At 44.0% G+C, this 72089-nt stretch overlaps 1 protein-coding gene across 2 annotated transcripts; it reads left to right on the top strand.

Annotated features, from left to right (window-relative positions):
• Nucleotides 1-36442: 36442 nt before the first annotated feature.
• On the top strand, nucleotides 36443-70324 carry MAFF (MAF bZIP transcription factor F). 2 transcript variants are annotated; one of them, XM_077278129.1, is made up of 3 exons: nucleotides 36443-36599; nucleotides 57970-58029; nucleotides 69285-70324. In XM_077278129.1, the coding sequence occupies exons 2-3, from the start codon at nucleotides 57994-57996 to the stop codon at nucleotides 69693-69695; spliced, it is 447 nt and encodes a 148-aa protein (XP_077134244.1). In that variant the 5' UTR covers nucleotides 36443-36599; nucleotides 57970-57993; the 3' UTR covers nucleotides 69696-70324. The 2 variants fall into 2 exon arrangements, with proteins under 2 accessions (XP_077134244.1, XP_077134245.1); XM_077278130.1 differs by having other exon boundaries at nucleotides 36452-36599; nucleotides 57974-58029.
• Nucleotides 70325-72089: the final 1765 nt, after the last annotated feature.

Here is a 72089-nt window from a genome sequence, read left to right as displayed (position 1 = left end):
GCTCAAGGTCGGAAGCATCCTTGCTTCTTCTTTTCTAATACCTTCTCACCAGCAGAGAGGAATTATTCCATCGGGGACAGGGAGTTGCTAGCCATGAAGTTGGCCTTCTCGGAGTGGAGACATCTCTTGGAGGGAGCTCGTTTTCCCTTCCAAGTCTTCACAGATCACAAGAATTTGGTGTACCTGCAGACAGCCCAGCGGTTAAATTCTCGTCAGGCAAGGTGGTCCTTGTTCTTCTCCCGGTTCCATTTCACCCTCCATTTTCTTTCCGGGGAGAAGAACATTCGTGCCGACGCTCTCTCTCGCTCCGTTGTATCATCTGAGGAGGAGGAAGAGGAGGCCTCGGCTTATTGTCCCCACCGAGAGTCTGAGAACTGTGGCCCTGGTTTCGCTCGAGTCTGTGCCTCCGGGCAAGACTTTTGTACCATCCAATCTGCGTCCGGAGGTTCTCTCTTGGGCTCACTCGTCCAGGGTGGGTGGACATTTTGGGTCCAAAAGGACATCTGAGCTACTGGCGAGGACATATTGGTGGCCGCATATGGCTCGCGACGTTGCAGACTATGTTCGGGCGTGTGTCTCTTGCGCCAAAAACAAGTCTCCTCGGCAACGGCCAGCTGGGTTGATTTACCCCCTGCCGGTGGCAGACAGGCCCTGGGAGATGGTCGGGATGGACTTTGTGGTGGGCTTACCCAAGTCTCGTAACTGCACCATTATATGGGTGATCACCGACCATTTTTCCAAGATTGTGCACTTGGTGCCTCTTTCACGGCTACCTTCTGCACGGGCTCTGGCAGTGTTGTTTATCAAACATATTTTTCGCCTACACGGTATGCCGGTCAAAATTGTCAGTGACCGGGGTCCCCAGTTTGCGTCTCGATTCTGGAGAGAGCTTTGTCGTCTTCTCAGTATTGAGTTGAATCTCTCCTCGGCTTGTCATCCCGAGAAGAATGGGTTGACTGAGAGGGCCAACCAGACCCTGGTCACATATTTACGACATTTTGTTTCTGCCAGGCAGGATGACTGGGCATCCTTGCTACCGTGGGCAGAGTTTGCGCTTAACAACGCTGTAGCCGACTCCACCGGTCAGACTCCATTCCTCCTAAATTACGGCCAGCATCCACGTGTCCCTGTGCCCATGCCTGTGTCTTCCACTGACTCCAGGGTGGCAGACTGGGATGTGGAGGCACGGGACATTTGGGATCGCACTCAGGATGCTATTCGGGCCTGCAAGGAGAGAATGAGGTCCTCCACCGATGCTCATCGGCGCCCCGCTCCGACCTTTGCTCCTGGCGACTTGGTGTGGCTCTCCGCCCGTAACATCAGGCTGCGAGTTGAGTCCACTAAGTTTGCACCTCGCTACTTGGGTCCCTTCAAGGTCCTCGAACAGGTTAACCCTGTGGTCTACCGTCTGGCCCTTCCTCCAAGCCTGGGTATCACCGACACCTTTCATGTGTCCCTCTTGAAGCCTGTATACATGTCCCGGTTTTCCGAGTCATCTGCCGGGACATCGGGTTCGTCTACGGATGATTACGAGGTGAACGCTATTTTGGGGTGCAAGGTGGTACGTGGCAAAAAATTCTATTTGGTGGATTGGAAGGGTTACGGCCCAGAGGACAGGTCCTGGGAGCCTGCTGAACACATTCGAGCTCCAGAGCTCATTGCTGCCTTCGAGCGTAGCGAGGTCCAAGGAGGGGGGGGCATGTTAGGTGTTGAGTTCCCGCCTCTGCACAGGGGGAATCTTGAGCCATTTCCGCTGCAGTCTCCCATTCTTCTCCAGCCGCAGTGGAGTCTGCTCAGCAGAGACGTCGGTCCAGGCGTCTTGCTCAGTCTCACTCTGTGCATAGAGTTACTGCTGTTTTTCTAGCTTCTGCCATTAAAGCCAATGCTGGGCAGCGGCGAGCAGAGGCTTTTGGGACGAAGTCCTGCTTTTTCCCTTCTGAGCATGCCCAGGGCAAGATCTCCCATTGGAGATCGAAGGTCACATGCTCAGATACTGCAGCTGATCCAATTGGTCCTCCAGGAAGGTCCTGAAGGTGCTGCACTTCTGTGGCAGCTTTCCATTGGTCCTTTTTGGAAGGTCCTGTACGTGCTGCAGCTATATAAGCTTCGCATGACTGCACGGCCATGCGCTAGTGTACATTTGTATACGTGTGTGTGTTGATGAGTGCAAGTCGTTCTTTAATATCCCCTCCTGTTGTGAATTTGCTTTTTGCTCCCTCTAGTGGTTACTAGTTTTTTGACTCTGGTTTTTCTGTCATTCCTTTTATCCGCACCTGGGTCGTTAGTTAGGGGTGTTGCTATATAAGCTCCCTGGACCTTCAGTTCAATGCCTGGCAACGTAGTTATCAGAGCTAGTCTGCTGTGCTCTTGTCTACTGATCCTGGTTCCAGTTATATCAGCTAAGTCTGCCTTTTGCTTTTTGCTATTTGTTTTGGTTTTGTATTTTTGTCCAGCTTGTTCCAAATCTATATCCTGACCTTTGCTGGAAGCTCTAGGGGGCTGGTGTTCTCCCCCCGGACCGTTAGACGGTTCGGGGGTTCTTGAATTTCCAGTGTGGATTTTGATAGGGTTTTTGTTGACCATATAAGTTACCTTTCTTTATTCTGCTATCAGTAAGCGGGCCTCTCTGTGCTAAACCTGGTTCATTTCTGTGTTTGTCATTTCTTCTTACCTCACCGTCATTATTTGTGGGGGGCTTCTATCCAGCTTTGGGGTCCCCTTCTCTGGAGGCAAGAAAGGTCTTTGTTTTCCTCTACTAGGGGTAGCTAGATTCTCCGGCTGGCGCGTGTCATCTAGAATCAACGTAGGAATGATCCCCGGCTACTTCTAGTGTTGGCGTTAGGAGTAGATATATGGTCAACCCAGTTACCACTGCCCTATGAGCTGGATTTTTGTATTCTGCAGACTTCCACGTTCCTCTGAGACCCTCGCCATTGGGGTCATAACAGTTTGCCAGGCCAGTATTAAATGTTTAATGCATTGCAGAAGAGGGATTATAAGAAAGAAGATTCTGAGTTTTTTTTTTTCTCCTTCCCCTTTACCTCAGAGTGGCTATGCTTGCTGCAGACATGAATGTCCAGACCTTGATTACAAGTGTGGACCAGCTGGCTACTCGTGTGCAGGGCATACAAGACTATGTTATCAGAAATCCTACGTCAGAACCTAAAATACCGATTCCTGAACTGTTTTCCGGAGACAGGTTTAAGTTTAGGAATTTCGTGAATAATTGTAAATTGTTTTTGTCCCTGAGACCCTGTTCATCAGGAGATTCTGCTCAGCAAGTAAAAATTGTTATTTCGTTCTTACGGGGCGACCCTCAGGATTGGGCTTTTTCGCTGGCGCCAGGAGATCCGGCATTGGCTGATCTTGATGCGTTTTTTCTGGCGCTCGGTTTACTTTATGAGGAACCCAATCTTGAGATTCAGGCAGAAAAGGCCTTGCTGTCTATGTCTCAGGGGCAGGACGAGGCTGAAGTGTATTGCCAAAAATTTCGGAAATGGTCCGTGCTGACACATTGGAACGAGTGTGCACTGGCCGCTAATTTTAGAAATGGCCTTTCTGAAGCCATTAAGAATGTTATGGTGGGTTTTCCCATTCCCACAGGTCTGAATGATACTATGGCACTGGCTATTCAAATTGACCGGCGGTTGCGGGAGCGCAAAACCGCAAATTCCCTCATGGTGTTGTCTGAACAGACACCTAATTCGGTGCAATGTGATAGAAAAACCGCAAATTCCCTCATGGTGTTGTCTGAACAGACACCTGATTTAATGCAATGTGATAGAATCCTGACTAGAAATGAGCGGAAAATTCATAGACGCCGGAATGGCTTGTGCTACTACTGTGGTGATTCTACACATGTTATCTCAGCATGCTCTAAACGTATAGCTAAGGTTGTTAGTCCTGTCACCGTTGGTAATTTGCAGCCTAAATTTATTCTGTCTGTAACTTTGATTTGCTCACTGTCATCTTATCCTGTCATGGCGTTTGTAGATTCAGGTGCTGCCCTGAGTCTCATGGATCTCTCATTTGCTAAGCGCTGTGGTTTTACTCTTGAACCATTAGAAAATCCTATTCCTCTTAGGGGTATTGATGCTACACCATTGGCAGCAAATAAACCGCAGTATTGGACTCAGGTTACCATGTGCATGACTCCTGAACACCGCGAGGTGATACGTTTCCTGGTTTTACATAAAATGCATGATTTGGTCGTTTTAGGGCTGCCATGGTTACAGACCCATAATCCAGTCCTGGACTGGAAGGCTATGTCAGTCTCAAGTTGGGGCTGTCGTGGTATTCATGAGGATTCCCTGCCTGTGTCTATTGCTTCTTCTACGCCTTAGGAAGTTCCGGAGTATTTGTCTGATTATCAGGATGTCTTCAGTGAGTCTGAGTCCAGTGCACTGCCTCCTCATAGGGACTGTGACTGTGCTATAGATTTGATCCCAGGCAGTAAATTTCCTAAGGGAAGACTGTTTAATCTGTCGGTACCTGAACATACCGCTATGCGTTCATATATCAAGGAGTCTCTGGAAAAAGGACATATTCGTCCGTCTTCTTCCCCTCTTGGTGCGGGATTCTTTTTTGTGGCAAAAAAGGACGGATCTTTGAGACCTTGTATTGATTATCGGCTTTTAAATAAGATCACTGTCAAATTTCAGTATCCTTTACCGCTGTTGTCTGACTTGTTTGCCCGGATTAAGGGTGCCAAGTGGTTCACCAAGATAGACCTTCGTGGTGCGTACAACCTTGTGCGCATTAAGCAAGGTGATGAATGGAAAACCGCATTCAATACGCCCGAAGGTCATTTTGAGTACTTGGTGATGCCTTTTGGGCTCTCCAATGCGCCTTCAGTTTTTCAGTCCTTTATGCATGACATTTTCCGGAAGTATCTGGATAAATTTTTGATTGTTTATCTGGATGATATTTTGGTTTTTTCGGATGATTGGGATTCGCATGTGGAGCAGGTCAGGTTGGTCTTTGAAATTTTGCGTGAAAATTCTTTGTTTGTCAAGGGCTCAAAGTGTCTCTTTGGTGTACAGAAGGTTCCCTTTTTGGGGTTCATTTTTTCCCCTTCTGCTGTGGAGATGGACCCAGTCAAGGTCCGAGCTATTCTTGATTGGACTCAGCCCTCGTCAGTTAAGAGTCTTCAGAAGTTCTTGGGCTTCGCTAACTTCTACCGTCGTTTTATCGCTAATTTTTCTAGCATTGTGAAACCTTTGACGGATATGACCAAGAAGGGCTCCGATGTAGCTAACTGGGCTCCTGCTGCCGTGGAGGCTTTCCAGGAGTTGAAACGCCGGTTTACTTCGGCGCCTGTTTTGTGCCAGCCTGACGTCTCACTTCCCTTTCAGGTTGAGGTGGATGCTTCGGAGATTGGGGCAGGGGCCGTTTTGTCGCAGAGAGGCCCTGGTTGCTCTGTTATGAAACCTTGTGCCTTTTTCTCTAGGAAGTTTTCGCCTGCCGAGCGAAATTATGATGTGGGCAATCGGGAGTTGTTGGCCATGAAATGGGCATTTGAGGAGTGGCGTCATTGGCTCGAGGGTGCTAAGCATCGTGTGGTGGTCTTGACTGATCACAAAAATCTGATGTATCTCGAGTCTGCCAAACGCCTGAATCCTAGACAGGCCCGCTGGTCATTGTTTTTCTCCCGCTTTGATTTTGTTGTCTCATATTTACCAGGTTCAAAGAATGTGAAGGCCGATGCTCTTTCTAGGAGCTTTGTGCCTGATGCTCCTGGAGTCGCTGATCCTGTTGGTATTCTTAAAGAGGGAGTTATCTTGTCAGCTATTTCTCTGGATCTGCGACGTGTGTTGCAGAGATTTCAGGCTGATAGGCCTGAGTCTTGTCCACCTGACAGACTGTTTGTCCCGGATAAGTGGACCAGCAGAGTCATTTCCGAGGTTCATTCCTCGGTGTTGGCAGGTCACCCGGGAATTTTTGGCACCAGAGATCTGGTGGCCAGGTCCTTTTGGTGGCCTTCCTTGTCAAGGGATGTGCGGTCATTTGTGCAGTCCTGTGGGACTTGTGCTCGAGCTAAGCCTTGCTGTTCTCGTGCCAGCGGTTTGCTCTTGCCCTTGCCTGTCCCGAAGAGACCTTGGACACATATCTCCATGGATTTCATTTCTGATCTTCCGCTATCTCAGGGCATGTCCGTTATCTGGGTGATATGTGATCGCTTCTCCAAGATGGTCCATTTGGTTCCTTTGCCTAAGCTGCCTTCCTCTTCCGATCTGGTTCCTGTGTTTTTCCAGAACGTGGTTCGTTTGCACGGCATCCCTGAGAATATTGTGTCAGACAGAGGATCCCAGTTCGTTTCCAGGTTCTGGCGATCCTTTTGTAGTAGGATGGGCATTGATTTGTCGTTTTCGTCTGCTTTCCATCCTCAGACTAATGGACAGACGGAGCGAACCAATCAGACTTTGGAGGCTTATTTGAGGTGTTTTGTCTCTGCTGATCAGGACGATTGGGTGACATTCTTGCCGTTGGCTGAGTTTGCCCTTAATAATCGGGCTAGTTCCGCCACCTTGGTTTCGCCTTTTTTCTGCAACTCTGGTTTCCATCCTCGCTTTTCTTCGGGTCATGTGGAGCCTTCTGACTGTCCTGGGGTGGATTCTGTGGTGGATAGGTTGCAGCGGATCTGGAATCATGTGGTGGACAACTTGAAGTTGTCACAGGAGAAGGCTCAGCGCTTTGCCAACCGCCGCCGCGGTGTGGGTCCCCGACTACGCGTTGGGGATTTGGTGTGGCTTTCTTCCCGCTTTGTTCCTATGAAGGTCTCCTCTCCCAAATTTAAACCTCGTTTTATTGGGCCTTACAAGATATTGGAAATCCTTAATCCTGTATCTTTTCGTCTGGATCTTCCTGTGTCGTTTGCTATTCACAATGTATTTCATAGGTCCTTGTTGCGGCGGTACATTGTGCCTGTAGTTCCTTCTGCTGAGCCTCCTGCTCCGGTGTTGGTTGAGGGCGAGTTGGAGTACGTGGTGGAGAAGATCTTGGATTCTCGCCTCTCCAGGCGGAGGCTTCAGTACCTGGTCAAGTGGAAGGGCTATGGTCAGGAGGATAATTCCTGGGTGGTCGCCTCTGATGTTCATGCGGCCGATTTAGTTCGTGCCTTTCATGCCGCTCATCCTGATCGCCCTGGTGGTCGTGGTGAGGGTTCGGTGACCCCTCACTAAGGGGGGGGTACTGTTGTGAATTTGCTTTTTGCTCCCTCTAGTGGTTACTAGTTTTTTGACTCTGGTTTTTCTGTCATTCCTTTTATCCGCACCTGGGTCGTTAGTTAGGGGTGTTGCTATATAAGCTCCCTGGACCTTCAGTTCAATGCCTGGCAACGTAGTTATCAGAGCTAGTCTGCTGTGCTCTTGTCTACTGATCCTGGTTCCAGTTATATCAGCTAAGTCTGCCTTTTGCTTTTTGCTATTTGTTTTGGTTTTGTATTTTTGTCCAGCTTGTTCCAAATCTATATCCTGACCTTTGCTGGAAGCTCTAGGGGCTGGTGTTCTCCCCCCGGACCGTTAGACGGTTCGGGGGTTCTTGAATTTCCAGTGTGGATTTTGATAGGGTTTTTGTTGACCATATAAGTTACCTTTCTTTATTCTGCTATCAGTAAGCGGGCCTCTCTGTGCTAAACCTGGTTCATTTCTGTGTTTGTCATTTCTTCTTACCTCACCGTCATTATTTGTGGGGGGCTTCTATCCAGCTTTGGGGTCCCCTTCTCTGGAGGCAAGAAAGGTCTTTGTTTTCCTCTACTAGGGGTAGCTAGATTCTCCGGCTGGCGCGTGTCATCTAGAATCAACGTAGGAATGATCCCCGGCTACTTCTAGTGTTGGCGTTAGGAGTAGATATATGGTCAACCCAGTTACCACTGCCCTATGAGCTGGATTTTTGTATTCTGCAGACTTCCACGTTCCTCTGAGACCCTCGCCATTGGGGTCATAACACCCTCCCTTGTGTATGACTGCTCGCGAAAGGTGGATGCTTGCTGTCTAGCGCCCGACTAGCTGTCAACATAAAGACACACGATACAGCATCTACTGCTGTAGCCGCTAGTGCAGCGCCATGCGCTTATAGAGCGCTTTCCTATCCCAAGTCTGGGTGGTTAGTGGCGTCCGCCAAAGCGGCACAGCATGCACTCTTGTGATTTAAGTTTCTGTTACTTTGACACCCCAGTTGCGGTGTCGAGCGCAAGTGGTCTGTAAGTACTCTAATCCAGTGCCTTGGGATAGAGTCCTGAGACTCCTTGCTTGCGCTCTTGGTGCGGTACCGCGGCACAGGGTGAAGTTAACCCATGTGTGTATCCACATTGTACTGCCATATAGTCCGTCATTACTCAGCAGCAGGTTCCATCTCTGCACAGTGGACCCCGGGCTGCGAATGCACCTTATACCGTCTCTCTTATAATTTGGTGCGTTCCGCTAGCCCTAACATATTACCACCACACAGTGACCGAGTAATAGCACATACAAGGGACAAATACCACCACACCATGACCAGACCACATATTACCACCACACAGTGATCAAATAATAGCACATACAAGGAACAAATACCGCCACACCATGGCCGGACAACATATTACTACCACATAGTGACTGAATACTACAATACTTATCATTAATAAAAAAAGCACAGTACTATCACCACATGTCATTATACACATGAGATCTGTACTTAGTATTCAGTGTCTGTGTACAGGTAATACAGTTATCACCGGTGACATTATTCACAGCAGCTCTGTATATAGTGTCTGTGTACAGGTAATACAGTGATCCCTGGTGACATTATACCCAGGAGCTCTGTATATAGTGTCAGTGTACAGGTAATACAGGGATCACCAGTGACATTATACACAGGAGCTCTGCATATACTGTCAGTATACTGTTAATACAGGGATCACCAGTGACATTATACACAGGAGCTCTGTATATAGTGTCAGTGTACAGGTAATACAGTGATCACCAATGACAATATAAACAAGAGCTCTGTATTTAGTGTCAGTGTAAGGGTAATACAGTGATCACTGGTGACATTGTACATAGAACCTCTGTATATAGTATACAGTGTATAGCATCAGTGTACAGGTAACACACTGACTCAGCAGTGACATCTCTAGGTGAAGTCCTTCATCTTCGCTTTTCACTTCTTCCAGCTAGGGCTCGTCTCTGCAGGACATACCACAGTTATCTAGAGCTCCGCTTGCAGAACACATTACTTAATTTTTTCACAGCTGCACTACACCAGATGAAGAAAAAAAGGCGACATAGTGTCGCTCTGCACGGTTACAGGATCGGCGCCCCATTTAAAACATTATTCTAAAAAAATAAAATAAATACATCACTGTAGTAATAATATCCCTAAATTAGCCCCTATGGCAATAATATCCCCCATCCTGGCCCTGTGTATCTACAGCGCCCCCAAGGTCCTGGTCGTTGCAGTAATATCATTCTCCTCTAGGGGGGGAGTGATGTTACGTTTGGAGGCGATGAAGGAGAACTCTTTGTCAGGTAACACAATGCATGCAACATGTTCACACTCCAGACCAGAAGGGGGAGCTCTAAGCCTGTTTAAGGTGAACTCCCCTATAAGAACATCCTGATCTGGAGGGAAAAGGTTCAGTTCCTGTCAGGAACACAGAAGGAAAGGAAGCGTAGGAGCCGTGTAGCCTAAAGGCTGCAGCTCCTAGGAAACAGACGGATAGAAAGCAGAACATATTGCAGCAAGCGTGAAGGAAAGTCAGAGCAAAGGACAGGATATCAGAGAGAGATCAGCCAGGAGCAGGCTGCCTCCTTCTGAGGCGCAGAAATCCGGTAGCCGGCACACCGAGGGAGCAACGATCCTTTATGCCTTCCTCCAGAGACCGGCAGAACAGCTAATTGCAGGTTACCCGTCCGCACCTACACCCAGGAGGCACGGTGGCACCCCTCAGAGGCCGGGGCGTGCTAGAGTCCTTGTAAAACGCCTCAAGCCACCGGTCATACGGGTTGTCCTATCCATCTGGGGGACACAGAGAGAGACATAACATCTAGAACATCTACAACAGTTATGAGGACCTTATTAGAGGCTCAGCAATAAGGTACTACAACACCCAAGCGCTAGAGGAAGGCTACTGATTTCCACCTGGATATGGGGACTCTGGATTTGCCTCCAAACCGGCCGGACTCTGCCTACCCTGTGATCTGGAGACGGCAACCTTGTGTCCTTGTTCTTCACTGCGCCTCTCACCATCCACCATCTACACACTGGGAAGCCCTGGGGATACACTTCACCTGTGGGAAGGTATACCATCTAGCTGCCATAACATCACCCCAGCGGACCCCCTAAAGCAGCGTCGGTCACCCTGACCGAATACCACAGGTGGCATCACGAACATTCCCTTTAAGGACCTTTGCCTTTTACACGGACGTCCCAGGGCCACAGACCAGGTCAGCCACCGTGACATCCCCCTGTGAACCGCAGGACCCGGTACCGATTACCCCACGGCCCCATGGGGGCGATCCATATCTCATTCCTGGCTCCAGCCATATGTTCTCCCATCCTGCCCTCATGAGTATCCATTCTGCCCCATATGATCTCTCTGTCCTGCCCCATCTGCCTCCATCCTGCCTCATATGTCCCATGATCCTTCCCCATGATCCGTCCTCATCTGTCTCCATCATATCCATCCTGCCCTATGATCCTGCACCATGTGTCTCCGTTCTGCACCATGATCCTGCCCCATCTGTCTCCATCCTGCCCCATGACCTTACCCCATCTGTCTCAATCCTGCCCCATATTTCTGCCCTATTTGTGTCAATCCTGTCCCGTGTCCCCATCCTGCCCTGTGTCTCTATCCTGCCCCCATATCTCCATCCTGCCCCCGTGTCTCCATCCTGCACCATGTGTTAACATCCTGCCGCCATGTCTCCCATCCTACCCCGTGTCTCAATCTTGCCCCGTGTCTCCATTCTGCCCCGTGTCTCCATTCTGCCCCGTGTCTCCATTCTGCCCTGTCTCCATTCTGCCCCGTGTCTCCATTCTGCCCCATGTCTCCATTCTGCCCTATGTCTATGTCCCCATTCTGCCCCATGTGTTTACATCCTGCCCCCATGTCTATCAGCCTGCACTCGTGTCTCCATCCTGCCCCGTGTCTACATTCTGCCCCATGTTTCCATTCTGCCCCATGTCTCCATTCTGCACCATGTGTTTACATCCTGCCCCCATGTCTCCCATCCTGCCCCGTGTCTCCCATCCTGCCCCATGTCTACATTCTGCCCGGTGTCTCCATCCTGCCCCTTGTCTCCATTCTACCCCGTGTCTCAATTCTGCCCCGTGTCTACATTCTGCTCCTTGTCTCCTTTCTGTCCCGGGCTTGATGCTTTCAATAAAAATAGAAACAAAAACTTTCCCCTTACCTGGCCGCGTTCCTGCGGCGATGATCCCTCCAGGCATTTCAAGCGAGGGCTCGCCGGCTAATGACAATGACATCATACGCCGGCGATGTGCGTGCTGACGTCAGCTGCCAGTCTCCGATTTGGCTGGCGGCTTTTAACCATTACCGTGCGGGCCTGCACGGCAAAAGAGTTTAACTGAACCTGTGTCTCATCTGGGCCCGATGAGATGAAGAGATGGGGCCTGATGCGGGCCCCCTCTGCTCATCGGGCTCCATACGCCAGTCAGGGCAGTAATGCCCTGATGGCGGCCCTGCTCAGAACCCTCACAGATCAGCTGTTACCGGCGGCTGCCGGAAGTTTTCAGACTGCTGATCACTTTGTTCTCTCAAAGCAAAACAGGCGCTCCTGTGTATGGGAAAAATTGCTGATATAGCTCCCGGTCAAACCATAGACAGCCATTTAATGTGTATAGGGGCTTAAGTTCAGACTGTGCCATAGCAGAGGTGAAGTGTGGTACTAGAGCGGGCACGCCAGCTTCAAATAAAAGGGTGGTGATGAACACATGGCTAGCGGTAAACAGAAGCTAGAAGGTCTTCTCTCAAAGCTGGAGAAGCAGCATGTATTTGGTTAGGACATCTGCATTGAGACACTATTACTTTCTGAGGCACTTTAGGGAACCTATGAGGCACCATGAGAGACCTGTGCTACAATTTAATTTTTGGGCACTATTCATGTTCGAGACACTACAGTAGCATTATATGGCATTGTTGGCACTATTGCAGTTCGGGACACCCTAGTTATTTAGGGAGCACTTCATGTTCACTTATACATGTTTTGTGGGAATTATTAATGATTAAAGATTCAAAGGGGTCATTTCGGCATTTATACAATTTGACAAAGACTCTAAACATGCAGAATTCAGTGTGCAATGTACTTGGTGTTAGGATTTTGATGTTTCCACACCTGCCACATTGCTTATATGTGATTTGCATACTTGCGATCATGTGGTGGCCGCTTTCTTTTGCGCTTCTCTCAATTGTCTGACAATAAAGTCAGTGGCAGTGTCTGCCTCTATTCCTACATGCGTGTTTTTTTTATTCAGCCTTTGTTTTACCATAGAGTATGGTAGATTATGAGACTGTTCTTGATCTACTTGTCTACACAATATATTATTTATAATTACATGTGTCCTCTTATTTAAATATTGTATATACACCTTTGTTCCTCCACTTTATTTATACTTTGTATTTTTTTATTTTGCTTTATACTTGGGTGTGTGCTGCCTTCTCCTTTTTTTGTACATCTGTGGCGCCCCTGAGGGTCCAGTCACCACAGAGGTACTGCACCTCAGCCAGAGGTGTAGTGCTCCACTCTCATGGGGGCACTACTCGAGACCCACACTAGCATCCAACACCACTCCAGGCCAGGGGATCTGGGCGGACCCTATTGAGGGAGGGCTCCATCTCAGGCTGGAGGGAGAACTAGGTAAAGGGTGTGGGTGGAGAGAGTGACAGCTGGAGGAGTTAGTCAGTGAGGGAGTTGGTGAGAATTTGAGGAGAGTAGACGTGAAGGAAGGAGCTCCTGAGAGAAGGGGTCCTAGGGGCCAGGGAAGTGAGGAATCCACCCGTGGCTCCCGAATCCACGCCGACCATAGTCGGGTGGAAGGACCAAGTCGCAGTGGGGGGACCGGACCCCAGACTAGTGGAGGAACTACAAGACTCAGCGAGCAAGCCAGAGGCTGTGGTATCTGTATGTGCTACAGCCACATCCACACATATTCGCTGAAAAGGCAGCCACATAGGATAAAGGGGACCAGGAGGATGTCGCCCGACAGGATCCGAGGCTGCTGGCTTGGGACACTGTGTGTGAGGCGCAGGGCAGGAGGGTGAAGCCAGCGCAGAGAGACGGCCAGGGAAGGAACATAAGAAAGGGAGTCTCGGAAAAGAGACCCAAATTACCTGAGAGCTGGCTGGACCACAGACCTGGAGGACATGGCACCCGGCTGGGGACTGTACCTAAGAAGTGTGAGTAAAGTGTAGAAACTGCACCCTGCTGTGTCCTCAGAATTATTTACTGCGTCACCTTCCCTGCACCACAACATTCACCATCATTGACTTTAACTCATTAACTGCCCTGGGGCCTAGCTCTACCCGTGGATAGCTGTAAAGGTACCGTCACATTAAGCGACGCTGCAGCGATATAGACAACGATGCCGATCGCTGCAGCGTTGCTGTTTCGTCGTTGTGTGGTCGCTGGAGAGCTGTCACACAGACAGCTCTCCAGCGACCAACGATGCCGAAGTCCCCGGGTAACCAGGGTAAACATCGGGTTACTAAGCGCAGGGCCGCGCTTAGTAACCCGATGTTTACCCTGGTTACCATTGTAAATGTAAAAAAACCCAAACACTACATACTTACATTCCGATGTCTGTCGGGTCCCCCGGCGTCCACTTCCCTGCACTGTGTAAGCGCCGCCCCTAAAGCAGAGCGGTGACGTCACCGCTGTGCTCTGCTTTATGGCCGGCCGGCGCTGACACAGTGCAGGGAAGCGGACGCCGGGGGACCCGACAGACACCGGAATGTAAGTATGTAGTGTTTGTTTTTTTTGACATTTACAATGGTAACCAGGGTAAATATCGGGTTACTAAGCGCGGCCCTGCGCTTAGAAACCCGATGTTTACCTTGGTTACCAGTGAAGACATCGCTGAATCCGCGTCACACACACCGATTCAGCGATGTCAGCGGGAGATCCAGCGACGAAATAAGGTGCTGGCCTTCTAGCTCCGACCAACGATGTCACAGCAGGATCCTGATCGCTGCTGCGTGTCAAACACAACGATATCGCTTATCCAGGACGCTGCAACGTCACGGATCGCTATCGTTATCGTTGTTAAGTTGTTCAGTGTGAAGGTACCTTAACATCTATGCTGCTTCACCAACTGCCCCAGTCGACCTGAACCGCAGAGTCGGCCATCTCCTTACTGCCGAACCCCACGGGTGGCATCACGAACTAATCCCCTATAAACTTTATTCCCCCTTTCCTTCATTTTATTGGACGCCCAGGGCCACAGACTGGGTCACTGCTGCCGTGACAACCCCCCGAAGAGCCGTCTGACCCAATACCTTGGTCTTTAATAACATAGACCTTTCTTTAATGACTCAAGTCATGGACTTTATGGTCGGTCTTCTTTTTCCATAGGTTCCTTGTGGGCTTTTTACCAACTTGTCTAGTAGGTAACTATTGTCCACACATACAGGTATCTGAGATAGTGACACTAACATTATATGTCACATTCATGGACACAAATAGTTATGTGGCATTGTCCTTTGCATTGTATATGTTGCTTGAGAGAAGCAGAAGAGAAAGTGGTCACCATGTGATCGGAAGTGAGCAAATCGCATGTTGAGCAGTAACGTGGAATCTAAACAGTGGGTCACTTCGAGTAGCACCTAGCGGCCATTATGTCTTCCACCTAAACACCCCTCATTATTCCATCTGCCTATATCTAAATCAATGTATTCTGTGACAAGTCTGAACAAGGCCCAGGAACATCAAAATGTCTTTTTGTATTAAGCAATGATGGTCTAAAAATTATTTTCATCATCTGATATCTATGATTGCATATTTAATTGTAAAACTTGTAGATAAAGACTATCTCTAATTGCATCAAAAGAACTGAAGTGTATTCACGTATCGAATCAGTACTAGTACTAGATAATTGTTATGGACTGGTGATTAAGGAGCGACATGCGACTAGCTCTGAGCAGGTGGTAACTATACTGACCGCAGTTCCTGATCTTAACACAACACTAGCAGTAGCCGTGGGATGTTCCTGTCACTCCCTGGACACCTCGTCACAGCCGGAGAACTAGCTACCCCTAAAGGTAGAAACAGGAAAGCTATCTTGCCTTAGCGAAAATCCCCAAAGGAAAGACAGCCCCCCACAAATAATGACTGTGAGAGGAGAAGGAAATGACATACGTAGCATGAAACAAGATTTAGCAAAGGAGGCCACTTCTAGCTAGATAGATAGTACAGGACAGAACACTGTGCGGTCAGTAATAAAAACTAGAAAAAGTCCACCGCAGAGAAATGCAAAAATCTCCACACCTGACTAAAGATGTGGAGGGCAAAATCTGCTGCCCAGAGCTTCCAGCTTAGCTGAATAGATCCATACTGATAAGCTGGACAAATGAGCAAAACATAGAATGTGCTGAACAATAAAGTCCACAACAAGAGGACTGCAAAAGGACAAGCAAAGACTTATCTTTGCTGAACAGGTCAGAGTGTCAGGGAAATCCAAAAGAGCTGTGATTCCAAGCAGGAACAATTGACAACTGGCATTGATTGAGGGAAAAGGCCAGACTAAAAGAGCCGAGCCAGAAAGACGATCAGTGGAAGCAGTTGCTGATGCTAAATCCAAGAAGCAGCTATACCACTCAAAACCACAGGAGGGAGCCCAAGAGCAGAATTCACAAAAGTGCTACTTACAACCACCGGAGGGAGCCCAAAAGCGGAATTCACAACAGTACCCCCCCCCTTGAGGAGGGGTCACCGAACCCTCACCAGAGCCCCCAGGCCTATCAGGACGAGCCAAATGAAAAGCACGAACCAAATCGGCGGCATGAACATCGGAGGCAACTACCCAAGAATTATCCTCCTGGCCATAACCCTTCCACTTGACAAGATACTGAAGCCTCCGCCTCGAAAAACGAGAATCCAATATTTTCTCAACCACATATTCCAACTCCCCCTCAACCAACACCGGGGCAGGAGGATCAACAGAGGGAACAACGGGTACCACATATCTCCGCAACAAAGATCTATGGAAAACATTGTGGATGGCAAAAGAGGCTGGAAAGGCCAAACGAAAAGACACTGGATTGATAATCTCAGAAATCTTATAAGGACCAATAAACCGAGGCTTGAACTTAGGGGAAGAAACCTTCATAGGAACATGACGAGAAGATAACCAGACTAAATCCCCCACCCAAAGCCGAGGACCAACACACCGACGGCGGTTAGCAAAACGCTGAGCCTTTAACTGAGACAACGTCAAATTGTCTACCACATGAGTCCAAATCTGCTGTAACCTGTCCATCACAGAATCTACACCAGGACAATCAGAAGGCTCAACCTGCCCTGAAGAAAAACGAGGATGGAAACCAAAATTACAAAAAAAAAGGCGAAACCAAAGTAGCCGAACTGGCCCGATTATTAAGGGCAAACTCGGCCAACGGCAAGAAAGCCACCCAATCATCCTGATCAGCAGACACAAAGCATCTCAAATAGGTTTCCAAGGTTTGATTAGTTCGCTCAGTTTGGCCATTTGTCTGAGGATGGAACGCCGAAGAAAAAGACAAATTAATGCCCATCTTAGCACAAAAGGCCCACCAAAACCTGGAAACAAACTGGGAACCTCTGTCAGACACAATATTTTCCGGAATGCCATGCAAACGAACCACATGCTGAAAAAACAATGGAACCAAATCAGAGGAGGAAGGCAATTTAGGCAAAGGTACCAAATGGACCATTTTAGAGAACCGGTCACAAACCACCCAGATAACAGACATCCTCTGGGACACAGGAAGATCCGAAATAAAATCCATGGAAATATGCGTCCAGGGCCTCTCAGGGACAGGCAAAGGCAAAAGCAACCCACTAGCTCGGGAACAGCAAGGCTTAGCCCGGGCACAAGTCCCATAGGACTGCACAAAAGAACGCACATCCCGCGACAAGGAAGGCCACCAAAAGGACCTAGCAACCAAATCTCTGGTACCAAAAATCCCAGGATGACCGGCCAACACCGAACAATGGACCTCAGAAATTACCTTACTTGTCCATCTATCAGGAACAAACAGCTTCCCCATAGGACAGCGGTCAGGTTTATCAGCCTGAAATTCCTGAAGCACCCGCCGTAAATCAGGGGAGATGGCAGAAAGAACCACCCCTTCCCTAAGAATGCCAACCGGCTCAAGAACTCCAGGAGAATCAGGCAAAAAACTCCTAGAGAGGGCATCCGCTTTAACATTCTTAGATCCCGGAAGATACGAAACCACAAAATCGAAACGGGAGAAAAACAGGGACCATCGAGCCTGTCTAGGGTTCAGCCGCTTGGCCGACTCGAGGTAAATCAGATTCTTATGATCGGTCAAGACCACAACGCGGTGCCTGGCTCCCTCAAGCCAATGTCGCCACTCCTCAAATGCCCACTTCATAGCCAACAACTCACGATTGCCGACATCATAATTGCGTTCCGCAGGCGAAAACTTTCGGGAAAAGAAGGCACATGGTTTCATCAAGGAACCATCAGAATTCCTCTGTGACAAAACGGCCCCTGCCCCAATCTCAGAAGCGTCAACCTCAACCTGAAAAGGAAGAGAAACATCCGGCTGACGCAACACAGGGGCAGAAGTAAATCGGCGTTTAAGCTCCTGAAAGGCCTTCACAGCCGCAGAGGACCAATTCGTCACATCAGCGCCTTTCTTCGTCAAATCGGTCAGGGGTTTAACCACACTGGAGAAGTTGGCAATGAAACGGCGATAAAAATTAGCAAAGCCCAAAAATTTCTGAAGGCTCTTCACAGATGTGGGCTGAATGCAGTCATGAATGGCTTGGACCTTAACAGGATCCATTTCTATAGACGAAGGAGAAAAAATAAACCCCAAAAAAGAGACCTTCTGAACTCCAAATAGGCACTTAGACCCCTTCACAAATAGGGCATTATCACGAAGGATCTGGAATACCATCCTGACCTGCTTCACATGAGACTCCCAATCATCGGAAAAATCAAAATATCATCCAAACACACAATCAAGAATTTATCAAGATAATTGTGGAAAATATTATGCATGAAGGACTGAAATACAGAAGGAGCATTAGAAAGCCCGAAAGGCATCACAAGGTATTCAAAATGGCCTTCGGGCGTATTAAATGCAGTTTTCCATTCGTCACCCTGTTTAATACGAACAAGATTATATGCCCCTCGAAGGTCAATCTTGGTAAACCAACTAGCCCCCTTAATCTGAGCAAACAAATCAGAAAGCAGAGGTAAAGAGTATTGGAATTTGACCGTGATCTTATTAAGAAGGCGATAATCAATACAGGGTCTCAAGGAGCCATCCTTCTTGGCAACAAAAAAGAAACCCGCTCCCAATGGTGACGAAGACGGCCAAATATTCCCCTTCTCCAAAGTCTCCTTCACATAGCTCCGCATGGCGGCATGCTCTGGCACAGATAGATTGAAAAGTCGGCCCTTAGGGAACTTACAGCCAGGAATCAAGTCAATAGCACAATCACAGTCCCTATGCGGAGGAAGGGAACTGAACTTGGGCTCATCGAATACATCCTGGAAATCTGACAAAAATTCAGGAACATCAGAAGAGGGGGAAGAGGAAATTGACATCAAAGGAACATCACTATTTACCCCTTGACAACCCCAACTAGTCACAGACATAGATTTCCAATCCAGTACTGGATTGTGTACTTGTAACCATGGGAAACCCAGTACAACAACATCATGTAAATTATGCAACACCAGAAAACGGCAATCTTCCTGATGTGCTGGAGCCATGCACATAGTCAGCTGAGTCCAATACTGAGGTTTATTCTTGGCCAACGGTGTAGCATCAATACCCCTCAAAGGAATAGGGCTCTGCAAAGGTTGCAAAGAAAAACCACAGTGCCTGGCGAATTCTAAGTCCATTAAGTTCAGGGCAGAGCCTGAATCCACAAATGCCATGACAGAAAAGGATGACAATGAGCAAATCAGGGTCACAGACAGGAGAAATTTAGGCTGTACAGTACTGATGGTAACAGATCTAGCTACCCTCTTAATACGCTTAGGGCAATCAGAAATAGCATGAGCAGAATCACCACAGTAAAAACACAGCCCATTCTGACGTCTGTATCCCCTCTGTTCTGCTCTAGTCAAAATCCTATCACATTTCATAGGCTCAGGACTCTGTTCAGAGGACGCTGCCATATGGTGCACCACTTTGCGCTCGCGCAGGCGCCGATCAATCTGAATGGCTAGAGACATAGATTCGCTCAAACCAACAGGCGTGGGGAACCCCACCATAACATCTTTAAGGGCATCAGAAAGACCCTTTCTGAAAATTGCTGCCAGAGCGTCCTCATTCCATTTAGTGAGCACAGACCATTTTCTAAATCTCTGGCAGTACAATTCTGCCGCCTCCTGACCCTGACACAGGGCCAACAAGGTTTTTTCTGCATGATCCACAGTGTTAGGTTCGTCATACAATAATCCGAGCGATTGAAAAAATGCATCTACATTAAGCAATGCCGTATCCCCTGACTCAAGGGAGAATGCCCAGTCCTGAGGGTCACCACACAGCAAAGAAATAACTATTTTAACTTGCTGAATGGGATCACCAGAGGAATGGGGTTTCAGAGCAAAAAACAATTTGCAGTTATTTTTAAAGTTCAAAAACTTGGATCTATCCCCATAAAACAAATCTGGAGTAGGAATTCTAGGCTCTAAACCGGAGTCTGAACAACACAATCTTGGATACTCTGTACTCTTGCAGCAAGCTGATCCACACGAGTAAACAAACCCTGAACATCCATGCCTGCGCCCAAATCCTGAACCACCCAGAGATTAAGAGGAAGGAAAAAGACAAAACAGACTAAATTTAAAAAAAATGGCTCAGAACTCTTTTTCTTTTCCTTCTTTTGAGATGCATTCAACTCATTTTTGGCCAGTTGTACTGTTATGGACTGGTGATTAAGGAGCAACATGCGACTAGCTCTGAGCAGGTGGTAACTATACTGACTGCAGTTCCTGATCTTAACACAACACTAGCAGTAGCCGTGGGATGTTCCTGTCACTCCCTGGACACCTCGTCACAGCCGGAGAACTAGCTACCCCTAAAGGTAGAAACAGGAAAGCTATCTTGCCTCAGCGAAAATCCCCAAAGGAAAGACAGCCCCCCACAAATAATGACTGTGAGAGGAGAAGGAAATGACATACGTAGCATAAAACAAGATTTAGCAAAGGAGGCCACTTCTAGCTAGATAGATAGTACAGGATAGAACACTGTGCGGTCAGTAATAAAAACTAGAAAAAGTCCACCGCAGAGAAATGCAAAAATCTCCAAACCTGACTAAAGATGTGGAGGGCAAAATCTGCTGCCCAAAGCTTCCAGCTTAGCTGAATAGATCCATACTGATAAGCTGGACAAATGAGCAAAACATAGAATGTGCTGAACAATAAAGTCCACAACAAGAGGACTGCAAAAGGACAAGCAAGGACTTATCTTTGCTGAACAGGTCAGAGTGTCAGGGAAATCCAAAAGAGCCGTGATTCCAAGCAGGAACAACTGACAACTGGCATTGATTGAGGGAAAAGGCCAGACTAAAATAGCCGAGCCAGAAAGACGATCAGTGGAAGCAGCTGCTGATGCTAAATCCAAGAAGCAGCCATACCACTCAAAACCACCGGAGGGAGCCCAAGAGCTGAACTCACAAAAGTGCTACTTACAACCACCGGAGGGAGCCCAAGAGCGGCATTCACAACAATAATGTACGGTCTTTAAGGAAGCGTAGGTATGGTGTATGTGCTACAAGCAGGGAGAACTATGTATCTGTACTGTAGGTACAGAGCTGTATGCAGGGCCAGACTGGGACTGACATTCAACCCTAGTATTTGAAAGTACACAATGGGGGAAATCAAGGTTTACTACAAGACCAATATTACCAATAATATCAAACAATACTGCTACGCCGAGAATGTATTATACAACCATATAGTGACAGAATAATGTCCGTATACTGATTAGTAAATGGGTTGTACACATCTGAAAATATTTTCGGCAGGTAGTAGTGCAGACTTCCGAATCCTAATAGTATTGTCACAGGTTTACCTCGACACAGAGCAGCCAGAAGACTGCAGCGTCTGATTCCTCCTACTCCTGCGCTGAATAGAAGAACTTCACTTCATATTAAATGGTGAAAATTTCTTTGGGCAGTGCACAGGTTAATCTGCTCTGTTGAGAGCTCTTGGAGCTAAGGCTCTCAGCTGTGCACTGTTAGCCACTCCCATCTCCTATATAATCTGGGTCCTGACTAACACACATTGTCAGAGATAGCTTTTGCTGCATGGCTGGTCGTTGTTCGCGGTTATTGGTGAAGACGGTTGGTGGATCTATCTGTGACTGTTGCTTGGTTTTGGGTATGTGATAGTTGATAATTCCCTCTCTTCTATTTTGGTTTAACCCCATCCTCCACTCCCTGATGCATTCCTCTGTTATATGTGAGCATATTTGTATGGTTGGTATTTTCCATTACCCCGTTCATATTATCTTGTTAAGTCTGGTTGCTGTATTGCGGTGCACTACCGCTCCCCTCTTCTGTGAGTAGGAGAAGGGTACAGACGGAGGGTGGACTCAGGAGTTAAGGCAAGGTACGTGGCCCTGGTATCTTCACCATTAGAAGTAATCCGGGGAGCAGGGTGAGATAGGTCACCCCTAGTGTTAGGGACAAGGAAGGAGCCCCTGGCTCCGGGACACCCGACAACAGAGTCGTGACAGGTATTTAATATGCACAGCCTTTAGATTCAGCTTTGCTCACCAGTTCCAGCAATTATCACATGACCACCAGTACAAAATTTGCATACTTATGGTCACGTGCCAATTAGACTCTCAGCTGCTTTGTTTATTCTAGTCGGCTTGTGATTGCAAGCATGTAAATCAAATACTTGTTGTCACATGACAACTACTGGAACCGGCAAGCAGGGATTTAGCAAGCTGCAGTACTTGCTGACAATTTACTCAAGGTTTTAACAAACATGACTGTACCAAGTCCAAAAATAGCGCCAATATTGCAATATACTGTAATAGACAAATAATACCGCAAGTCCGTATCCAAATATTACCAGCATATACAGAGTGATAATGTCACAATATTAGGACTGATATTACCACCATAACATTACAATATGATAATCAGTTTTACATCAGGGCTCTGCAGACCATTACAGTTGTGTGAAAAAGTGCCCCCCTACCTCTTGATTCCCTATTCCTTTGCTTGTTTGTCACACTTAAATATTACAGGTCACCAAACATTGTAATATTAGACAAAGATAACACAAGTAAACACAAAATGCATGTCATGGGTTTACCGCGACAGAGAGGAGCCAGAAGACCACAGTGTTTGATTTCTCCTACTCCTGCACTGATTAGAAGCATTTCACATTAAATGGTGACAGTTTATTTTAGCAGTACAGGGGTTAATCTGCTCAGGTGAGAGCTCCTGGAAGCTTTCCTGTACTAAGGCTCAGCTGTGCACTGTTAGCCACTCCCATCTCCTATATAAACTGGGTCCTGGCTAACACTGATTATCAGAGTTAGCTTTTTCTGCATGGCTGGAGGTTGTTGGTGGCTAATATTGGAGAAATCATTTGGTGGATTTATCTGTAACTGTTCCAGGCAGCCTGGAAGAAAATTAGGATCCACCTAGCCAGGTGGGTTCGGAGGTCTTCCTACTGCGCTGTCCTGTTAGGTCCTTGCTGCTTTAAGCTCTGCTCAAGTTCCTCTCACTGACAGAATCAAATATTACCCGCATTACAGGCCGCTTGAGCCTATTACAGGTGTCGCTCCTTCGTGGCGGCTCTGGGCTCTGGTATGCTGCCGTGCCACTGGGTGTTAGATGGGCCAGGAGACCTTCAGTTTCCTGCCCTCCGGATTTAGCTGCTGAGACTTCAGTTCCGACGCAACTACAGACTCCGGTGTCCGATTTCTAGCGCTCAGCTCTGGGGTGAGCTTGGTTACAGCTCCACTCCCCAGGTTCTCCTCGACTTCTCTCCTCTCACTCTCAGACTCAGACTAACTCTGCCTCCAGGCCAGAACTTATAGGGAAGCTCCTCTGAAACTGGGTGTTAGAGATCCCCCTTCTGGTCTGGAGTAAGGAAAAGTGTTGGAAGCTGGTGTTACCTGGTAAGGGATCCCTCCTTGCTTCCAGGCATGACATCACCGCCTGTGAGGGAGGCAATGCCACTGTAGCAACTGGACTCCTGTGGTGCCACACGAGTGGAGATAATAATCTTTCTCCTTCAGTGTGACCCCTAAGCATGGGCATTCTCGCTCCTGTCTGACTCTCAGTCGCTCCATGCGGTGGAGGAATTTTTACGATGACCCAACCGTGTCTCCCTGGCTGAACCCACACTACATCCGCTTCAGCAGGGAGACCAGACAGCAGAGGAGTATTGCTTTTTGGAGGTGGTCCACTGACACAAAGTGGAATGACCCCGTGTTCCGTAGCCAGTTCTGTGAAGGACTATCAGTAAAGGAGAAGGATACCCTAGCTCTGTATGAGACTCCAGTTTCCCTGGAGAAAGCCATGTCTCAGGCTATCTGGGTGGATCGCCGTCTTCACCAGAGTCCTAATGAGACACCCCAAATGTGCGGGAGGTCCGGGGCCAAGGGAAATCTTGTCTGAGTCATCTGAGGAACCCATGCAGTTGGGTGGGGCAACTCATTATGGAATGCAGTCTGTTGTTCGTCACAAAGGGGAGTATTTTTTTTACTGTGGTAGAAAGGGCCATTTTGTGGGCACGTGTCCTTCCCTATGTCACTGTAAACAGCCGACGAAAAACTAAGGAGCCCAGATGGTGGGAAGGTTAGCAGTACGGGTGTAGGACACAATTTTTTCAGCCTGCTGAAATCCATCTGAGCAAAAATAAGGTGGTTATTTCTGCCTTTCTGGATAGTGGGGTGGAGTTTAACTTGATCGACATTAGGTTCGCCCAGGTCCAGGGTGTCAAACCACATACACTGTCCAGACTTATACCCATAATCGACATCGACTCCGCACCCTTGAGACGGGTATTTTACTCAAGCTGTCCGAAAGTTACATCTACAGGTAGGGGCCATGCATTCAAAAGGTATTGACTGTTATGTGCTAGAGGGTCTTCCCTCTCCTGTGGTTCTTGAACTTCCTTGGCTCACTCTGCACAACCCTGTGGGAGATTGGCAGACTAAGGAGGTGGTAAAGTAGAGTGAGTATTTGCAAGGACAATGCTTGGGCATCCAACTTGCAAGGGTGGTACCCAATCTGTGCTTAAATACGTATCTGACGTTTGTGATGTGTTCTCAGAGCAGGGGTGCCAAGAACTTCCTCCCCATCATCCTTATGACTGTATCATTAATCTTGTCCCTGGGGCCAAGCTGCCAAAGAGCAGACTATATAATATCTCTGGTCCAGAGAGACAGACCATGAAGGAATATATTGCGGAAAGTTTGGCAAAGGATCATATCACACCATCCTCATCCCCCATTGCTGTTTGGTTTTTCTTTGTAAAGAAGAAAGATTGGGGATTACGCCCCTGCCTAGATTTCCCCAAACTCAATCAGATCATGGTCCGGGATCCGTATCCGCTCCCTCTCACCACGGACCTCTTTAATCAAATGTTGTTTCTAAACTGGATCTCAGGGGGACGTATAATCTAATTCATATTATTGTAAAAAGGGGATGAGTGGGAAACAGCTTTCAATACACCTGAGGGATACTATGAGAACCTTGTGATGCAATTTGGGTTGACAAATGCTTCCGCCATCTTTCAGCACTTTGTAAATGACATCTTTAGTCACCTGGTAGGTAGATTTGTGGTAATCTATCTTGATGACATATTCATTTATTCACCTGACCTTGAGTCACATCAGGTACATGATAGGCAAGTCTTAAAGATACCCAGAGACAATAAATTATTTGTCTAACCAGAGAAATGTATGTTCTTGGTTGAGGAGATCCCTTTTCTAGAATATGTGTTCACCGGTCTTCGCATGGATTCAACGAAAATCCGGGCAGTACTGGATTGGGATCGTCCTGATGATTTGAAGGCGTTACAAAGGTTTTTGGGTTTCACGGTTTCACCAACTACTACCGTAAGTTCATCAAAAACTTTTTGGTTGTGGCCAAACGTCTGAAGGATATGACCAAGAAAGGGACAGACTTTTCCAAGTGGTTCAGTCCGGCCAGGGAGGCTTTCTATACCTTGAAGGTGTGTTTTGCATCTGTGCCGATCTTCTTACAGCCTGATGTCACAGCCTGTTATTGTAGAAATTGACACGTCTGACGTGGGGGTGGGGGCTGTATTGTCGCGGGGTGGTATTCTTGGTAAATGGCATCCATGTGCATACTTTTCTAAAAAAATGTCATCTGCAGAGAGATCTTTGTGAACATCATGATTCGGTCTTCGCCGGACATCCCGGTAATAAAGCCACCACAGATCTTCTTATGCTGCGTTTTTGGTGGTCAGGGGTACATCAGAATGTCCAGGAGTATGTAGTCACCTGCAGTGTGTGTGTGCGCATTCTAAAACGTCACATACTCATCCATCCGTCTTACCTACTTACTTCTAGCTAAATAATCGTCATGAGTCTACTGGTAAGTCTCCGCTTCTAGGAGCATACGGGTTTCATCCTCAGTTCAGCTCATTTAATAGGAATCGATCTTCTGGAATACCTGAAGAACTATTTTTATCATCAATTACATCTGTATGGCAAGGAGTTATTGATAATTTGAGTAAGATGGGATCCAAATTTGAGGGTGGCTGATCGGAGAGGTTTGGTGGGTCCAGACCTGTGTGCTGGTGATTTGGTGTGGTTGTCCTCAAGGAACATTAAGTTGAAGGTTCCCTCTTGGAAACTGGGTCCTAGGTTCATCGGTCAGTAAAAGATTGTGGCTGTTGTCCATCCTGTAGCATTCCGCCTTGTTTTGCCACTCACTTTTAATATCCATAATGTGTTTCATCAATCTCTACTTCAAAAATAGGTTGCATCCTCTGTACCATCACTGCTACCGCCATGATTGTGGATGGAAATGTGGAATTTCACACAGCCAAGATCGCTGATTCTCGCTTAGTTCATCGGTCGCTTCAGTATCTGGTGCACTGGAAGGGATACGGTCCTGAAGACAGGATATGGGTGTTGAGGAGAGCCATAAGATCAAATACTTAATTAACCTCAAGACCCATAACATGTACTGTTTAACCTTACATAAGTTTCCTCAGATCAAAGTGAGACCCTAAAGATGGCTGCCATTTCCTGTATCAGTACACCATGTGCTGATATCCAAGATGATCAATGAGACCCTAAAGATGGCTGCCATTTCCTGTATCAGCAGACCATGTGCTAGTATCCAAGATGACGCCCACCCTAATGACCTCATGGATCCACCCACAGTGACGCCCACCCTGATGACCTCATGGACCAACCCACCCTGATGACCTCATGGATCCGCCCGTGGATTTGTTCATTGCCCAACCCACTAACCAATGGAATACATCCGATCACTCCCATTTTAGAGCTAACCGAGCCCCCTTATAGAAACTATATAAACTTGTGTCTGACTAATAAAAGGCCCTTCTTGGAGCTGAGCCACAGATTGATCAAGGAGAGTTTACATCTGACTGTGTCTGTCTGGTGTATTTCTTTAGTGCTCACATGATCAATATCCATTAGGCCAGGAGTAGGCAACTAGAGAATTGAACATTTTATTAATTGTTCAACCCAACATGGGTACCAGCATCTGATGTCCATGCGGCCAGGCTGATCAAGTCTGTTCATGTGGCACACCCTGATAAACCCGGTTCTGAGGTTTTGGAGGTCCCTCGTAAAAAAGAGTTTCGGGTTTACTGTGACAGAGAGGAGCCAAAAGACTGCAGCATCTACTCCTGCACTGATTAGAAGCACTTCACCTTCATATTAAACAATGTAAATTTATTTTGGCAGTTCGGGGCTTAATCTGCTTAGTTGAGAGCTCCTGCAGCGTTAAGGCTCTCAGCTGTGCACTGTTAGCCATTCTCATCTCCTATATAAACTGGGTCATGGCTAGCACTCATTGTCAGAGTAGCTTATGCTGCATGGCTGGAGGTTGTTATTGGTTATTGTTGGAAAATACGTTTGGTGGATTTATCTGTGCCTGTTGCTAGGTTTTGAGTGTGTGATAATTCCCTTTCTTCTCCTACTTTGGTTTAACCCCATCCTCCACTTCCCGCTACATTCCTCTGTTATATGTGTGAGTATATTTGTACTGTGGGTACGGAAAGTATTCAGACCCCTTTACATTTTTCACTCTTTGTTTCATTGTAGCCATTTGGTTAATTCAAAAAAGTTCATTTTTTTCTCATTAATGTACACTCTGCACCCCATCTTGACTAAAAAAAAAAAACAGAAATGTAGAAATTTTTGCAAATTTATAAAGAAAAAACAACCCTGAAATATCACATGGTGATAAGTATTCAGACCCTTTGCTCAGTATTGAGTAGAAGCACCCTTTTGAGCTAGTACAGCCATGAGTCTTCTTGGGAATGATGCAACAAGTTTTTTGCACCTGGATTTGGGGATCCTCTGCCATTCTTCCTTGCAGACCCTCTCCAGTTCCGTCAGGTTGGATGGTCAATGTTGGTGGACAGCCATTTTCAGTTCTCTCCAGAGATGCTCAATTGGGTTTAGGTCAGGGCTCTGGCTGGGCCAGACAAGAATCGTCACAGAGTTGTTCTGAAGACACTCCTTTGTTATTTTAGCTGTGTGCTTAGGGTCATTGTCTTGTTGGAAGGTGAACCTTCAGCCAAAACCTGAGGTCCAGAGCACTCTGGAAGAGGTTTTCATCCAGGATATCTCTGTAATTGGCCGCATTCATGTCTTCTTCAATGACAACCAGTCATCCTGTCCCTGCAGCTGAAAAACACCCCCATAGCATGGTGGTGGCCGTCCCTGCAGCTGAAAAACACCCCCATAGCATGAGGCTGCCACCACCATGTTTCACTGTTGGGATTGTATTGGGCAGGTGAGCAGTTCTTGGTTTTGTCCACACATACCTCTTAGAATTATCACCAAGAAGGTCTATCTTCGTCTCATCAGACCAGAGAATCTTATTTCTCGTAGTCTGTGAGTCCTTCATGTGTTTTTTAGCAAACTCTGTGCGGGCTTTCATATTTCTTGCGCTGAGGAGAGGCTTCTGCTGGGCCACTCTGCCATAAAGGCCCGATTGGTGGAGGGCTGCAGTGATAGCTGACTTTGTGGAACTTTCTCCCATCTCCCTACTGCATCTCTGGTGCACACAGTGATCTTGGGGTTCTTCTTTACCTCTCTCATCAAGGCTCTTCTCCCGCGATTGCTCAGTTTGGCTGGACGGCCACATCTAGGAAGACTTCTGGTGGTCCCAAACTTCTTCCATTTAAGGATTTTGGAGACCACTGTGCTCTTAGGAAACTTGAGTACTGTAGAAATTATTTTGTAACCTTGGCCAGATTTGTTTCTTGCCACAATTCTGTCTCTGAGCTCCTAGCTCCTTGACCAGTTCCTTTGACTTCATGATTCTCATTTGGTCTGACATGCACGGTGAGTCGTGAGATCTTATATAGACAGGTGTGTGCCTTTCCAAATCAGTTTAATTAAACACAGCTGGACTCCACTGAATGAGTAGAACCATATCAAGGAGGATCACAAGGAAATGGACAGCATGTAACTTAATTATGAGTGTCTGAACAAAGGGTCTGAATACTTATGACCATGTGATATTTAAGTTTTTCTTTTTGAATAAATATGCAAACATTTCAACATTTCTGTTTTTTTCAGTCAATATGGGGTGCAGAATGTACATTAATGTGAAAAAAATGAACTTTTTTGAATTTACCAAATGGCTGCAATAAAACAAAGAGTGAAAAATGTAAAGGGGTCTGAATACTTTCCGTACCCACTGTATGTTTGGTGTTTTTCGTTACCCCTGTTCATATTACCTTGTTAGTCTGGTTGATGTACTACAGTGCTCCTTCCCTTCCGAGCTCTGCCATGCACCCAAACAGTGGTTTTCACCCATATATGGGGTATCCGCATACTCAGAAAAAAACTGCACAACAACATTTGTGGTCCAATTTCTCCTGTTACAATGTGAAAATAAAACATTCATGGCTAAAAGATCATTTTTGTGGAAAAAATTTGATTTTTTATTTTTTATTTTCACGTCTCTACGTTATAAATTTCTGTGAAGCATCTAGGGGCTCAAAGTGCTCAGCAAATATCTAGATAAGTTCCTTGAGGAGTCTAATTTCCAAAATGGGGTCTCTTGTGGGTGGTTTCCACTTTTTAGACACATTAGGGGCTCTCTAAATGCAACATGGTGTCCACTAATGATTCCAGCAAATTTTGCATTTAAAAAGTCAAAAGGCGCTCTTCCTTTCTGATCCCTGCCGTGTGCCCAAACAGTGGTTTTTCCCCACATATTGGCATGTTTAGGAGAAATTGAAATACAAATTTGGGGGTTCATTTTTTCCTGTTACCCTTGTGAAGATAAAAAACAATTGGGTCTAAAGTAACATTTTAGTGGAAAAAGTTAAATGTTCATTTTTTCCTTCCACATTGCTTCAGTTCCTGTGAAGCACCTGAAGGGTTAATAAATGTTTTTGAATATGGTTTTGAGCACCTTGAGGGGTTCAATTTTTAGAATGGTTTCACTTTTGAGTATTTTCCGTCATATAAAACCCTCAAAGTCACTTCAAATGTGATGTGGTCCCTAAAAAAATGGTTTTGGAAATTTTGTTGGACAAATGAGAAGTCGCTGATCAACTTTTAACCCTTATAACTTCCTAAAACAAAAAATGATGTTTCAAAAATTGTGCTGAATTAAATTGACATGTGGGAAATGTTGGTTAACTATTTTGTGTGAATTCAAAGTTTGAAAATTGCAAAATGATCTATATTTTCCATTTTTTTTATTTCACACATAAACGCAAGTCATATTGAAGAACTTTTAACACTATTATGAAGTACCGTAGGTCACAATTCTAAAATTTGGCCTGGTCATAAATTTGAAAACAGCCAGGGGTTAGAAGCAGCGGTTCTCCAACATGCATGATCTTTATAATACTAGACCCAATGGAATTTACTAGAAATAGATGTAATACTTTAATTGCCATCCCCAATGTGAATAACCATATTGTCAGGACTTAAATCTTTACATCCAAGAGAAATTGGACCCAGACTGTTTTGTAGTGTGAATGTAGTCTAATAGTTATTTTTATGTAGAAATATGGATGTCATGTGGGCAGCATGGTGGCTCAGTGATTAGCATTGGAGCCTGTTAGGGAATGTAGATTGTGAGCCCCAATGGAGATAGCGATGATGTCTGTAAAGCTCTATGGAATATGATGGTGCTGTATAAGCGAGTAAAATAAATAATGAAAGTAAAAATCTGACATATGGATGTATAACAAGAAGCCAAGATATCTCTGGGGAACTCTTGCAGGGTGTACCATTAATGAGGAGAGACTGCCATCTGCTGGTCAGACAAAATCGAGTAGAACCAAAGTGTGCTGCTGGGGGAGCAAACTTGTGTGTTGGACTGGATCAGGTGACCCACAGGAAGGACTTCCCTGATTTTTAACAGCCCTTGCATCCAACCACAAGGAGATTTGGGGCCAGGGAAGACAGTGTGGCAGAAGTACTCCAGAGACAATGCTGAGACCATCGTAACAGGCCTCAGCGGGATGTCTGCACCACCAGGTGCCGGACACCACCTGGCAAGGTCAGATTCCCCGGAAGATATCCACAAGTACCGCTTACACTGGTCAGAGCCAGGATCTGCACCCTGCGCTGGTCAAAACTCTAAGACCCGACCACGCCTGTCAAGAGCTGAGGCCCAGTCCTCTCTGCCCCGAGCCTGAGAGACTTCCGCCGACAGTCAAGCTGAGAAGAGCCATGCGGAGACTGCAACAGGAGAGATATGCCTGCGATTGCAGGAGGTATGGTGCGAGTGAGCAGGGCCGTCACTTCCAGCTATCAACTATGGTACCAGTGTCGGCTGGGACTAGGATTACAGGTTGGAAGGGGGCCGGTAGGTGTGTGGAAGGATCAATGGACTTTAAGAGACTACATCAGGAAGAGACTTGCAGCCTAGCGGGAAATCCCAGTGACCCCCGCTAGGGCCAGAGCTTCAAGAGAGAACTTACATGATGACTCCTATAACGGGGCGCACCACCTTTGTGAAAAGGATATTAACGTTAACTAGTGACTTTATTGGTTATTCTAAACATATTGTTATTCATTCTACTGTTGATTTGCATAGTTACTAACATGAATTGTTTAAAGTTACTGTTGTTTCTAAATAGCATTATATCAATCCCTGACTGTTTCCGCCTCGTGATCTCTCTTCATCGCATCCAGACACCTGCAATACATTTGGCGTAGTCATCTGGATGCAACATTCAGACACGGAGATGGTGGACCAATCTGTGACCGAGCCCGGCAAGAAAAATATACCCTTGGGGGCTCCCCAAGTTCATGGGGAGCAGCGTGTCGCTTTGGGACAGGGTTCCATTCAGGCAGAGATAGCCCTCCTGACCCTTGATCAGGAGGCCCAGCCGACGGTTATCTACCGCCCACTTAGGGATCGTGACTCTGGAAAAGGTGATAAAAATCTTGGAGGATATGAATGGTGACACCACGGACCTAGAGTACCTCCTCATGCAGTTGTTCCAGCGGGTCCAGGAGGAAAGTGAGACTCTAGCTCACTATGTTAATGCATTGCAGGAAGTGAAGGCCCATATCACCCAGAAGATCCAAGACGGATACTGAGGACTGGGTACCTTGTACGAAGTGCAGCGGGAACAACTCATGACTGGACTAAAGGATCCCTCTGTGAAGCAGATCTTAAAGGAGCGCCTATGCTTGAATCCCAATCTCGGCTTCCTTGAGGTCTGGGCCGAAGCTAGATTCTTGGAGAGACAAACCCGTTATCACCGCCACGGTCCTGAGTCATGAAGTGGTCACCCCTGAGTCAACCCACACTGAGCCCGACTGGGTGCGGAAGATACGTCAAGAGATTCTGGACATTCGAGGTGAGTGGTGCAGCATCAATGAGACCCTTGCTGCCAACCATCTGGCTTTCACATGAAGTCATGTTAAAGGAGGTCTGAGTGGCAAAGTCTCTCCTTCCTAACCTCATCACGCCGCGTACGTAGCACATCAGCAGAACGTGAGCGGGAATGTTGGACCTGCGATGGAAGGGGGCATATTTCAAAAGACTTCGAATTGAGAAAGGAGGAAACTAATGCGCCCCACGGTCGTGGAGCATACCGTCGAGTTTCGAGCCTCAGAAGGCGCAAGAGAGAACTCTGAGGATATTGCCTCCAAGAGACCCATTACCTGGGCTGAATTTAATGGGTAATGCATTCGCTGCTTGATGGACACGAGGTCTCAGATGACCACAATGCCTGAGTCATATTTCCAGAGTCATTTTACCGAAGCTGCTCTCTCCAGAAAAGAACATGCCATCCGACTGGTGGCGGCTAATAGGAGTCCCTATCTGCTTTAGGGAAAGTGAAATATTTTTCCTCACTTGATTTAGCCAGTGGCTACTGGCAAGTCCCAGTGACTGAGAGGCAGGTACGGACTGGGACTGAAATTCAGTCCTGGCATTTGAAATAATACAGGCCCATGTTGTCCCTGTCGCCAAGCACCAAATTGAATATATTACTAATATTACCTTGGATGCAGGAATGCAAGATTTACTACTTGACCAATATTTCTAATGATTTCCGCTGGATAAGTGATGGAGTCGGCGACTTTGTGCTCCGTCACAACTCTTAACAGTATGGGTGTCTTGAGAACACCGATTCTGTTAACAACGTAGCAGTCAAGGTGGCCCATGACCAGACAGGCCCTTCTGGCATTTGCCAGATGGCCAGTCCGGCCCTGCTGAGAAGGACCGCCCGAGACATACTTTGTACGCCTGTACATAAAGTACGCCTGCGCAGGAGCCGCTGCAGGAAGCAAAGAAGAGGATGTCATCGTATGAAGATGGGAGGCGCCGGACCCACACCGCGACGCCCATCACACCAGAGCGCACTGGGACCACCCCTGGGTGAGTATAATCTAACTTGTTTTTCTTATCTTTCAGGTTACATTGGGGACTTATCTACAGCATTACAGAATGCTGTAGATAAGCCCCTGATGGCGGTGGCCGCAGTTTATATATGAAATATGAGGTGACAGATTCCCTTTAAGAGACCACTGCAAAATGTTCAGTTTATCTGATTTTTCTCTTTATAGGTATATTTTTTAGTAAAATGTAAATTGTTATTTTATTCTATAAACTTCTGAAAACATGTATCGAATTTCCAAGCAATAAATTTTGTATTTTTTTTCCGAAAAAGAGAAATGGTCAAAATAAAAAACAAAACCGTGCTTTCAGACCTCAAATAATGCAAAGAAAACAAGTTCATAATCATTTAGAAACAACAATACTAATGTTTTAACTCAGGAAGAGTTCAGAAATCAATATTTTGTGGAATAACCATGATTTTTAGTCACAGCTTTCATGCGTCTTGGCATGCTTTCCACCAGTCTTTCACACTGCTCCTGCCGCAAAAATGTAAGCAGTTCTTCTTTGTTTCATGGCTTGTGACTATCCATCATCCTCTTGGTTACATTTCAGAGGTTTTCAATGGGGTTCAGGTCTGGAGATTGGGCTGCCCATGACAGGGTTTTGATGTGGTGGTCTCTTAATTTTTGCCAGAGCTGTATATATGTGTGTGGCTATATGTATATATATATATATATATATATATATATATATATATATATATATATATATATATATATATACCTGTAGCTTTGTCACCATAAAATGAGGGGGGCCCAGGGCCGATTTCTTGCACAGGGGCCCCAGGCTGTCAGTGTCTGACCCTGCATTGAAATATATAGTTTGCCTTGGAGTTTATTTCTAGCAGAGACCCCCTTTTTGTGTTTTGTGTGTACAATCATTATTCAAATGGAGGCATCCATAAGGTTATTTGGAGTATTTTGAGTAGAATAGTGAGTGATTACTGGGTGGTATCACCTATTGAATAGTGGTGAGTGTTGTCAAAACTCTATTAAGCTCTCCTACTGTAAATCCTGTCTATTCATTTTTTTCAGGATAGTATTAGGGTGAGAAGCTTTACTATCCTCCATGAGGGGATGGTGAACTGGATAGGTGACTACCTGACGGACAGGCCGCAGTTTGTAAAGATGGGGGAGGTGGTATCTGGCAGTGTACGGAGCAGTGTTGGAGCCCCTCAGGGTACAGTGCCGTCACCCTTCCTCTTCACATTGTATACAGCTGACTTTCAGTATAAATCAGATTTTTGTCACCTCCAAAAATTCTCAGATGACTCAGTGATTGTAGGGGGCATTTTGGGGGCCGGGGGGTGGAGAAATACAGAAGGGTGGTTTCTGACTTTGTAGATTGGTGCCGGACTAACTGTCTAGAACTAAATGTAAAGAAAACCAAGGAGTTGGTGGTGAGTTATAGAAGGAAACAGGAGGATTACTTACCGATCACTATTGCTGGCCAGGAGGTTGAGATTGTTGAGAGCTACAAATATTTGGGGCTTCACCTTCACAGTAAACTCGATTGGAGGTGTCATACAGAAAAGGTTTACAAGAAGGGAATGAGCAGACTGTACTTTCTTCAGGAGCTCAGGTCATTCAATGTGTGCAGTAAAATGCTGGAAATGTTCTACCAGTCCGTTGTGGCAAGCGCCATTTTTTTTGCTATCATATGCTGGGGCAGTAGTGTGCTAGTATCTGACGCTAATAAGCTCAACAAAGTTATCGAGAAGGCAAGCGCGGCTGTTGGCCTCCATCTGGACTCTTTTGAGGAGGTATTGGAGGATAGAATGCAGAAGAAGTGTAGGGCTATAATGATCAATAATACACACCCGCTATACGAGCTGGTCTTGAAGCAGAAGAGCACATTCAGCAGCCGCTAATCCTACTAAGGTGCAAGAAGGAGAAATTCACAAAATCGTTTGTACCTACTGCTATGGGGATGTATAATAATTTCCTAAGGGTGGTAGACAATAATGACTGATTGCAGGTGTACTAATGTCAATTAGCAGTCACTTATATACCTGAACCACCCACATTTATTTCTGTATGTTGGTATACTTGTGGAAGATTTGTGTCCTAATATTTTATGTACGGCGGTTTGTATTGCTGCTGTAATACCGTAATTTCCCCCGGGATCAATTAAGTGTATCGTATCATATTACTATCCTGTGGTGGCTTAGTGGTTAGTCTTGCAGCACTGGGGTCCTGGGTTCAAATCCCACCAAGGGCAACTTTTAGGGTATGTGCACACGCTGCTGATTTTGCTGTGGATTCGCAACAGTTTTCCCTGAGTTTACAGTAAAATATAAACCTATGGAAAACAAAATCCGCAGTGCACATGCTGCGAGAAAAAACGTGTGGAAACGTAGCATATTTATTCCGCAGCATGTCAGTTCTTTGTGCGGATTCCGCAGCGGTTTACACCTGCTCCATAATAGAAATCCGCACGAAATCCGCAAAACAATCGCAGTAATTCCACAGGAAATCCGCAGTGCGGTTTACCTGCGGATTTACCAAAATTAGTCCGGAAAAATCTGCAGAGTAATCTGCAGCGTGTGCACATAGCCTTGCAAGGAGATTGTATGTTCATACACATGACATCCTGATAGGGAATTTAGATTGTGAGCCCCATCAGGGACAGTGATGATAATGTCTGTAAAGTGCTGCGGAATGTTAGCGCTACAGAAAGATTATTATTATTACTACTATCCTATCATTGGTCTGTCTAGGTCAAATACTGGTTAATGAATAAAATTGGTTTAAATTGAATTCTTACAGAGTTGCTGTATAAATAGTTTCGGGTTTTTTTTCTGGAAGAAATAAGGATGATTTTACATGAGTCTGTATGAATCCAGTCAAAATCAGATGCCATCTAGACCATTATATATTTTGGCAGAAAACAATAAATATTTAGCTACGAAATGTGTCACTTGAGCGGCAAAGTCAGACTCTCTGGGAAAGAGGGGTCATTATTTTCTTGTCTCTGTGGCTCTCCTGTTAGTGATCCCATAGAACGGACCAGGATCGTGTTCCCCTGGCTGCACAGACAGCCCCGGCCCGGTACGTCCAGCCATGTGCACACTTCAGACCTTCCGTTGCCCCTTTAACACTGAGTCAGGCATGTGATGACATCACTGCCCCATCATGTGACGCCCAGGCCCCGCCTCGGGGTGACGTCAGTGCATGACTGTGTTTTTATGAATGAAAGGAATCTGTGAGTGAGTAATTCCAGGAAACGGTAACATTACAACTCAGCAGATCTGAGCACTCCCTCCGCCAGGCAGCACACGGCAGCGTCAGGGACCTCCAGGCCCCGCGTCCCCCAGCAGCGCAGGTAAGGCGGCTCGTCCACGCTCTGGGCGGGGGCTCATTGTATTACACGCTGGGTCGTGCGGGGGGCGCTGTGTGCGGGCACAGGGAGCCCGATCTGTCTGATCGCTGGCCACATCCGGGAACGGCCGGGATCTGCAACCTGTGGCTCCCCAGCTGTTGTGAGGTCGTGCTGGGAGCAGTAGTCCCTCGGCTGGGGAGGGGGGTGTTGTTGTTCTCTTGTATCAGCCCAGTGTGGGCTGTTAGTAAATACTGCTGTGCGTGTAAACATGGAGGAAGGCCTTCCCTAGGAGAACTTCCTCTGAAATGTGCTGGCACAGCATGAGGGCGCAGGATTGGCCCAGAGGGCAATGTTTTATGCCTCACTGTCACCCAATGGGTCCCCCTCACTAGGGTGGTTATGAAAGAGTTAACACTGTCAGAGACTGCGCTGAACCCATAACGCACCCCAGTGTAGCCCCCCGTACACGATGGTCAGTCCGAGCTGTCACCGGCCCCTCACAGATGTGTATGACAGCTCTGTCACCCATGTGTGTCGCTGGCAGTAGGGTCCATGCACAGCACAGGTGGGCACGGGTGCCATCAGACATGGTGGAAGCCACTATGGAGGAGGGGGCTTTTCTGGCTCTGTTTTCCTTGCTGATTGCTCCCAGATGAAGTCATGTTGTCCCGTCGTCTTCTTCCGGAGAGGAGTGTGTGTAACATTCCTTACGTAACATTCCTGTTTTTCCTTGGGTGTTGTCTGTGTCTTATTGTAAGTAACATGCAGGAGGCGTGGAGATCTGCTGGAAGGAGATCTGCTGGAGGGAGTTCTGGGCAGGAAAGTCCAAGACGTTGTCTCTGCTTCGCATTCTTATTCCTTTCCATAGTTTGTTTCCGAAAATGGGAACAATCCGGAGCTCAGCGATGAAGAATAGGATTCGGCCTACGGACGCCCGCCTAGAATCCTTGGCCCTCTTGGAATCTGGGTTTGGGAACTTTTCTGTCTCCTAAAGTGCAGTCAGGGAGACGTTCATCCTGTTCTGTGCAGTGGCTGATTACAGCCTTTCATGTTATGGACCCTTTAGCAGTCCCCGTCTATGGCTCCCATCTCAGACTGTTGTTTTTCATGAGTTCCAATAATAATTGTATTTATATAGCGCCAACATATTCCGCAGCGCTTTACAACTTATAGAGGGGACTTGTAGAGACAATAGACATTACAGCATAACAGAAATCACAGTTCAAAATAGATACCAGGAGGAATGAGGGCCCTGCTCGCAAGGTTACAAACTATGAGGAAAAGGGGAGACACGAGAGGTGGATGGTAACAATTGCTTTAGTTATTTGGACCAGCCATAGTGTAAGGCTCGGGTGTTCATGTAAAGCTGCATGAACCAGTTCACTGCCTAAATATGTAGCATGTAACTGGAATACCATTACTCCCTCTTCCCTTGTCCGTTCGGACGTTCCAGTGTAATGAGTGGTTTGTTGCATCACTTATGTAAACGGAAGCAGAGGGGTTTGTTGATTATTATGGGGTCTGTCTTAGAAGAGTTAGATGAGTTCGAAGCCTTCTCCTATTGTACATGAAGAGGCAGTAACATTACATTCCCCTGCCATACCTTGTTTTGTTTCTTAATATCGGAATAGGTCACTGACTATACTGTATTGCAGATTTTCTCATCCAAAAGCATCGGGCAAATTACGCAAATCACATTCTAATCAGAGTGTGATCATAATGAAATCTGATTCTCTCGGAAGAGGAGATGGAGAGAAACATTTCTCCATCGTCTCCATTCTGTGGAAATTGGTCTGCACTCAGATGTCATCCGAGTGCAGACCAATATTTCCTATGCACTCACTGGCTTGAATGGCTGAGTGCAATCTGACTATCAGATCAAACTAGGGAATGCAGGTTTTTTTAATTTTTTTTTCGTTGGACTGTCTCTGTTGCGGGAAAAGATCCGACGTGCACAGCCGCATAGAATAACATTAGCCCTAGTGTCGATCCAATTTTTTGTCGGATCACACTCTCACCGAAAATATCGTCTGCACCGGTTCTTAGAGGGACATTTCTGTGTTATCCACAGGATACCGTATATCATGAATGTTCATCTCTGGGACCTGCACTCCTTGTTAGAACCTGGCCCCATTTCCAGGGCTGAAGTGGGGGCCCACATGCACAGCGCTCTACATTTACTGATATGGGTGTTCAAATAGCCGAGTAAGTGAGACTCGTATGGCCACATCTCCATGTACTGTGCCCAGAAGACCAATGTTGGAGGACTCTATTCCTCCTAGATCTTGAGATTCTCCTGCCATCTTGCCATGGGTCTCATCTGAGTTTATTTCTGACTGATGGTTGTCGTACGCTGCCTGGAAACCTGGACTGGAAACAAGTCTCTCACCAGCCCCAGTGTAAAAGCTCTCCGCCTATAGATGGTAAAGGCACAATAGATTTGCTCTACATTTATTTTTAGACTGTGCTCATGTTTGACCTCCAATGAAAGTCTAAGGGAACTGCCATTTCTTCTGTGGTTGGGCAGGAGTGATCCCGTGTCCTCAGATCCAAGGCAAAGGTGGATGACTATGGATGTACAGTGTGTGATGTGTGGCTGGAGAAAAGACAGTGCTTCTATACGGTCGTCCAGTGATCACAGTATGGACGTGTTCTGTCTATATTGATGAGATGGGTGATTGGTGCCCACCTGTCACTGGCTGCCACCCCTGAGAAGAATCACTCGCTGTCAGCAGATGTGTTCATGTGAAGTTATGTGTCATTCCTTGTAATATTTAGTATGTAGAAACATAGGAAGTGTACCGTACGATTCTCTGTAGAAAGTCTTTGCTCAGCATTGAACTTACTGACCCCTCAGGTGGAGAACTAACACGGAAGTCAAGAAGCCAAAATATCCTTTGTCATGGAGTAAAGTTCATCTCCAGGGAGATCTGCAATTCCTGCCAGGTGGGGAATCTAGGGTTCGGAGGAAGCTTCTGTCTCGTTAGGCTCCAGGATATGAGATGGGCCTTATGCAATCGTTTGCTGGTCATTTTCTTTGTATTTCACATACAAGTTCTTGAAACAACTTTTCTGAGAACAGGAGAATTTTTTTAAAACCCTCCTTAGTGATGTCTTCTAGTCCTACTTGTTTCTATCTCCGCCTAGTCCTAACGTGATGCCTATGGGTGGATTCACACCAGGATCGGAGAAATTCTGCTAGGAGTAAGTAGCGTCTGCTCCACTATTAAGACACTGTAAGACACTGAATTCTCCTGATGTCACGTGTAATGTACTGCTATGTACTTTTTCACATGACACTGGACCATAGAGAGCCACAGATAGACCTGTGCTTTAGTATTGGTGTGGCTGCCAGGTTATGCTGGGAGTTGTAGTTTTATAACTGCTGTAGAGCCATTAGTCTTCTCTGTTGGACGGTAGAGACTAGAACATTGCTAAAAATTAATTGTTGCACTAGATAAGGCCTGCTCCATCCTTGTTGTACACGTGGATATTATAATCACATTTTGTACGTTAGTGATATACACTGGATTCATTATTAATCTCAGCAGTGTGCTCGCAATATTATCACAAAACTGTTATTTTTTCATCAGTCCCTTCAATGTAATACTTACCCACCATCATCTTCTGACAACCACTGGATTGGTCTGTGACCAAGATTTCTGGAACCAGTGGAGGTTGATGCTGGCCATTTGCTGCATAAATCATTGTTGGGAAGACTGGGTCCAATTTTCTAATTGTTTTTTTATGAATTAGTACCCAATGCCCATTCCCTGTTAGGGTAGGCTCATACGACCGATTTCTCCACATCCGAGAAAACCGGTCCCATTATTCCGATCAGAGTGGCATCAGTTTTTCTGAGACTTGGAGAGCAAAAAAAATAAGTTTCTCCCCTCTTCTCCATTCTGTCAGTCCACAAAAATCAGACCACTCGTGTCATCTGAGTCAAGTCATCCAAGTAGAATCCTTTTTTTTTTTTTTTTTCCACAAACCCATAGACTCACATTTCCGATTTTGATCCAACACTCAGATCAAAATCAGACATGTCTCCTTTTTTTTTTTTTTTTGTTTGTTGCGGACCACCCTGTCCAAAGACAAAAATCAGACGTGTACACAGCGACACAGGATATCATGTGCACCAGTGCTTTCTGTGAAAACCATGGATAGCGCTCATATGTAAAAATCGGTCATGTGCACAACCTTTTGGTGTGAATATTTAGTGACTCTTGCTATCCAGACCTATACACAACTCATTGACTTATGTCATGGATGTTCTATGTTTCATAGCGTTCCTTGTCTGCATCCTTTTTCTTACCATTCCCAGGGATCAGTGCCATCATAGAACTGAAAGTCTACTAGCTCATGACCACTTTTATCTTTCTTCAAGGCTAAAAAAAAAAATGTTATCTAAAGGGGTTGTGTCATGTACATTAGTGGTTAAAATTACAAAATGATTGTAAAAGCAAGAAACTTTGTAACTTACTAATTTTTTAAAAAAATCTTAAATTTAGTAGTCCACTGCTTGTAGTGTAAGTTACTGGCTGCTTTAAAGTGTCTGGTCTTCTAGGCAAGGAATGTGCACTTGTAAGCTGTTTGCTATATCACTTGCAAGCGTCCCGATAAAGAAGACTGGATCGCTGTACTTAGACAGCTTTAGTGACCTAATGTTACTCCCATACTGCACAGGCAAAATGACCTCTGCTAGCAGCATGAGAGAGTTTACAGTTCAAGCCAGTGACCCAGCTATACTGCCTTGTCTGATCAGTCAGGAGTGCACTGCACCCACTGCAACCAGGAAGTCAGGAGGCAGAGTGGCAGTGCGCTCCTGCAGACAGAAGGTAAGCACACCCCTTAAACTTCTGACCATGAATTGTTATGATGATCTTACAGCTTCTGTAGCTTCCTGACCCTCCCCATACACATGCAGGCTAAGCTTGTCACACTTTGAGAGAGGGGACTAAAGCCCCCGTCACACTAAGCGAGGTCGCTAGCGAGATCCCTGCTGAGTCACAAGTTTTGTGACGCAACAGCGACCTCAGTAGCGATCTCACTATGTGTGACACGTAGCAGCGACCAGGCCCCTGCTGTGAGATCGCTGGTCGTGTCGGAATGGCCTGGACCTTTTTTTTGATCATTGAGGTCCCGCTGGGTAGCACACATCGCTGTGTTTGACACCTTACCAACGACCTCGTTGACTACAACGTCACACAGGACGTCCCTCATCGAGGTCTGAATCGTCATAATAGCTGCCATGTGACAGGGTCACAACGACCAACGACATCGTTGTACAGGTCGCTGCATCGCTGCTGCGTCGTTGGGAAGATCTCACTGTTTGACATCTCACCAGCGACCACATAGCGACGCAGCAACGATCCCTGACAGGTCGTATCGTTGTCGGGATCGCTTTAGCGTCGCTAAGTGTGACGGGGCCTTAACCTTCTGCCAGTGTCTTATCTCCCCAAGAATAAAAAGAGCAAACAATGAAATTGTACAGGCCTGATCCTTTTCTCCCCAACAGAGGGTGAGTCTGCAGAACTTCATACATTAGACAGTCAGCTGGACCTGTCTCTTTGCTCTAACACATGTGGGCGCCTTTAGGGTATGTGCACACATCAGGATTTCTTGCAGAAATTTTCCTGACAACAAACCGGAAATTTCTGCCAGAAATCCGCATGCGTTTTTTACGCGGTTTTTTTTACGCATTTTTTGTGCGTTTTTCCCCAGATGCATAGAAATGCGGGAAAAACGCAGAAAACCGCAAAATTAATGAACCTGCTCATTTTTTTTACCGCGATGCGTTTTTTTCGCGGAAAAAACACATCCATGTGCACAAAACATGCAGAATGCATTCTAAATGATAGAATGCATAATGCATGCGTTTTTAATGAGTTTTTATAGCATTTTTAGCACGAAAAAACCTGAACGTGTGCACATGGCCTAATTCTTCTTTTACTGTATTGTCAGAAGATTAGTGCATTGATACCGATTTATTGAAGTGCTTAGATTTTAATTTTTCTGATAACGCTGTTCTACATATTTTCAAAAGTTGTCAGGTTCAGTTATGAAATGAGCCTTTTCTTAATGATTTTGACCTCCTGAATTCAAATTGACGGTGACATTTTTAGTTGGCTCTTGTTTCTATATCGAAGAGTTTTAACCTTTTACTGCTACATATAAAGATGCAGAATATTTTGTTGCCAATTTTCTGATATTTATTTAGAGGAAACTTAGCAACAATTCAAATACAGTAACTAAAACCTGTCTAAACATTATTGCAAATTATAAACAGATAGAGAAATTGCACTACAAAATTTGGTCCTCATTCAGTGACAACTCTTTTTTGCTTGTCTCTTGTACTCCTGCATTTAATCATCTCTTACAATTGTCCAACAGTAATCTACAATCATTGATGGATTCCATTTTCCTTGATATCTTTTTGCCATAGCCGCAATATCTTGGTGAAATCTCTCACCGTGCTCGTCTCTTCTCTCACGTAAGAAAGTGATTTCTTTTTAGGGCATCTTACAGCCATGATCCTTGCATGTTTTGCAACTCTTCATGTTATTTGCTCTTGAGTTTCCCAAAAAGTTAGTTTCCACTAATGCGAATGCTTCCTATAGAGCCTTTTCCTCGCCCTGAACAAACGGAGAGACACCTTATCTTGAAGACGCTTACGAATCTGAGGTCCGATAAAGACTCCTTCCTTTATCTTTGCTTGACTCAACCTTTAGAAATGTATCAATGAGATACTTGAATGTTTTTGCATTTTTATCCATTGTCTTTTTACAAAGTTCTTCATTAGGCCCAACTTGATATTCAATGGTGGTAACTAGTGATGTGCGAACGTGCTTGGATAAATCGTTATACGAGCATGCATGGGTATTATCCGAGTATCTTGGGCGCGCTCTGATACGTCCGAGTCCCTGTGGTTGCATGTTTTGCGTAACAAACAGGCAAAATCCGAACATCACCCACTAGGAGATTCCACTGCTGTAGCCGGGAACCTAAGAGCTGAGCCCTAGTCTTGGGCAGATCCAAATCTCTAATAAGATCGTTCAGTTCACTTTGTGTTATAAGGTGTGGTTCAGTTAAGGTAGCTGACAGAAAGTCTCTGGTGGTGAGAGGAAGACGCTTCATGACACCAAGCGACCTCTTCTTCCTCACTTGATTCGACTTAAAATGTTTCTCGTGCCTTTGGAATCAGCAGTTCTTCTGCCTGTGGTATTATAGATGGAATGTTTGGATACTGTAAAGTTCACTTCTTCTTTCTTGAAACTTCTTTCCTATTGGAGGGAACCATGTAGAAAAAGAAATTGGTAGTGTGATTGCTTGACTCTTGATCATTGGTACTGCTAAAAGGTATAGATTACCTGTTTCCATGCAACCACTGGGTAATATATGATGTACGTCTATTGCAGTATGTGTGTGGAGCCCAACTCTTGTCCTAATCTCCTGTTCTACAGCCAAAATACAGGTTGTAGGCTTTCCTTATCATGGCAGTCAAGTTTCACCTTTGACTTCTCTGCGTTTGTAGCCACAACTATCTACTTTGTTAATGCAATAAGGAGGCATATGTGAAAAAACATATAAACGTCAATATTCTAAGAAACGTAGCTAAGACATCCTAAAACTGTATACCTTACACAGAGAGCATTTATAAAAGTAGGTGATGTAACTGTAATTAGGATTACGCCATCGGAGATGAGTTGGCGTTTTCACACTAAGATGATGGGATACTAAAGGCTCAATAAACTAAATAGATGATGTAATAGAGCAGCTACTAACAATGCAATAATGAGGATGAAGTTATAAAGGCGCAATTTTTTCTATAAGCCTGCATGAAGGGTGCATAAGTAATTACAACCTCCTCTGGAACTTGAAAATTAGAGTCAATCAGAAAATTTAAGTATACTGTATTCGTTTTCGGCACATAATTAAGTTCCACAGTTTTTGTCTCTGAACCAATTTGGCTGTAGAACAGTGTAATTCTTCTATAATTGGACAGAGGTGATGAAACAAAAAAAATCTGTGTAGCCTTGTCCTTGGCGTACAAAATTGATGGAACCTGTCACCAGAAATAAAAACACTATTAACCTGCAAATACTGGGTAAACCTGCAGGTTAACAGCATTATTAACCTGTGCGGTGTCGGTGCTTAGCCGAACGCTGCAGGAAGAAAATTAACATTATTCCACCCGGCATCGTTCCGGCTTCAGGTCACCACTTTGTGTATAAATAGCGGCGGCTGTAGCTTCGCCCTGGTCCTGATTGACACTTGCTCTGCATTCAGCCAATATTAAAAAAAAAAAAAAACATCCAGACTGTCCAGGGACACAATGTGATATCAAGTATTGCACCCTTCTGCCAAATAACTTTAAATTGATCAGTATATGACCTACTCACCCTTTTCGTACCCCATTGCTTTTTCTTTGCACCTTCCTACTCATTCCCCTGTAACAGGTAGATCCCCTTGTTCTACTCTTCTTAAAAGTAAGGTACTGGACTTAAAATGTTTTTAAAGTTTGAAAGTTATCTCCTATCCACAGGGTAAGGGATAACTTTCTGAATTCCGTGGTTCCCAGCGATCCCTTAATTGGGTATTACCAAGTTCGAAAGTTATCACCTATCCATGGGATAGTGTATGACTTTACAGTCACTGGAAGTCCAACTGCTGTGGCCCCTAGCAAACCCAAGGCTGAATGGAGTGGTGGTTGATCATGCGCTCTGTTGCTCCATTCAGTCTTAAAGGGAATTCCATAGATTGCCAAGCGCTGCACTTAACTGATCTTCGGCACCGCCATTAGAGTGCACATAATCGACCTCCTCTCCATTCAGCACTGGTTCTTGGGTTCACTAGGGGCCACAGCATTCGGGCTTCCAGTGACTGTAAAGTTGTGCTCTAAACCTTGGATTTGGATAACTTTCAAACTTAATAATTCCTCTTTAAAGCCAAGTATACACGGTAAATACCGCTGTTTAAAATAGTTGCTGAAATGGTGTGATTAGCCTGCACATTAAATCCTTAGTAATGCAATCTGCATCTCCAGTCAATTTATGCTCAGGATGCACTGAGCTGAGCTTGAGACGCAGCTTCAGTGAGGAGCGGTAATGTCATAGAGGTTACTGCCTGTCACTGCCAGCTGTTCCCACACTCAGTTCACTGTGAACCGGCCAATGTACTGGGGTAACTATCATGACGTCACCGCTAGCACCGTAAGAAAATTCTCTATGGGGTTAGTTATAGACGCCTCTCCATTACTAATCCCTGGGCTTGATGTAAGTGGCCATAGAACAGCTGACATCAACCCCAACCCTATTACCCCACTAAACACCTCACCAGGGCAAGTGGGAAGAGAGAGGCTAAGCGCCAGATTTTGCGCATCTTATGGATGTGCCATTTCTGGGGCAGCTTAGGGTTGATGTTGTTAGTCTGGGAGGGGAGGCAATATCCCTGGCCCCTTCCCAGGCTATTAATATCAGCCCACAGCTGTCTGAGCCTTTGCTGGTTAGAATTTATAGGGGCACCCTTCGTCATTTTTTTCCGGGTCCCCCGAAAACTAGTAAGTAAAGGCTAAGCAAACAGCTTTTAGCTGTTATTAATAGCCTGGGAACTTTTGGGGATATTGTCCCCTTTCCTAGATTATCAACGTCAGCCTCCAGCTGTGGGCTTTCCCTCTGCTAGTTTTGAAACTTTCACGGGAGCTCACATCATTTTATTTTTTTTTAAATGTATTTTACACGCGATGTACACAGCGAGTGCTGTATACAGCTCCCATCATTGTCGCCCAGTTGCACTGATCTCAGGAAGACCAGGCAACAATGATCCGAGCTGTCTTCAATGCCTGGAAACAGACTGAACTGTAACGCTTTTTTAAGGCGCCGGTACTTGGCACACTGACGCGACACACGGATTCCACACATATGTAACACATGGACACACTTACACGGATAGCTGCGCTACTGTTTTTTTCCAATACCAGAAATATCAGTACGTGTGAAAGAGCCCAAGTCTGTCAAATCCTGGAGCTAAGAATGTGTTGTCATACCGCTCTCTCAGATCCATGGTGGTGACTGTGGGTCCCTCACATATTTGAGGAATTCAATTATATATATATATATATATATATATATAGATAGTACACAATGTAATTTTTATATATTGGACTAAGTACGTGCCGCTGCACCTAGCACTTGCATAATGCTGATTCCTTCTCCATTGTCACTGTGCTAGTAAAATCTTGAACTTCGAATTATATTATTAATACCGTATATGCTCGAGTATAAGCCGAGATTTTCAGCCCATTTTTTGGGGGCTGAAAGTGCCCCTCTCGGCTTATACTCGAGTCATGGTCGGCGGGTGAGGGGGAGCGACGACTGTCACATACTCACCTGCTCCTGGCGCGGTCCCTGCATGTCCCATGATCTCCGGCAGCCGCAGCTCTTCCTCTGTTCAGCTGTCACGTGGTATTGCTCATTAAAGTAATGAATATGGACTCCACTCCCATAGGGGTGAAGATGCATATTCATTACTGTAATGAGCGGTACCAGTGACCGCTGAACAGAGGAAGAAGCTGCCGCTCCCGGAGACCATCTGTCCAGGAGAAGCTGCCAGGGACTGCGCCAGGAGCAGGTAAGTATTTCATATTCACCTTTCCTCGTTCCACCGCCCCCCGTCTTCCGCGTCCTCTGCAGTGACTGTTCAGGTCAGAGGGCGCGATGGTGTATTAGCGTGCGTGCCGCCCTCTGCCTGAACAGTCACTGTGGAGAGACGGGACGCTGAGGAGCAGCGGACAGCAACGAGAGGTGAGTATGTCATTTTTTTTTTTTATTGCAGCAGCATTACATGTGGCACATTGTTATATGGAGCATCTTATGGGGCCAGAATGAACTGTATGGAGCATTATATGTGACACATTTTAACACTTAACCTACTGATGTCTCAATCAATTTTACTTTTATTGGTATCTATTTTTTCTGCCTCCTGTGACCACTCCTCCGCCACTAATGCTCCGGCCCCATCTACAGCCAGACTATAAGGTAAATCCAGACTATAAGATGCACAACCTTTACACACACACACTTACTTTCCTCCAAAAATTTTGGAGGACTAAAGTGCGTCTTATAGTTAGAAAAATACGGTCTTTGATAAAAAAAAAAAATAAATCAACAAAACGAAGTAAATGAACAAAAGAGAAATCTAAATTGTATCAATATTTGGAGTGACCACCCTTTGCCTTGAAATGGCACCAAAGCATCAATTCTTCTCAGTACATTTGTACTTGCACACGGTTTTTGAAAGAACTCAACAGTGAGGTTGTTCCAAACAACTCGAAGAACTAACCACAGATCTTCTGTAACTGTTTTAGGCAGATGTGAAAAAATGCTGCAACATAAGAATGCTTTAAGAAATCGAAGCTTTAATAGTTTATTTTTTTCAATTAACAAAATTGAAAGTGAATGAACAAAACATAAATCTAAATTGCATATATACATAGTCCTAAGAAGAATTAAGTATAACCTCTTTGAATGCTATGGTTTTAGGTATCCGGACGTAATTACAAAACAATCTGGTCCTTTTTTAGAAGGTATTATTCTTCGGTAAATACAACTTCAGATGAATAACAGCACACGACAAATTACATCATGTTGTTTTTCATTTAAATAAAATTAGTCCAAAATGCTGAGGCAGTGAGTGAAAAATTAAGTACACCCAATAATCCATAGTTTGTATAACAATCCTTAGAAGTAATTGTTTTCTGTATGACTTTATCAGTCAGTCACTCACATAGTTGTGTAAGGATTTTGGCCCACTCTCTTTACAATGTTCCTTCAGTTTATTGAGGTTTGGTTTGTGAGTATTTGTTTCTGCATAGTTCTCTTAACATCCTGCCACAATATTTCATTTTGACTGATGTCTGGACTGTGACTGGGCCATTATAACATGTTGATTATTTTCTTTTTCAATTATTTTTATATATCTTTGCTTGGATGGCTTGGGATCATTATCTTGTTGCATAACCCAAATTCAGCCAAGCTTTATCTTTTGACTCTAGAATACTTTGGAGCAGAGGAGTTCATGATGGAATCGATGACTGCAAGGTTCCAGTTACTCACCTGTCTTAGCTGAAGGGCTTGGCTCTCAAGTATCCAGTATGGGTTCCTAACAATCTTTATGAAGTTCACAGAGGTGCTGAGCACTTGTTGGGTGCTTTCACTTTGCATACAGCTCAGCCCAGACCATTTCAAATGGGTTGCTTTTGGGTCATTGTGGAGGCCAGGCCATCTGACGCAGCACTCTTCATCTTGGTCTCCTAGCCCTTCCTTAGTCTGGAGGTGTTTTTTGTTTTGTTTTTTTTTATGATTTTTTATTTTTGTAATTGTCGTGTTAAAGCAGAAATGATGTTCCTACAGCATGTTCTTGTATAATGCTGTGGTAACCATGCTGGGTAAGTGCCTTAAATCTGGAATAAATCACCAATAGTGTCACCAGAGAAGCACGTCACACATTCACCTCCATGCTTCATGGTGGCCATCATACATAAAAATAATACATACAAAAATCTCAAATTTTGACTACAGTACAGATTTACACTACTGTAATGTCCAGTCCCTGTGTTGCTTGGCCCAACACGTCTCTTGTTTGCGGTGTTAAGCAGAGGCTTCTTTGCAGCAATTTAACTCTAAAGGTCTGATTTTTGCATTTTCCTCTAGACAGTTGATGTGAGTTGCGTCTGTGCATCATTTATGAGATCTGTATCTGTGATGCTGCATTTTGTGTTTTCTGAGGCTGATAACGCTGATAAACTTATCCTCTGCGGCACAGGTAATTCTTGTTATCCTTCCCTGACCTCATGAGAGCCAGGTTCATCATAGCAATTGTTGGTTTTCATAGTTTCATTTGAGGGTTCTAACTATTTTCCAGATTGGCCGAGCTTCATGTCTTAAAGTAATGACGGACTGTTGTTTCTTTTAGTTGAACTTCTTGTTATATTCTGGGTTTTTTTTATAGCAGTTGTGTAAGTGGGCTCTGCACTCTATGGAATTGTGTACAAATGCATTCCTCTGCAATACCCATGTGATGTTTGCAGAAACTTTCTGAGGGCCAGTGATTCCACAAATGACCGCATCTCTTTCTATTGGAAGCCATTCCAGGTTACTACCAGATGAAGCTACCATGCCAAGCATGTGTAAAGTTGTCATCTGAGTGAGAGAGGGGGTGTATAAGGCTTAACACTTTTTGAGGTTTGATTCACACATATTTCTCTACTTGTTTCATTGGGCGTTCTTTTATGGTGTTGGTGCCTTTAGTCTGAATAATCTACAATGTGCAAATTCCAATAAGAATAACAGGTGTGTCCAAACCTTTGACTGATACTGTGCATGTGATGTGAATATCCATTTTCAGCTGCCTCAGGAGTTTTCACTTTCCCACATTCTAGATCGTCCATTTTTCTGATGTTTTGTCTTCACTGCACAGTCATCTGTCGTTCTGGACATGTGTATGATCACTAGGATTTGGTTACTGAGTCCCTCGCAAATCTCAATAAGGCTACTTTCACACTAGCGTCGGGCTCGGCCCGTCGCTGTGCGTCGGGCCGACGTTCCCGACGCTAGCGTTGTCTCCGCCGCACAACGGGGGCAGCGGATGCATTTTTCCAGCGCATCCGCTGCCCCATTGGGAGGTGCGGGGAGGTGGGGGCGGAGTTCCGGCCGCGCATGCGCGGTCGGAAAAGACGTTTACGACGGAGCAAAAAACATTGCAAGCAACGTTTTTTGCTCCCGACGGTCCGCCACTGCACGACGCATCCGTCGCATCACGGGTGCGACGTGTGGCAATCCGTCACAATGCGTCGCTTAATGTTAATCAATGGTGAAAAAACGCATCCTGCAAACACTTTTGCAGGATGCGTTTTTTCGGCAAAACGACGCATTGTGACGGAATGCAGTTAACGCTAGTGTGAAAGTAGCCTAACAGGATAAAAATCTCCTCTGTAAATTGAGTAGTAATGGGCATGTGAGACAACGAGTCAGTGTGAATAGTCCTACCTTTTTAACCAATCCATGTTATTTATACCACAAATTCTTTAAGGTGGCTATAGATATTCAGTAACTTTTTACCGAACACTCTTTCAGTCCATATCTATTCCTCCAAACCCAGGTATACACATTCATAGTATAGTAAGGTGGCGGATGTTGTCTGTCTAGATCTCTTTTAAGGGTGTTTGATAAAGTGCGACATAAAAGGTTTCTATATAAAATGAGAAGAATGGGACTAGGTGAAAAAATGTGTAATTGGGTTACACCTGGCTCAGTGATTGAAAACAAAGGGTGCTTATTACTGGAACACACTGTGATTAGATCACAGTTGACAAAAGAGTACTACACGGGTCAGTATTGGGCCCTCTTTTTCATATATTTATTAATGTTCTTGTAGAGTACATACAGAGTAGAATTTCGATATTTGCAGGTAATACTAAAGTTTACAAGGTAATCAACACAGAAGAGGATAATTTAATATTACAGGTGGATTTATGTCATCTGAAGGCTTGGGCGGAGAAATGACAATTGAAGTTCAGTGTAGACAATTGAAGTTCAGTGTAGGTAAATGTAAGGTCATATAGTTGGGCAGAGGAAAAATAATATAAAATAATTTACTAAATAGTAAACGAAAAAGACTTGGGTGTACGAGTGGACTGCAAACTCAACTTTAGTGACCAGTGCCAGACAGCTGCTGTCAAGGCAGAAGAAATGAACATGGACAGTAATTTTATCTAATGACTTCTTGTTTGTTAGTACTGTAAAATAGTCCTTTTTAGATATACTTCCGCATACTGGGCAGTTCTCATTTCTTTCTCTGGTCTAGTAACTTCCTTTCTAGAAAATGTATAACTGTTCTGTTTGTAAGTTAATGTTTAATCACGGATAGGTAACCATCCTGACTACACCTGCTCATGTGAGAGGAGGCAAGAAATGAAAGCCACTATACAGGTACAGGATGATCTAGCAAAATGTTATAAGGAAGCCACTTTTACAGGATTATAGGGGTTTTCCAACCATTGCCATTATAACTTAATATAACTTATTATAGACAACTTAATTTTGCAATTAATTGTTTATTTTGTATGAGACTTTTCTGAATTTTTAACGAATATTTTGCTACTCAAATGGCATGAAAAAGTAGATTATGTAGAAGTCTAGGCAATCGTCAGAAAGGATGTAAATACCTAATCCATTTTAAGACATTGGGTGTGTTTATGATTTTTCGGTTTTGTTTTGTTTTATACCATTGGCATCTGCCTTCCTTATTTGCTATAAGAATGGAGTGGATATAAGATTTCGTAATAATACAGAAAATGTCAATCAGATATATTGCCCATTCTTCTAAAAAGACTTATTAAATGTGTTTTCCAGGCAATTTTATAATCTTTAAATTAGCTGCTAATGGGTTAAACTAAGTAAAGTGGCAAGTGACAACACATTTTTCCGTATGTAGACCTCCATGTTTAGAAGCTGAAATACTCCCTCTTTTCATTGAATATGTAGTTCTTATATTGTAACCTTTCAAATAAATGGTCAACTATGTCATACTTGGTCAACTAGGCACCCCATACACATTCGGCCTACAATCTACTGTGTATGGTGTGTGCCCCAACAAATGACGTTGTGGGACAGAAGGGCTGACTTCGAACTGTTGATTTTTTTTGTTCTGTTCTCTAAGAGATAAGCTGCCATCAGAATAACTTTAGCACTCTCGCTCATAAAAAAAATAAAAAGTAGCACTTGGCCCGCTAAGAGCTCCTGTCTATGGGAGCATTTAGGGAGATAGTAGATGACTGAATGATCATTCTTCTGACAGCTATCTAAAGTGTATATAGGGGTCCTTAAAAATTAACCTCCCCATACACATTAGAGTAAATTCAGCCATATTATCATCAATATCAAGAGGAATGGCCCACAGTCTAAGGTGTATGGGCCACTACAGATGTCTTGCGGTGGACAGATGATTGTCAGGGGCGTTAAGCATCCCAGTGTCCAAATTCAGATGGTGATCTTGTTGATCTCTCTGAAGTAAGCCGCTGCCAGAGATGTCTAGGCAGCAGTTTTCTAAAAAGAAAAAAACAGTGTCACTTGTCAAAGCGGATGTTCCTATTTACGGGAGAGGTACCTTAGCTGCCAACCAAATGAATGGCTGAAGCTTCATTCTGTCAACAGCCATCTAAAGTGTATGTATTAAAAGTGGGTCCTCATGTTGAAAAAGCCTTATCAATGGCATCCACAAGTCCTATCAGGGTTTGTTTGTTTGTTTGTTTGTTTGTTTTATGAAAAAATATTTTAGGGTCCAAAATAGCCCCAATATGAAGAGAACCCCTTTTTCTTTCTTACTGTTTAACATTACGAATCAATGTGTTTTACAGCCTCGAGATGGTAGTTGGTAGTTTTTGTATATAGTGAAAGAGGAACACACATGACATGTTTAAAGGAGAGCTGTTTCAAGGTCAACAGCAGACAGTTTTTGCACTGATTCTTCCATTTTTTTTCTTTTACTAAAGTCACTATGCGGTTCTACCGATATGGACAATTTTTTTAAGTAGTTCTAATTTTTGTAGTCTTTACCAATGGGGTGTTTCTGACAGAATTCTGCAGGGCCATGTCTTTAGGCTTCTTTAAATTATTACCCTGTGAGCAATGTCCCCTTGGTAAAGACGATGAAAATTAGCACTAAATAAAAAGGCCCTTATCACTGGAACTGTATAATAACTTAAAAAAGCAAAAACGGAATGCACGGGAGCAACAAGAGTAAAGTAAGAGCAAAATCTGGCCACTTTTGATCTAGTGACAGGCTTTCTTGAATTACACATGTAAAGTTCCATAATGACTACATGGAATTTTGCACACCTTCACGGACTATTAGTAAATTGCCTACCGGATACTTTCCCATTTCTAGTGGATGGCGGGTTCTGTATGGTGTAATTGGATGCAAGTGCGGTAGTTGTATTAAATTGCTCCTTTTTTGTATTAAATATCTGAAAGCATTTTTGTCTATACAGTTAGGTATTTTCTGATTTGCAGATTTCTCTCCCAACAGAAGAGCTTCTACTGTAGAAGTATGTTTTTGTTCAGAGTGGATGATAAAAAAATAACAATGAGTGTTGCCCTGTATTATATACAGAGCCTTGCGAAAGTATTCGGCCCCCTGGAACTTTTCAACCTTTTCCCACATATCATGCTTCAAACATAAAGATACCAAATGTAAATTTTTGGTGAAGAATCAACAACAAGTGGAACACAATTGTGAAGTTGAATGAAATGTATTGGTTATTTTTAATTTTTGTGGAAATTCAAAAACTGAAAAGCGGGGCGTGCAATATTATTCGGCCCCTTTACTTTCAGTGCAGCAAACTCACTCCAGAAGTTCATTGTGGATCTCTGAATGATCCAATGTTGTCCTAAATGCCTAATGATGATAAATATATTCCACCTGTGTGTAATCAAGTCTCCGTATAAATGCACCTGCTCTGTGATAGTCTCAGGGTTCTGTTTGAAGCACAGAGAGCATCATGAAGACAACAAGCAGGTCCGTCATACTGTTGTTCAGAAGTTTAAAGCTGGATTTGGATACAAAATGATTTCCAAAACTTTAAACATCCCAAGGAGCACTGTGTAAGCGATCATATTGAAATGGAAGGAGTATCATACCACTGCAAATCTACCAAGAGCCGGCCGTCCCTCTAAACTTTCATCTCAAACAAGGAGAAGACTGATCAGAGATGCAGCCAGGAGGCCCATGATCACTCTGGATGAACTGCAGAGATCTACAGCTGAGGTGGGACAGTCTGTCCATAGGACAACAATCAGTCGTACACTGCACAAATCTGGCCTTTATGGAAGAGTGGCAAGAAGAAAGCCATTTCTCAAAGATATCCATAAAAAGTGTTGTTTAAAGTTTGCAACAAGCCACCTGGGAGACACACCAAACATGTGGAACAAGGTTCTCTGGTCAGACGAAACCAAAATCTAACTTTTTGGCAACAATGCCAAACGATATGTTTGGCATAAAGGCAACACGGCTCATCACCCTGAACACACCATCCCCACTGTCAAACATGGTGGTGGCAGCATCATGGTTTGGGCCTGCTTTTCTTCAGCAGGGACAGGGAAGATGGTTAAAATTGATGGGAAGATGGATGGAGCCAAATACAAGACCATTCTTGAAGAAAACCTGTTGGAGTCTGCAAAAGACTTGAAACTGGGACGGAGATTTGTCTTCCAACAAGACAATGATTCCAAACATAATGCAAAATCTACAATGGAATGGTTCACAAACGTATCCAGGTGTTAGAATGGCCAAGTCAAAGTTCAGACCTCAATCCAATCGAGAATCTGTGGAAAGAGCTGAAAACTGCTGTTCACAAACGATCTCCATCAAACCTCACTGAGCTCGAGCTGTTTGCCAAGGAAGAATGGGCAAGAATTTCAGTCTCTCGATGTATAAAACTGATAGAGACATACCCCGAGCGACTTGTAGCTGTGATCGCAGCAAAAGGTGGCATAACAAAGTATTAAGTTAAAGGGGCCGAATAATATTGCATGCCCCACTTTTCAGTTTTTGAATTTCCACAAAAATTTAAAATAACCAATAAATTTCGTTCAAATTCACAATTGTGTTCCACTTGTTGATTCTTCACCAAAAATTTACATTTGGTATATTTATTAGAAGCATGATTTGTGGGAAAAGGTTGAAAAGTTACTGGGCGCCGAATGCTTTTGCAAGGCACTGTACACATAAGGTGCCACAAGGATCACAGAACCTAGTGTTGGTTCCCCCATCGAGATGTACTGGGCTTGTATTTTGACATGTCTGTCAGTCGCTTGTTTCTCCCTTCTCATTGAAGACATGTAACTGAATGTCCTTGTGTAATGTGGTTTTGAAGAAAGTGAGCAGCTTTTGAAGATCTATATGCCCCTATACACACAGACAAGGCTTTTATGCTGCTGATGATTGTGCTGGGCTTTGTCGCTGGGGGATGTGAAAAGAGAGTTGCAAGATAATGTCATTTACAATCTTTTTCTTTTCAATATTTAGCTGGATGAGTTTATATTGAATAATTGTTCCTCCCTAACTGGATTTCCTTGATTCTGGTAATATGTGTAGGTCTCCTTTATTACATAACTTGCAATGGGGAAGCTCAAGCCATGCAGGTGACATTTTAAGGAAGTGAGATTGCGTATATCATCTTTAGTAGTTGGAAGCTCTCCTTGTTAACGGAGTCCAGATAATGTTGTATGTATAAAATTAATGTCCTGAAAGCTCCTCCTGTGGGTATATTCTCATTGTTGTGGCATCTTCCCCAAAGGAATCACCTAATACTTATTGCCAGTGGCCTGCTTCATTTTGTATTTATTTAGGATGGAGACTAGAAGTCCAGCAGGTCCATGCAAAGAAAAAGAGTTTTGTAGACCCAAGATAGTGGAGCAAAAAAGACAATTGTTCTATTATGGGGTTGTCCACTTCTAAATCCTGGCTGCATGAGGTACGCACATTGTCAGGAGTCACCGGTATTGCTGGTGACAGTAGGCAGTCAATTGACCGCAAGTGTGCGATCTGCATACTTCTGGCCACATTCCGACTAGACGCACCTGGCTTTGTTCAATACAAGTGACTCGAGAGAAGCTGGCATGTGACTGCATGTATGCCTGCTCTCACTGGTAATACCAGTGAATCCTGGCAGCATACACACTGCACATTGTCAGATTTCTGCAGTCATATAGAATTACTGTATACTTCTATCAGAAGACTGGACAACCCCTTTAAGGCTGTCCCATCTTCACCAATTTATCTACAGCATAGAACTGATAAAGGGGTATTCAAAGATGAACTGGTTTGGGGAGAGGGGCTAAACTTAATATGAACCATTCACACTTGGCCCTTCAGTTAGGTGTTCCACCTGAATCTCCGAACCGGGGGAATCGGACTGATCTGTAGAGTACCACGAGACCTATGGAATTCATATGGGCTCCTTTTTTTTTCTCAACAGTCTTTTCATAGTAGACTCCAAGGAAGAGGTTAGTGATCAAACAATGTTTTGTCCCCATAGATCTTGGTTGTCTAAATTGCAAAAGTTGTGGGAAATTCTAGCTTTTTGACTTGTGGCTTGCCCTTTTTTGTCTTCCTCCTCACTTGCTCACAAGATTCCGAGATGAGTAATGTAAGATGGACCAAAAAAATGGATAAAAGATAAAGTGACTAAGAGTACATCTGTAACATGTGAATTCCACTTGACATGCAGAAGTGGAAAAAAACGACAGCGAATATTAATAGATATGGAGTATATGAAGCTCTGTGTCGAAAGCCATGATTGTGAAAACATATCTGCTGCTGTGACTCATGGTTGTTTGTAAACCTGACCTGCAGTTCCACCACTCCCTTGTTCAACACAACCAATATAGCAGTAACAGAAATCCTTGCCCTACAAATGTTTATATATGGAATTTGTGGCATGAGGTTTTTTCATTTCTACCTACACAGGTGTTTCTGTTTGGCCTAGCCAGAGGTAGTTCAAGAGGATCTGTCACTTAAACGGTGTTAAATCCCTTGTAAAAATCCATGTTTTGTGCTGCATCACTTGTACAACTGTTTGTTTGTTTTTTTTCCAATCTGGTCTTGCCACAAGTGCTTTCACCCCTCTTTTCCAGATGCTGCCAATCACCTCTCAGCAGTCTCTGAGACTGATCAGATGCCGACCTGTGATTGGCAGCATCTAGGAGAAGACTCTGAAGAGACGCTCAGTTGGCCTGCAAACTAGAGATTTCACATACTGCGCTCCAGAAGAAACGTGAATATCTCTGCAATGGAGCAACGCAGCGCATAAAGGAAAATGGTGGCAGAATCAGGAGAGCTCAGAGATTTTAACAATGTATTTAACTCCGTTATTTGGGCACGTGACAGGTCGTCTTTAATGTGATGACCCGACAGCTAGCATTATTATGTAGCACAGGAGTCCTGTGCTCTAATTCTGTCAGGACCTCCGCATATGGAGATTATATTTTAAAGATTTGATGCTGGTATTCTTTGTTTAATCACTGTGGATTTCCACCTAAAATGTAACATTGCTAACCAGAATAGCTGCATTTCCCAATGTAATGGTTGCGCAAACTTGGCACAGCAGTACAAGACATAAATGTCATTATATATAAAACACATAACAAACTTTGGTTTCTGATCTAACTTCTGATTTACTAATAATATTGTTAAAGTGATGGGCAGAGGTCCACTTTAAATCCAATTTAGAATTGTCTTTAATTACAGGAACAGCCCTGTTCTTTGGGCAATGTTTGCTTTATAGTTATGGTATTAACACTGTTCATTTTTCCAGACAGGTCGTGATCCCCAGGTGACAATGTCGTCTGATGGACTGTCAGCCAAAGCATTGAAGGTACTGCATTTAGTTGAAATGTATATATTATTTAGTATTTTTCTTTCCCCATCAGTAAAAAAAACTGTAAAATAAGTAATTAAATACAAATGATTTCATTTTCTTGGTTGTATTACATAGTTACATAGGTTGAATAAAAACATAAATCCACCAAGTTCAACCTTTCGCCACCAGTTATACATTCTCTAACCCAAGATTTTGTATAACCCACAATGCCATTTGTTGTGAGGAAATCATCCAGCCCTTTTTGAAATGCTGTTATAATATCTGCCATTACTACTTCTTGCAGTAGGACATTCCACAGTTTGACTGCTCGAACTGTAAAGAACACTTCCTTTCTAGATTCCTGAATCTTCTTTCCTCCACGCATAATGAACGTCCCCTATATTGTAAAATATGCGTGTAATATGTATTGGACAAAGTCATAATTTTGAAAATACAATTCAGCCATTTTGAACCCAACGATCCTTTAAAGGGTGGCCCATGACTAAACTATTTCTTACCTATCGCTAGGATAGGTCATTGGTATAAGATTCCTTAACTCTGGTGACACCCACCACCCCCTAGATGAGCAAATGAATCAGCAATAAATTGCAATCCTCAATTGCTGATACAATTCCGTCATCCACTTCATACATCGCTTACATACAGCTCTGCCAGGGCAGATATCAGGGTGTCGGACCTGCATAGATCTCAAATTGTTGGTTGGTCCTAATGACAGTCACTTTAAACAAGTGCTTGTGGTCCTGGTCCAGAGAACCATTTGATAAAGTCATTTCAGAATTGAGCTATTTCGGTTACAGATGTAATAGTTTTTCGTTGTTACTTAGACTTTCCATTATGAAAAGTGATATTATGCAATCAGTTCTTGATCGGTATGGGTCATACTGCCAGAATCCTATAAAACATTCGTATATGTCCTCTGGTACCTATTGGACAGACCAACCTTATTCACTGAGAAAGTACAACCTGGGCCCCTTTGTTCTTGTAATCTTTGGGGGTCCGACAGGTTGGCTCTTTCTTATAGATGGGAGAATGAATTAGCAGGACCCCAATCGAGAAGCCCAGTCAGTAATTCATTCTCATTGGAGGGACTCATGTGAATCATCATACCTGCAGGGCTGTGGAGTCGGTAAGCCAAACCTCCGACTTCAACTCCTCAATTTCCATGACACCGATTCCGACTCCACCAAAATAGGCTCCGACTCCACGACTCCACAGCCCTGCTTAGGCCTCTTTCACACTTCCGTTTTTACAATCTGCACAGGATCCGTCAAAATGTTGAAAAGACGGATCCTGTGCAGATTGTAAAAAAACGGGTGCACTGGGCCCGTTTTTCTGACGGACCCATCGAGGCTATGTGCACCTGTTGTGTATGCATCTTCGCAGCGGTTTTCCACGTGCAATGACCTCTGATGACGTAGCGGTCTCGCTGCCGGGAGCATTGCGAGCTTCGATAACGCTGCGCGGGACGCCGGAACGTAAAAAAATCACAATATTTTCATTTTGAACATTATATCTTGTTACTATTGATGCTGCTTGCTCAGTTTCAAAAGACCCTCCCTCTCTCTCTCTCTCTCTCTCTCTCTCTCTCTCTCTCTCTCTCTCTCTCTCTCTCTCTCTCTCTCTCTCTCTCTCTCTCTCTCTCTCTCTCTCTCTCTCTCTCGCGTTGCGCACGTCTTTCACTATTTTCACAGCAACGCATTGTGACGCTCCACAGCAGACGGAAGTGTGAAAGAGGCCTATCTGATGCCAAGATGTGTCTGTCGACAAGCTTGTTTACTATTTCCAATGACAGCCAGCAGAATTGTGAATACAGCTCTGGGCTACATATGGAATGCAACCTGTGATCACTACCAGTATTGCAATGTCTTTGTAAAGTGAATGTAGATATCATTTTATAGTTTCTATACAGATATCTAAAGATGAACATATACTGATGTCATTTTTGTAGCAGTGTAAAAATATCTGTTGTCAACTTAAAACACAAATTTCAGTAATGCAATATAGAGATAGGAAAAGCCTCGGTTTTTTTAACACAAATGATAAAATCCCTCTGAAGTCCTTTTTTTTTTTTTTTTTTTCTGTGAGCTGCCAACTCCCCGAGTAGAATGTCAGGAAATGAGATGATTTTGGCAAACCCTGCCTATTGTTACATGCGAACAACCCTCAAAACCCCATCACAGGAGCTCCTCTGTGACTATTGACGCCTGTGCCAGCTCGGTGCCTTATCTCACTCTTTTATCTAGTTTCTTTTTACATGGGCAGGGCATGTGAATGATCTTTAATTATAAGGTATGTCAAGGACTCGTGGGTGTGGAGGCACAGGTTGCATTCCTGTCTCTTATCATGGAGTGGCGCAAGTGTTGCGTATTGTCTCTCGTCAGGAATGAAAGCGTAAAAAGTGTAAATTTACACGTTTCAGCAAGTCGGCTATGACTCGCTTCCCACGAGGTCATAACACATGCATTCACCACAGTAGCTACTTTAAGATTACTCCATTGTCAAACAACTTATTTGGAAATGGGACTCGCAGATAAAGGGTTGCTTGAGATTAGGAAGAAGGTCGGCTTCTTGTTTTTCTCACAAATGTCTTTGCTCTTGGTCGTGGGTTGTGTCTAGATTTCTAGTCAATAGGGCTAAGTTGCGAGAGCAGACACTGTCACTGTTCTCCAAGGAACACAGTCCTTGTTCCTAATCTTAATCTTTCGAGCAATTTTGAAAGCCCAACATTGATTTTCTACTATGTCACATATCAGATCACTTTCAAGGTCTTTAAAATTGATGGTATGTACTTAGGATAGGCCATCGTTTATGGAGGTTCAACTCTAGCCAGCCTTGGTGACTTGTTTGAGAGAGCCATGGCATAGGACAAACACTATGGGCTGGATTCATCAAGAGCAGCATTGTCCACACCTGTCTTGATGAGGTGGTGTGCTGGAGTCAAATGCTCCTAATTCATGAAGAGGCGTATGCCATCAGGAGTGTCAGACCAGCGTCATGCATCTCATTGTGCGCCTGACCACAAATCCTACTCCAGCCTCTGTGGCCACAACCCTGTCCTGTCCCAGCTCCTTACATTTTGTCAGAGGTGGGATAAATTGGCGCCAAAAGTCTCAAAATTTAGGAGCATCTCCAAGTTGCGCATATCTTTTGAAACTTTTCAAAGCTTTTACGCCAAAATTCTGGAGTGAACGCTTTGATGCATCGAGCCTTTTGTCCCATTCATTGTTTATTCTGCTCTGTACAGCCCACTTAGTGTACTTTTAGGCTGCTTCCAACTAGATCTTAAAGCTGCTCATCAACTTTAAAAGGGTCGTTCAACAGTTACAATTGTTAACAAAAAGTTCAGAATGTGTTAAAACTAAAGAAGCAGTCTGCACTTTTCACCTCCAATTCTAACATTGGCTTATCCCCCACCAATGTCTACCTCCTGCCGCAGCTATGACTTCCTGAATCACGGTCATGACCGTTGAAGTCGCTCACTGGCCACAGCAATGTGCCAATCTTGGCCACATGTTCTAGAGTCAGAACATCATTGCTGCAACAGGTACAAGAAACCCACAAGGGAATTACCAGCATGTAGAATGAGTGTGGCACAATGAGTATTGTGCCTTTTTAATTCTCATTTTAACCCATTTTGAGTCTTTTGTATATTAATTGTGTATGTATGTATGTGTATATATGTAAGTGTGTATACATATATATATTTATACATTAGTACTGGAATATCCTTTTAAGGAGAACCTGTTTGCTGACTTGACTTGTCTGTTTTAGTACAGTGGTTGAAAAAAGTGTGTGCACACTCATGTTAAAATGCCAGTTTTTTTTCATCATGTTAAAAATCATACCAAGAATAATAATTTCAGAACTTTTTCCACCCATAATCTTTACAGTTACAACTGTCGAAAGACAATCCTGAAGCATAGTGCAGCCTCCACCATGCTTCACTGTGGGTATAGTGTTCTTTAGGTGAAGCACAGTGTTGGCTCTGCATCAAACATGCCTTTTGGAATTATGGCCAAAACGTTCATTCTTGGTCTCATTTTCCTTGTGACAGGGTTTCCTACATGTTTTGGCAGACCATACCTGGGCTTGGATGTTTTTCTTTGTAAGAAAAGGCTTCTGAATTGCCACCCTATCCTACAGGCCAGACATATGAAGAATATGGTAGATTGTTGTTACATGCAGTACACAACCAGTACTTGACCGAATCTCCTGCAGCTCCTTTAATGTTGCTGTAGGTTTGTTAGCAACCTTCAGGACCAATTTTCCGATATTTTTTTTTTCTTTGAGGGATGTCCAGTTCTAGGTAATGTCTGCAGGGTACCCCCGTGGTTGTCATTCATGATCTGCTATGCAATGAAAAAAGAAACAGCGGGCACCACTAGCAAAAGATTCGGGAGATCCCTCTCTATAGCATAATCTTGTCTTCTGTTTTGCATACATTGCCGACCTGCTATGAACCGCCCCGTTGCCAGCGTTCATAGCAGATGAGCATTTCTACTGCACATAGCAGTGCTGAAATCCTGCTATATGTAGCACAAGCGATCAGAAGATTGCTGCTTCAAGTCTCTTAAGGAAATTGAAGCAAATAAAGTGTCAAAAATTGTTTTTAAAAATATATTAAAAAAATATAAATGTTCAAATATTCTTCTTGCCCCATTCAAAATAAAACAATTAAAAAAAACATATATTTCATATATTTGGTATTGCCGCATTTAGAAACGCCCGATCTATCAAAATATTAAAAAAATTAATCCGATTGGTAAACGGCGTAACAAGGGGAAAAAAAAAAACCTCCCGAATTATGTTATATTTTGGTTGCCACAACATTGCAATAAAGGGTGATCAAAAGATCGTATCTACCCCTAAAACTGTATCGATTTTAAAAACGTCAACTCAGCGTGCAAAAAAATAAGCCCTCACCCAGCCCCAGATCCCAAAAAATGGAGGTGCTATGGGTCTTGGAAAACGGCACCATTTTTTTTTTTTTTTTCTTAAACTTTGGATTTTGTTCCCACCACTTAAATATAAAAGAACTTATACATGTTTGGTATCTGCAAACTTGTAATGACCTGGAGAATAATAATGACCGGTCAGTTGTAGCATTTAATGAACATGGTGAAAAACAAACAAACCCAGGGCGGCATGGTGGCTCAGTGGTTAGCACTGCAGCCTTGCAGCGCTGGAGTCCTGGGTTCAAATCCCACCAAGCACAACATCTGCAAGGAGTTTGTATGTTCTCCCTGTGTTTGCTTGGGTTTCCTCCAGGTACTCCAGTTTCCAAAGACATACTGATAGGGATTCTAGATTGTGAGCCCCTTTGGGGACCGCAATGATAATGTGTGCAAACTGTAAAGCGCTGCGGAATATGTTAGCGCTATATAAAAATAAAGATTATCATTATAACCCAAAAAACTATTGTGGAATTGCACTTTTTTTGTAATTTCACCGTACTTGGAATTTTATTCCCATTTTCCAGTACATTATATGGTAAATTAAGTGGTGTCATTCAAAAGTACAACTCGTCCCGCAAATAACAAGCCCTCACATGGCCGTATTGATAGAAAATTTAAAAAAGTTATGGCTCTGGGAAGAAGGGGAGCGAAAAATGGAAAATGGTCCGAGGTGAAGCGGGTAAAATCTGTATTAAAATTAAAAAACAGAAATTCTGTTATTTTTTCACTGGTCACTTGGGGTTTTTAGACTCAAATTTCCTGTTTCAGGAAACGGCACATGTTCATAGCCACAATGAACTGACTCTCACCCTCTCTTTTGTATTGAAGCATCTAATGAGCATGAGCAAAAGTAATTGAAAGGGCGCAAAGTCCGCTGTGACATCGCCTATTATGATTAGTGGATCCTGTGTTATGAGCTGTGTGTTGAGGCGAAGTGTGCCATTGTATTCCTGCCTCTGATGATAAGGAGCCTGCTGAAAAACTCTTCCTGAAAGGGCAGCAAACATGAATCTAAAAAAGCCCTAGTGGCCAGTGTGAAAACTGCAAGATTACTAATTTGTTGTTGTTTTTTAAAGATCATGAATGATATGAAGAAAAAATATTTACATGTAACACAAAAACCTTATTTAAACATTAGACCCTTTTTCTGATTATGGCTTCCCTTTAATACCCCACAGAGTAAATGTGCAGAAATACTCTCTATTGAGAAGCTTTCACTTGTGATCACAGCCACATAATACGGCATTAACCCTCTCAATTCTCTGAATGGAAAGCTGAGAGTTGTTCCTGTTTGCAGTAATGCAGTATGTGGATAGTTATTTAATTGGACATTCGAGGCATCGGAGAGGTACCGACAGAAACGTATAAACTGCAAATTGTTTATTAAACTTACTGTAACATGAATATTTTGCCAAAAAAAACCAGATACATAACACACAATGTGTTTAAATTAATACTCTTGTTTTATTGGACGTCTCATATTATTGCTAAAAGCCCAAAAACTTTGAGATGTAGCCATAAAGGAAGAAGTGCAGATAGTATGCCTATATTTGTAAGCAGGGCCTGCTCCAGGTTTTAGTGGGCCCCGGGCGAAAGAGTCTCAGTGGGCCCCTTTAACACATACCACAATCCATGATGCACAGATATAGCAGAAAAATATAGGTAGCTCAGAAACCGGACAGTATAGTCCTCCATACAGTATTATGGGCACCACATAGTGCTCCATACAAAATAATGAGCCCCATATATTGCTCCATACAGTATTGTGGACACCACAGTGCGCCATACAGTATATAATAGGCCCCATATATTTCTCCATACAGAATAATGAGCCCCATATATTGCTCCATACAGAATAATTAGCCCCATGTTTTTGTCGATACAGTTTATAATAGGCCCCATATAGAGTAATGAGCCCCATATATTGCTCCATACAGAATAATGGATCCCATATAATGATCCATATGGTATATAATAGGCCCCATATATTCCACCATACAGTATAATGAGCCCCATGTATTGCTCCATACAGTATAATGAGCCCCATACGTTGCTCCATACAGTGTAATGGGCCACATATATTGTTCCATACAGAATAACGGGCCCCATATAATGCTCCATACAGTATATAATAGGTCCCATATATTGCTCCATACAGTATGAGCCCCATATATTGCTCCATACATAATGGGTCCCATATAATGTTCAAAACAGTATATAATAGGCTCCATGTAATGCTTCAGTATATGTCGGGCCCCATATATTGCTCCATACATAATGGGTCCCATATAATGTTCAAAACAGTATATAATAGGCTCCATGTAATGCTTCAGTATATGTCGGGCCCCATATATTGCTCCATACATAATGGGTCCCATATAATGTTCAATACAGTATATAATAGGCTCCATGTAATGCTTCAGTATATGTCGGGCCCCATATATTGCTCCATACATTATAGGATTGGGCCCATAGAGTATAATAAGCCCCATATATTGCTCCATTCAGAATGGGCCCCATATAATGCGCCATACAGACTATGCCCCATATAATGCTCCCCATATATGATGCTTCAGTCTATGATGGGCCCCATATAATGGTCACCACATATTGCTCCAAACATAAAAAAAAAAAAAATGAAATCATCACCTCTCCTCGCTGGCTGCTGCTCTGCTCCGAACTCCTCAGCGTCGGCATTTTAAGGCTCTCTGCACTGTGACTGCTCAGGCAAAGAGCGCACAGTACTGACGTCATCGCACCCTCTGACCTGGACGTCACAGTCAGAAGACGCAGCAGCAGTGGAACAGGGAGAGGTACGTATTGCTAGTACCGGTGCCCTGAGAAAGCGGGTGGGGGCCCACTCACAGGCCTCATACCGCCCGTGTCCCCGATCGAGGTGGACAAATCATTGGTGCCACCTGTGCGGCCACATAGGGGCCGAAGGGGCATTTCCACCCCCAAAGCAGGTGGAATTGTGCCTTATTATGGGCAAGAGGCACATATATTGTTCTTGCACAGGGGCCCTCTTCTGACTGGGCCCGCCATTGAGTCTTCTGATAAGATTAAGTCCTGACACTGCTAGTGATGAAGTCATCTGAGTGTAGGAGCAAGAACATTACCTGCATGTGATGCAGTACACGACATAATGTGCAAACCCATGTGATTAGAAGTCAGAAGATTGTCACAGCCGTCACATAGTTGCCCGAAATAAACAAGTGGTCGTCAATGTAATGACTGTAGAAAAGAATGCGTGTCAAGAATCACATGAGTCAAGTGTTCCAAATTTATTAAAGGGTGCAGGTCTTTTTAATACACTTGGCTCACATTCAGACTGTAAATGTCACCACTTGAAATATACTAAATTGTAGTAAATCTAATGGTGCAATATTGGCTACTCTGCCACAATTTAGCTTTAGAAATATGGTGTACAGGCACTTGTGATTAATTCCCTACAACAAGTGCAATTAGTTTTTTTAGATTCGAAAGATACAAGTGTAAGGGCTTGTGTGCTGTGTTTTTGTTTGTTTTTTTGCTGCAGGCTTTTTCTTTAGTATTTTTTTTTTTTCAGCTAGTTTTACAGGGATTAAAAACACTGCTCTTTCCAACACCAGCAAAGTAAATGAGATTTCTGAAATATCATGCACACACTTCTTATTTTTTCTATGAGGATTTGAACCATCAAAGCAGGTTATCAAATCTTCACCATGTACATTCTTTCAGCATTTTCAGTGTCTTTTTTACCCATTCAAATGAATAAGAAAAAATGCAAGTAAAAAGGCGCATATTTTAGGCTGGTTTCACACTTGCGTTTTGATCTGCAGCGTTTTAGCGCTAAAAAACGCATGCGTTTTTTTCTATACTTACATTAAAAAAACGCATGCGTTTTTTAGCGTGCGTTTTGACGCGTTTTCGGCAACGCATGCGTTTTTTGACGCGTGCGTTCATTTGCAGAAATGCAACCTGTAGTAATTTCTAGCGGCGTTTTTTTGCCACAAAAAAATGCATGCGTTTATTCGCGGCCAAAAAATGCATTGCTGTCTATGTAAACGCATGCGTTTTTAAGCACATGCGTTTGCTTGCGTTAAAAACGCATGCGTTTTTATAGAAAAACACAAGAAAACCCTAACCCTAAACACAAGAAAAAACAAGAAAACCCTAACCCTAGGGTTACTAGGGATCCTAACCCTAACCCTAAGGTTAGGATCCCTAGTAACCCTAATGATCCTAACCCTAACTTAACCCTAACCCTAGGGATCCTAACCCTTAGGGTTAGGGTTACGATCCTAACCGTTAGGGTTAGGATCCCTAGGGTTAGGGTTAGGATCCCTAGGGTTAGGGTTAGGATCTCTAGGGTTAGGGTAAGGATCCCTAGGGTTACTAGGGATCCTAACCCTAACCCTAGCTATTTCTGTTTTTAGTGGGTTTTCTAGTTGATTTTGATGATTGGCAGCTGTCACACACTTCTCAGCATGCGTTTAAAAAACGCAAACGCAGGAAAAAACGCATGTAAACGCCGCAAAACGCAGCGTTTTTTTTCTGCATGCGTCTAAAAACGCGGCGTTTTGCCGCGTTTACATGCGTTTTTTCACCACATGCGTTTTTTTTTTTAAACGCTGCAGATCAAAACGCAAGTGTGAAACCTGCCTTACATATTGTTTTTTTTCAGCCAACTTTCCAGTAGCATATTTTTTCTGCACCAAAAACCAAATGTGTGCACATACACTAAAGGTGGCATTAGGGTGTACAAAAATGTAAGCGTAAGTAGTTATACAGTGATACATTTATGATACCTGTACTAGAGAAGTTTGTCTAAGGCTATGTGCCCAGATTGCGGATTCGTGTGCGGATTTTTCTGCACATTTTTTAAAAATGCACTGTGTTTTACCTGCGGATTTACCGCAGAATTCCTGCGTTTTTTGTGTGGATTTCACCTGCGGTTTTACACCTGCTAATTCCTATTGAGGAGCAGGAGTAAACCGCTACGGAATCCGTACAAAGAATTGACATGCTGCGGAAAATACAATGCAATGTTTCTGCGTGGTATTTTCCGCACCATGGGCACAGCGGATTTGGTTTTCCATAGGTTTACATGGTACTGTACACCGCATGGAAAACTGCTGCGTATCCACAGTGGCCAATCCGCTGCAGATCCGCAGGCAAATCCGCAACGTGTGCACATAGCTTAAATCCTTTTTTCTAATATCAATGGATAAAGTTTTTAATTTAAAAAAACAAAACAAATATTTGTTAAAAAAAAATAGACTGTCAATATTTGATTGCTGGGTAATTGCAAGTCCTACCAGAGGGACCCCAGCAATGAGTAAAGGGGCATAGCACATGCATATCCACTATACAGTGGTGCATCAGTACAGTACATGCATCTCCTCCTGTTACTGCAGCTCTTCCCCATTCAGTTGATTAGTGTTACCCCCACAGTCACATGGTCTCTTCCAAGCATGGCTACTTTTAGGAAAACTCACTTAATGCCTATTATTACTATAATTTAAAGGGGTTGTTCCTAACTTATAAAGTTATGGTATATTTATTTCTTATTTATTTTACTCACTTATATAGCGCCATTAATTCCACAACACTTTACAGACATCATCGGCACTGTCCCCGTTGGGGCTCACAATCTAGATTCCCTATCAGCATGTTTTTAGAGTGTGAGACGAAACCAGAGACCCCGGAGGAAACCCACACAAACACGGGGAGAACATACAAACTCCTTGCAGATGTTGTCTTTGGTGGGATTTGAACCCAGGGCTCTAGCACTGCAAGGCTGCAGTACTAACCACTGAGCCACCGTGCTGCCTTATCATCAGGATATCCATTAAATCTTAGCTAGATGATGTTTCCATTATTGGGACCAGCATCTGTCTTGACAATGGGGCCCTGTTGCTGTATGTTGTGAATGGAGAGGTGTTTGGGATTCTTATACATATGAACTCTTCTTTACCAACTGCATTCTCTCAACAGATGCGGGTTGGTGAAATCCACACCTACCATATATTTATGGCATGTTCTGTGAATACAGCCACACCCTTAAATTAATAAAAATGAGACCCGTTTTATGTATTAAACTACTGTACGTGGTTCCCTGAACGTGGTCCATGACCGTTGTATACGGTGAACTTTTCATTGCTTTTCCACTGATGGCCATCTGTTCTCTGGTTCTACTGGACCTAGATTGATTTCACTTGTATACTTTGTTAGAAACCTCTATTTTTCATTGTATTACAGAATATAAAGTTCTTAAATAAAATGTAAACACTTATTATTCCTGCCTTCTAGGTAAAAAGAGAAATGGGAGAGAATACACCAGTGCTCTCAGACGACGAATTAATGTCTATGTCTGTGCGGGAGCTTAATCACCACTTACGTGGTTTATCAAAGGAAGAGGTGGTCCGGCTAAAACAACGGAGGAGGACCCTAAAGAATAGGGGCTATGCTGCCAGCTGCCGTGTGAAACGTGTGTCACAGAAGGAGGAACTGGAGAAGCAGAAGAATGACCTACAACAAGAAGTGGATAAGTTGGCACAGGAGAATTCCACCATTAAACTGGAACTGGATGCGTTGAGGGCCAAGTATGAGGCTCTACAAAACTTTGCTCACTCGGTGTCCAGAGGCTCTGTCACTCCAGCTAAAGTGGCTGCCACCAGCGTAATCACCATTGTGAAGTCCTCTGGGAATTCTTACTCTTAACACAGGCAATAGAACATTGCTTGGGAACCCAAATCCCATCTCACCTTGTCAACCTACAAACCACGCACCAGATAGCAGTTTCCCAAAGACTTGGATATTCATCAGTATGAGGCTACCGATGCGAACCTGTCACTTCCAAGATGATGTTGGTTCCATAAGTCTGCAAATAATTTTAATTAAGGAAAGTAGGGGGTTTTGTCTTAAAGTAAACCTGCCACAAAATATGTTGACTATAATTTTGATTATATTTTGTACTGGTCGTTTAGCTAATGCAAAATCTTATCGATGTTATTATTAAGAAATATTTAACATTCCGTCTCTGAGAGGATCTATAAACCCAAAGTCGTTATATTACATTAAGTTAATATTTAATTTATTTTCACAATATTTATTCTAATAAAAATGCTACAGATTATCTATATGACAGGTTTACTTTAGGAAACCACTTACATGCTATGTTTTTGTTTTTCTTAAATAAGAAAGTACCACCTATTTATGACAAATGATTCTTTATATACAGGACTTGCTGGTTACTTGTGGAGTTTGCTTCCAAATTTCTGATCCTTAGGATCTTGGTCCAAAAGGGAAAAAAAAAAAGTAAGAAACTAGCTGAAAGTTTTTTTTAAAAAGATGTGAAGTGCAAAGGTAAAGTGAATGTGAAACGGGAAAAGAAAACAGGATGTAGGAAACTCTAATGTGAAAGGGGAATTTTGGCAAGTCGGAGAGGAAGGAAAAATATTGCAGAATTGAGAAAGTTAAATGAAGGGAAAAGATTGATTAGGTGATAAAAGTTTCTAATGTGCCCTGCTTCTATTGACTGCTCTGCCGTAAGAGGCAAAGTTGGGAGTAAATATCAATGTTTCCAAATCGGGAACCAGAACACAGCAAAAGAACTTGTTACTTTCACCATAGAGATAGAAACGTTATTAAAACCTGCTCAGAAGAAAAGAGCCAACATGTGAAAAGCTGTTCATACGCCTTCCATAGCTGTTGGGCCAATGCTCTTTCGGCTGACCGCTATTTCTCCCCACTCCCCCATCCGCATACATGCTCAGTTTCTCCAAGTGTTCGGACGTTTTTAATAAAGAGGAGTTGGCTACTGACTGACACCTCCAAGAGGATCATCGGTGTTAGAATTTATACTGCCCAATTCTACATTCTCAATCTCTTGAGGGAGAGTTGGTCTCTCTCCGCAGAAATAGTCAGTTCGGCCAACTTTGCTCTACCATGTATCGGAACCTTCATTTTTAGACCGTCTTAAAATGCACTCAACTTATCATTATTGTTTCTGATGTTTGATAAATCTGGCGTATTTTTAGACTTTTAGTCTAAGTTTACGTCACCTTTTAATTGGATTACGGTACTTTATTTAAAAAATTTGCACCAAACTTTTGGTGCCGTTTCGGCACACATTGTTGCATGTTAAGAGTGTTTTTGTCTACCTTGTCAGACAGGGAAAGCAGCCTATTTTATGCCACATATTTTCCTGATGGCACCGTGAGTTTTGCTGCAGAAAAAACGTCTGCAAATACTCAACGTGTTTACATGCCCTAAAACGACCATCCGCTCCATTTCATCGGACCGGATCCTTCTCTCTTCCAACATAATCTGTTGGAAGGCCCCAGATATCATCAGGTCAGGCTGACTTTAGTCTAATGTGTATGGGGGCCTTAAGCCTCTTGGAGGTAGGAACTGATGTAGCCGCACTATAGAAGTAGAAGCAGTATTTTTGGGTCCTTCCCTGGTAATAGGTTTGGGAAGCCCAGATGTATAAATTCAAAACTAGGAAAGTAGATACCGATAGGGACAGATCCTGTACTTAAAATACATTATGTTTATTTTGTGATACAGGCTATTGTCCCTGTGGTTGTAATGACAGAAGATTGAAAAGCAGCCTTTGATGGGTTGGGTTAATCTCCATTTTTGGCATCAGTTTCCTCTGTACTGTGTCATATTCAGCTTGGTTGCTGGACAAGATAAGGAGCAACTAGAAAATATATATATATATATATATACACTCACCGGCCACTTTATTAGGTACACCATGCTAGTAACGGGTTGGACCCCTTTTGCCTTCAGAACTGCCTCAATTCTTCGTGGCATAGATTCAACAAGGTGCTGGAAGCATTCCTCAGAGATTTTGGTCCATATTGACATGATGGCATCACACAGTTGCCGCAGATTTGTCGGCTGCACATCCCAAAGATGCTCCATACAAGGCAGGATGGATCCATGCTTTCATGTTGTTTACGCCAAATTCTGACCCTACCATCCGAATGTCGCAGCAGAAATCGAGACTCATCAGACCAAGCAACGTTTTTCCAATCTTCTACTGTCCAATTTCGATGAGCTTGTACAAATTGTAGCCTCAGTTTCCTGTTCTTAGCTGAAAGG

This window comes from Ranitomeya variabilis, chromosome 8 (genome assembly GCF_051348905.1).
Source record: "Ranitomeya variabilis isolate aRanVar5 chromosome 8, aRanVar5.hap1, whole genome shotgun sequence".
NCBI classification, from domain to species: Eukaryota; Metazoa; Chordata; class Amphibia; order Anura; family Dendrobatidae; genus Ranitomeya; species Ranitomeya variabilis.
The sequence above is the reverse complement of the archived record's forward strand: the minus strand, read 5'-3'. Positions and strand labels throughout refer to the sequence as shown.

What these genes read in the sequence shown, in the direction of transcription:
- MAFF (XM_077278129.1), top strand. Translation starts at nt 57,994, where the DNA reads ATGTCGTCTGATGGACTGTCAGCCAAAGCATTGAAG. An exon ending in TGTCAGCCAAAGCATTGAAG is followed by an intron (nt 58,030 to 69,284) that starts GTACTGCATTTA and finishes CCTGCCTTCTAG; the next exon opens with GTAAAAAGAGAAATGGGAGA.